At 41.3% G+C, this 71245-nt stretch overlaps 4 protein-coding genes and 1 long non-coding RNA gene across 5 annotated transcripts in view; 4 read left to right on the top strand and 1 right to left on the bottom strand.

The window, feature by feature from the left end:
• Window positions 1-570, top strand: part of LOC104606575 (uncharacterized) — a 2264-nt gene extending 1694 nt beyond the window's left edge. The window contains exon 2 of the long non-coding RNA XR_736786.2: window positions 38-570. This is a non-coding gene — a long non-coding RNA (uncharacterized LOC104606575). The remainder of the gene's footprint in view (window positions 1-37) is intronic.
• Window positions 571-14402: 13832 nt separating this feature from the next.
• Window positions 14403-16155, bottom strand: LOC104606574 (Auxin-responsive family protein). Its single transcript, XM_010271853.3, has one exon. It carries the CDS (start codon window positions 15812-15814, stop codon window positions 14597-14599), a length of 1218 nt encoding a protein of 405 aa, XP_010270155.1. The 5' UTR covers window positions 15815-16155; the 3' UTR covers window positions 14403-14596.
• A 719-nt stretch (window positions 16156-16874) lies between these two features.
• Window positions 16875-46593, top strand: LOC104606573 (Acyl-CoA N-acyltransferases (NAT) superfamily protein). The gene is made up of 7 exons (XM_010271851.3): window positions 16875-17353; window positions 17529-17600; window positions 44326-44413; window positions 44845-44977; window positions 45150-45188; window positions 46153-46210; window positions 46321-46593. The coding sequence occupies exons 1-7, from the start codon at window positions 17179-17181 to the stop codon at window positions 46344-46346; spliced, it is 591 nt and encodes a 196-aa protein (XP_010270153.1). The 5' UTR covers window positions 16875-17178; the 3' UTR covers window positions 46347-46593.
• An 11338-nt stretch (window positions 46594-57931) lies between these two features.
• Window positions 57932-65158, top strand: LOC104606572 (kinesin-like protein KIN-12F). Its single transcript, XM_010271849.3, has 16 exons — window positions 57932-58392; window positions 58542-58679; window positions 58794-58877; window positions 58987-59112; window positions 59206-59265; window positions 59364-59417; window positions 59536-59628; window positions 59872-59967; window positions 60131-60279; window positions 61052-61198; window positions 61783-61912; window positions 62006-63040; window positions 63134-63232; window positions 63314-63436; window positions 63641-64411; window positions 64635-65158. The coding sequence occupies exons 1-16, from the start codon at window positions 58093-58095 to the stop codon at window positions 64878-64880; spliced, it is 3651 nt and encodes a 1216-aa protein (XP_010270151.1). The 5' UTR covers window positions 57932-58092; the 3' UTR covers window positions 64881-65158.
• Window positions 65159-65503: 345 nt separating this feature from the next.
• On the top strand, window positions 65504-69559 carry LOC104606571 (chloroplastic import inner membrane translocase subunit TIM22-2-like). The gene is made up of 5 exons (XM_010271848.3): window positions 65504-65885; window positions 67994-68058; window positions 68183-68255; window positions 68336-68389; window positions 69093-69559. Exons 1-5 carry the CDS (start codon window positions 65717-65719, stop codon window positions 69329-69331), a joined length of 600 nt encoding a protein of 199 aa, XP_010270150.1. The 5' UTR covers window positions 65504-65716; the 3' UTR covers window positions 69332-69559.
• Window positions 69560-71245: the final 1686 nt, after the last annotated feature.

Raw genomic sequence — 71245 nt, 5'->3', positions numbered from 1 at the left:
ATTCCAACAATAATTACTTTCGTAATTGACATCACAGATTCACAGTACAATCAGCTAGTGGAGTCGTTTCTTGAGATGAACAAACCAACCAGGTACGGAATTTCAGAAGGAGGTTTGGAATAATGGGTCATCCTCGTCCACGGGTTTTGCTAGCCAGTTGGGACTTGGGTGGGCAACTTACGGAGAAAATCGCGAATCGCGTAGCCTGTAACTATCATGGTGGACCGTCGATGGAACAAATGAAGACTACCCCATGCACCATAATAACCCAAACCACAATTTGATAATAGATATTAGAAGCCGGTGCTCACCAACAACCAACCAAACATTAACAAAAAAAACAAGAAGGAAATTGCTCTGTATTCGGAACCCCAACTAGTTTGACTAATTTTTAGCTTCTTTCTTTTTTTTTTCTTTAAAATCTGCAAGGGATGTCAAGTCAAACAAACTAGGTATTTATCCGGTTGGTCATATACCAACTAGAGAAAGAGTACAACATATGTATTTGGGTTATTGTGCATGCATGGTTGGTGGGAATGGATGAGCTCAAAACTTTATTTTTTTGGCCTATATACAGCTGCAGATTTGGTTTTGGGTCAACTATATAATAAAGTTAACGCTGTTCGGGTTGGGTTGGTTTACTTGTATTTTTCCAATCGACTTCATCTGATCGGTTTATCTAGAAATGAAATCGAAATCGACCCAGTACTAAGTAAAACCGATTTGGTCGGTTTGAATCAACTTGGATCGGTTTTGTGAATGCTTCTTTTAGTGTGAATGGTAAAAGATTCAAGTCTAAGAAAGCAAATATTGAATGCCTGAAAATTAAAAATGATTTGATGGATTAAAACTGATATTTTATATATAATATGTATATTTCTGAAATAAAGCTTATATATCCACAAATATATATCTGAAATATATATTAAAACTGAAATATATCAGATATATATAATATCTGAAATATATTATATATATAATATATATCTAAATCGGTTTGGATCGATTCGATTTATGTTTTTTTGTAACCCGAAACCAATCAATACTGAAAAAAACCGACCAACTTAGATTGAATCGGACCAGATTGGTCAGTTTACTCAGTTTAAATCTTGTTATGAACAGCCCTAAATAAAGCCACGTATTGACGTACACCATCTACAAGTTGCTCGTCATAAGCATTGCCACTTGCAAAGTTAATGATATTAATACTACATGTGTGATGTGTGGTCGTCGAATTTCAATTAAAATTAGAGAACAACGTCAATAACAACAACAACAACAGCAATGTCTGAGTTGTTGAATTTGCAAAAAGCCTTTTAATCAACCTCAGACGTTTGTCCATTTCCGCGTTAACTTTGATTCTGTATTCTGTACCCTTTTCATGTATTCATTTTAGTTTAATGTCGTATGTAGATATATTTCTTTGCTTAAAAGGGATAAAGTTATTACATTTCTATTTTTCTCTTCTGCAAAGCCCTTGCTAACAAGAATTTTTCCTTGCACGTTCCATGATTCATGGTATGAACTATGAACTTGATCAAAGAATCATCTTTATTAGAACTGCAGATGTGCATTGATTAATTGCATGTAGCACTTATAAGTGATATTTTCCTTGTATAGTTGTATTCATGAAATGACACCATTAAATGCAAGTGACAGGACCTCATGTGGATAAAAGTACTAAATTGATGGGAGAGCAAGCAGCTCCTGTCTGGTTATAAAAGGGTCTCACCCCCCAGATCCCCAATCCACCACCACCTGGTCCACAATCCCACATCCCCATATATTTCAGATAAGGGGCCCGGGCCCCACCGGCCCAAAACTTGTCACATGCCCCATGTACTAGAAATGATAGAGGCCCGCCATCTCATGGGCTTTATGGAGCCCAAATATGCTGCAACCAAAGGTTATCCGGATCTTCTATAACCACCGATTACAACCGTATGATCCCTTTAAGCCCAGGCTTAGATGAGTCCAACTGCACAATACCCACAATAGGTTGTATAGGTTGCAGTGTGATTTGGGTTTTAAACTTTAAAGTAATGGGGTGTGGGGTTTTTGTATGTTAACTATTTTCCCTTCAGGAGCCCCACCCCATAATGGCTTTTCAAAATTCACGTACTAATGTTGATTAAAGTGATGTACCAAGATGCCGAGTGAAGTGGTAAGAAAATCCACCACATTTCAACAGTTTGGACTTTGGACTAGTGAGTGATTGCAATTTATTTTGAAATGCTTGTTAATGAAGGGTGATTTGGACTTTGGACATGTATACGTGAATCAGCATATACGACAGCTTGGCATAGGCGGATTGGTACGTGGACATGAATCAACGCAGGTGACAGCTCGCCATGGGGCAAGCTCAAGCACACCGATGTCTCGAGCAGCACTTTGAATTAAGTTCGTCCCAGTTTGCGAACTGGAACAACGAGCTCGCTCCAGGCCCAAGCAAGTGGGCCGCCTCGAAGACAACTCACCTCAAGCAAAACCACCTCGGCACGCCACCAGTAGCTCGTCACACGGTAGCTCGCTACAGGGTGGCTCGGCGTTCTATGGGAAGCTTCTCATCTGACAAAGCTGTACCTGCTAGACTGCTCCCGCATCCCTCGTCTAACGGTGCAACGCCTGCCAATTCAGAAGGCTGCGCCCCTGTCTTCGGCCTGGCGACGTCGTGCTTACAGGTTGTCCCCCCAGCTGGCGAGACCGTACCATGCAACGGTCATTGTAGCCTACCTGCTCTTGGCCCTAACAGTAACGGCCAGCCACTCCAAGGTACGACCTGATAGCAGATCGCCACAGCAAGGATTTGGGATCAATCCCACTAAACATGTCAGACGCCAGTATATAAGCACTCTGTCTCCTCAGAGGCAAAGGTATCGCATATTCACCACTCTCTAGCTCTCATCTTCTTGCGTACTCATTCTCAGCTCGCTACCGAATTCTAACTTAAGTGTCGGAGAGTCCCCACCGGGTGTTCAACCCCAGGTCCCTTCATCCTTCTTGCAGGTATCTCTTGCCCGTCGCCAGCTAGAAACCTCATCACTTCCAGCTAGGAGTGGCCGGATTGTGCATCATCAATTGGCGTCGTCTGTGGGAACGTTTCAAAAGGCTTCTCTACCAAACTTTCACCAGCATCTATGGCGTCTTCTAGCAATGTTGGGCCTAACAACAAAACAAACACCTTTGGGGGGCACCTCCAAGCTCCCACTGTATGCATTGGACAGTTTACTGTACCCCTCAACACCTTCGGAGTTCCCACGCTGGACCTACCTCAGGTCATTGAAGCTGTGAACTACCCACTCCCTCCTGCGATGAACACCACCTTCGCTGAACCAGCCGTGGTCTCCCTCGCGGTGGAGCAGAGCCAGCTTGGTGACTTAGTGCAGTATGTACGAGTCATGCAAGCCCAAATGCAGCAAGTCTAGCAACTTCAACATTACCACCAACAAGTCATATGTCACTTCTACCAGCAGCAGTTCCCAGCGCTACAACAGAGCCATCAGCCAGCCCAACCGCGGTGCCCCATAACATTGCTGAACCTGCAGCCTTTCGATCGCCACTGAAGTAGCCGACCTCCCCGCAGAGGGGAGACCTCCCAGGCCTCGTTCCACAGCAAGAGAGAACCAATAGCCCCCGCCACCTCGTAGCAACAAGACAGGTTGGGGAGCACTTGCCCCACCAAGGCCGGTTCATCCCAGCACGTGCAATCGGAAGCCTCGTTGACGGGCAATCATTTCGAAGTCCTGGCAACAAACTCTAGGCGAAATCCTTCAGCTCGCGAAAGCCAGTTCCAGTCAGACTCACACCAGGTCAAGGCCTGACCTAGCAGCACCAAAACAACCAACACTAGCACGAACTCAGCCAAAAGGCAACGGAGGCGGTGTCCCAAAGCCCACCGTGCACTAATCCCTGAACAACTCGCGGAGCTTGACCAGCCGGAGCAGCCTGAAGGTAAGGCGGGAGCGGACCCGGGAGTCACAAAGGCCGCACCCCTCCTTTCGGTACCATCTCCCCTCTCTCCTGACCTCCTAACGGATCCCATGCCGAAAGACTTTAAAATTCCCCCTCTAGACAAGTACGATGGGTCGTTCGATCCGAATGACCATGTGGACTCCTTTCAATCCCAAATGCACCTTGCCGGAGCTAGCGAAGCCTACATGTGCGTCGCCTTCTCCACGACCTTCAGAGGAGTAGCGCGCACATGGTATACAAATCTCCCATCCGGGACAATCCGGAGCTGGGCGCAGTTCGTGCAAGCGTTCACCTCGCACTTCATCACTAGCAAGAAGTGTCCGAGGTCGCAGGAAAGCCTTCTCAGCATTGTCCAGAAAGAGGGAGAGTCCATTCGAAGCTACATCAAGCGCTTCAACGACACCTGCCTCTCAATCCCGAACTTGGACCCCGCGGTGAGACACGTCGGGGCCAAAAGAGGAGTCACTCACCGGGAGTTCAAGTGGCATGTGGTAGCGAACAAGCCCAAGGACATCACCGCCTTCCTCAAGCTCGCTGACCAGTTCATCGAGACTGAAGAGGAAATGAACTAGAAGGCCGGAGCCCCAGCGGAGAAGAGGAGGAGAGACAACGACAAGGCACACCACAGAAGTAGTAAGAGGAAGAAGAGCAAGTCCCCAGCCAGGGGAGACAAGTTAGGTTGGCACCCCCGAGCTCCTCCAGTCGAGAGGACAAACTCCACCCCTCTCAACGCGAGTGAGGGGAAATCTTAATGACAATTAAAGATGCACCATTTGTAAGGTGGCCACCCCGGATGAAGGGGGACCCCGCCACCTGGAATAAGAATGTATATTGCCATTTCCATAAAGACCACGGTCATAGTACCAAAAACTGTAAAAGTCTCCACGACGAGATTGAGGAACTCATTCATCATGGGTACTTAAAGGATTTTGTACAGAAAAGTAATAAAAGCCAGGCAGATCGATAGGGGGAGCAGAAGAGAAACGCCCCTGAGTCCAGTAACAAGCGAGCCGAGCAGCAAGAACCACCCGAAGAAAGACCAGTTCGCAGGGTGATAAACACAATTACCGGCAGATCCATCGTCGCAGGCTGCACCTCGGTGGTAGGGAGGACCTCGGTCCGCGATCTGGAGCATAAAGAATGGAACCCGCCGAAGCGCCCACGGCCTGTAGATCCCATATCTTTCATCGAGGACGATGGGCGAGGAGTCCAGTACCCCCATGATGACGCGCTAGTCATAAGGACGAAGATCAATGACTTCGAGGTCAGACGTGTCTTGGTGGATTCAGGAAGCTTGCCCGATATCCTGTTCAGAAGCACCTTTGACAAGTTACAGCTCCGGGAGAGTGACCTCCAGCCCGTGAGCACCCCTCTAGTGGGCTTCAGTGTTGAGAAAGTTAGGCCCCTCGGCTGAATCTCGTTGCATGTAGAGATCGGGACGTTGCCCAGCATCGCAAGATTTGAGCACACCTTCCTGGTGGTAAACATGCCTTCCCCATACAACGCCCATATAGGAAGGCTCATCACCCACGCGCTTCACGCCGTGGTGTCTACCTACTACTTGACGATGAAGTTCCCCATGGACTTCGGCATAGGAGTAGCCCGAGGTGATCAACTCGAATCCCGAAGGTGTTACGTGGAAACCCTTAAAGGGAAAGCCAAGAAGACGGAAGGTGTTGAGCTCAAGCGGCCCATGGAATACCTTGAAGAACGAGCCACGCCGATCGAGGAGATGGTCTCCATCCCCATTTCAAAGGAAGACCCGACCAGGATCCTCTAGATCGGAGCAACAGTAGTGGAACCCCTTTGAACTCGGCTGGTAAGTTTCCTACTCCAAAATTTAGACGTATTTGCATGGTCCGCGGTAGAAATGCCCGGCATAGACTTGAAAATGATTACTCACAAGCTAAATACTAATCCCTTAGTCAGGCCCATTAGACAAAAGAAACGCAACCTCGCCCCAGAACGCTGGAGGATAGTTGACGAGGAGGTCGGGAAACTTCTTGCGGCCAACTTCATCAGGGAGGTCCATTACCCGAGCTAGGTGGCTAACCCTATTCTGGTAAAGAAGGCCAACGATAAATGGCGCATGTGCGTCGACTATACCAACCTGAATCGGGCCTGCCCGAAGGACTGTTTTCCACTCCCCAAGATTGATCGTCTAGTGGATGCGACCTCAGGGCATGAGTTGCTGAGTTTCCTGGATGCATACTCGGGCTACAACCAAATCAAGATGGACCCCGCCGACGAAGAGAAAACAACTTTCATTGCCGAACTGGGCCTGTACTACTATAAGGTCATGCCCTTCGGGCTAAAAAATGCTGGGGCGACCTACCAGAGACTTGTAAATCAAAATTTTGAGTCACTGATTGGCGACAAAGTTGAATGTTATGTAGACGACATGGTCGTCAAGACCCAACTTTCGAACTATTTAATAAGTGACCTATAATGCATATTTGAAATCTTGTGCAAGTATAATATGAAACTAAACCTGAACAAGTGTGTCTTCGGTGTCACCTCGGGAAAATTCCTGGGCTACATAGTTAGCCGACGTGGCATCGAAGCTAACCCTGAAAAAATAAAGGCCATCCTGGATATGACCCCACCTCGCAAATTGAAGGAAGTTCAGAGGTTGAATGGTCGTATAGCTGCCCTGAGTTGCTTTATGTCTAAGTCGGATCGCTGCATGCCTTTCTTCAAGGCCATTAAGAAAAGTAAGACTTTGAGTGGATTAAGGAATGCTAGTCCGCCTTTGACGAACTAAAAAATTACCTGACCAGCATCCCGGTTTTAACCCGGCCCGAGGAGGGCGATGTTTTAAAGCTGTACCTCTCTGCAAGCGACGATGTAATCAGCTCGGTACTGATAAAAGAAGTAGATCGGGTCCAACGACCTATCTACTACGAGAGAAAAGTTTTGTAGGATGCCGAGACTAGGTACCCAGAGATCGAGAAACTGGCATATGTACTGATCACAGTAGCTCGGAAACTTCGGCCGTATTTCCAAGCCCACACAATCGTTGTCTTTACCAATCAGCCTTTAAGGCAAGTACTACTCAAGCCCGAGGTATCTGGGAGGCTGACGAAGTGGGCTATAGAGCTTAGCGAATACGACATTCGGTACGAACCCTGAACGACGATTAAGGCCCAAGCCCTGGCCGACTTCGTGGCAGAATGCACTTTCAACACCATAGTGCCCGAATTGATGGAAATCAAGTACGTGAAGGAAGCCTCCACCAGTGTGGAACCAGCCCCGATTAGAACGAAGTCAACTTGGGGCGAAGAGCCTTCGATTCTCCACGTAGACGATTCGTCGAATCAGCAAGGAAGCGGCGCTAGAGTCATCCTATACGGACCAGGCGGACGAAGCTGGACTATGCGCTCCGCTTCGAGTTCGCGGCATCCAACAACGAAGCGGAATACGAAGCACTGATAGCCCGGCTCATGCTAGTAAACGGAGTACAAGCGAAGCACCTCGTCATCTACAGCGATTCGCAACTCGTGGTTAACTAGGTAACCGGCGATTATGAAGCTCACGACCCCACCATGGCCACCTACCTTGCCAAGGCCAGGGAGGTTCTACGCGGCTTCCAATCGTACTTCATCAGGCAAATTCCAAGATCTGAGAACGCTGAGGCCGATGCATTATCCCAGTTAGCTAGCACAAGCAACAATTCCATGTGGACCGTGTTTATAGAGAACCTGCTTTGCCCTAACATTCTCGGGGCGGGGGGGGGGGGCAGAGGAGGTAGCTCTTGTTACGCAAGCGGAGTCGAGCTGGATTAACCCACTCACGAGCTACCTGCTGCACGGGACCCTCCCTGCATATTGCAATGCAACCAGAAGGGTAGAGCGATAGGCAACCAAGTACGTCATTGTAGACGAACGGCTATATGAAAGATCCTACACGCTCTCCTACTTGCGTTGTTTACGACCCTCAGAAGCCAAGCTCATTCTCCGCGACACTCATGAAGGGCTGTGTGGTGGACACTTGGGGGGCAGGGCCCTCGCCCAGAAAGCACTGCGGCAAGGATACTACTGACCAATGATGATAGCAGATGCACTCGAGCTTGTCAAGAAATGTGATAAATGCTAGAGGCACACCAATATCCATCACCGACCCGCTGTCGACCTGAAGTACCTCACCAGTCCATGGCCCTTTGCACAGTGGGGAATCAACATTCTTGGACCATTCCCGCCAACGACAGGACAGAGAAAATTCCTGGTGGTGGCAGTGGATTACTTCACAAAATGGGTAGAGGTGGAACCTCTAGCGACAATCATAGCTCGAACGGTACAAAACTACTTCTAGAAAAATGTAGTATGCCGCTTCAGACTACCTCGAGTGCTCATCTCGGATAATGGCAAGCAGTTTGAAGATATCAAATTTCAAGACTAGTGCGCCGAGATGGGGATACAACAGAACTTCACCTCAATAGTGCACCCTCAAGCGAACGAACAAGTAGAAGTCACGGACAGAGCTATACTCCGTGGACTGAAGCCCCGCTTAGCCCGAGCTAAAGGGTTATGGGTGGACAAACTACCTAGTGTAATATGGGCCTACCGAACTACTACCAAGACTGCCATGGGTGAAACCCCCTTTAACCACATCTACAGCACGGAGGCGGTGATCCCGGCTGAAATCAAAGTACCCACGTTACGCTTAGAAATGTATGACAAAGAGGCCAACGATGATGAGCTCCGCACCAACCTCGACCTAATAGAAGAGGTACGGGACCTCGCGTATATCCGAACCGCAGCATACCAGCAAAGGGTGGCTCGGTACTATAAAAACCGGGTCAGGAAGTGACACTTCCGTGTAGGTGACCTGGTCCTTCGGAAAGTAATGGTACCTGAGCCCGGAGCGAGTAAGTTGGGGCCAAACTAGGAAGGTCCCTACCAGGTAAAACGAATACTCGGGGAAGGCACGTACAAGCTCAAAACATTGGAAGGAAGGCAGGTACCTCGAGCCTGGAACATTAGCAATCTAAGCCAGTACTACTTGTGACCGTTGGCCCAAAGTGGATACTGAGTTGCTCCGCCTGGGCGAACTAAGTCCCAGTCGCCTTTACGACATGGGCCAACTAAGTCTCAGTCACCTCTATGGCATGAGCCAACTAAGTCCCAGTCACCTCTACTGCATGGGCCAAATAAGTCCCAGTCGCCTCTACGGCATGGGCGAACTAAGTCCCACTTGCCTCTACAACATGGGCGAACTAAGCCCCAGTCGCCTCCACGGCATGGGCAAAGCTTAGGAGTGGACTCCGAGTCGCTCCCCGAGCCTAAGGGCTACAAAACTGAACTAACGAAGGCTTCAAACAGTGTGTAGGACCTCACCCCCTCGCTTGCTAAAGTCAAAAGCGCAGACAGCTCGAGCATCAACCCTACGATACCTACATCACCTCGGCAACGATCACAGTTTGGGTCTATCAGAGGACCTACGTTCAAACAGACGGATTCTATGCGGACAGCTCGAGGCAAGAAACTTAGAAAAAATCTTGCTAAGGTTACCCTCACTCGCTACCAATCTCGGTAGCCGGATAGTTCGAGGTAACTCACGTAATTCGGGATGACTCCCACTTCAGTTACCCTTGCTTATTGCCAGCTTGGTAGCTCAATAGCTTGGGTAACCTATATACACATGACTTGGGACAGAAAGGAACCATTCTAAGCAAAAACAATATTTCATTAAGTACCGAGGTTTTTTATAAAAACCAGGCCTAACAACTCGGGAAAATACATCAAAAGGAGAGAAAAAAGAAGAGAAAACCGGGCTCAGCCACCCGGGAACATGCACTCAAAGATCAGAAGAAAAAAGAAGAACAACCCCAACATCAATGGTCCACCACTTCCACGTCCTCATCAGTCTCCAGGGAATCGGGCTCCTCCTCCTCCATTGCGTCCGCCACCTCCGGAGCTAGGCCCTTCATCATGATGCCGTCAAGGCTAAGGCCAAAGAACTTCTTCCAGACCAGGTACCGGCATAGCTTGAACCCCGAACGATAGGAGTTCGTGTCGTACTTAACCTGAAGGTCGCGGAACTCTGGGGACTCTTTAAAGCGGTCCACCGCCTTGACCCTTTCTTCCTCCATGGCAGCGTCGAAAGTTTGAGCTCATTCGTGGAGGGTGGCCTCTAGACTCCGAACCTCCTGCCGAAGGCGCTCCCTCTCCTCGGTCGTCCTCGAGGATTCCTCCTTGTAACAAGTGTTCTCCTCGATCGGGAGATCCGCGCTTCCTGGTCTTGAACAAGTAGCCGCTAGGCCTCGCTCCCCTTCTTGGCCTGGAGGACCTCACCCCAGGCCCGGTCCAGCTCGCGATTAAGCCTCCATACTTCCGTCCTCTAGGTGTGGGCGTCCTTGGAATGAACAGTCGTCTGAGAGGCCATGGCATGGAGGGCGGAGTTCAACTGCCAATAGAATGCCGAGGTAAGTAAAAAAAAGGGGGGGGAGAGAAAAAGAGCAAGCACTTACCACCATGCAGTGAGTCGAAGTCAACCCCAGAAGCCGCCTAGGATGTATCCCAGACCATTCCGCGACCTCCTCGTGGAAGATCGAATCCCGGCTCCTCTGCGTGGCTAAGACATAGTTGGTGATGCTCTCATTTCGCCCCTCGGTGGGGAACACTGGCATGGCAGAAGGGTCGGTTGGCGCGGATGGCGGGTACGGTCCCGGAGGAGGGACCTCTTCTTCACCGCCTTTCGCGGCTACTCGCTCAGGGAATGTGGGTGGGACCTCCGGCAGTGGAACAAAGGATGGGTCCGCGGCCTCGAACTCTTCTTCACCGCCTTCCGCATCGTCTTGGCGAAACCTCTTCGCCCTATGCTTGCCCCTCTAGGAGTTCAACAGGAGGCGACGCGCATCCACGTCTGACATTACAGCTACAAAAGGAAAAGAGGCGTTAGCCCAGCTCGCAAAAACCAAGAAAGGAAGGAAAAACCTAAAGGTAACCTATGGGGCTCAGGCCGACCTGCACGAGCTTGTCCTCAGCCAAATAGTCCGCGTAGATGAAGCCAATCTCTGCCCAGGACTGTAGCGTTTCCTGCGTCCTCAGATCCAAGCTAACGCCCGGATCCTGAATGGCAGCCCTCTAGTGGGTTGAAAAGGGCCACCCCTCGGGATTACGAACTACAAAATACCCCCGCTTCCAGGCCGGGATCCTGTTGGGCAACTCATGGAGAAGCTTGAAGTCGGGACGGGGGGAAAATAGCAAGAGCGCCTATTTGCAGGAGCTCTTGAGGAAGTGTTCTTGATTGACAAGATGGAGGCAAAGGTATCGAGAGAAAAGGGAAGACAGTACTCGTAAAACAAAGAAATGGTCCCCACCAAATTATGAACAGAATTCAGGTGCAACTGGTCTATGGTGACATTAAAGTGAGTGAGGACCTCTATTATCAAAGGGTGCAGGGGAAGGCGAAGACCAGCCACGAGCTGTTCTTCGAAAATCACGATTTCGTCATGATCGTGCTCCCAAGGATAATCGTCGGTTGGAAGGCTGTAAGTAAGCTCCCTTGGGAGGTTGTATTGGAAGACCAGGGCCCGGAGTCTCTCCATCGACATAGAAGAAGGGCCAAAATTGTCCTGCTCCCGACTTCGGGAGGTGGAAGCCAGGTTACCAGAGGCTTCCCGAGCCTTCGGATACTGCCCCTCGAAAGGTCCCTGAGCTCCCCTCGAGCTCGATGGGGCTTCGCCCTGATTACCAGCCCAGGAAGGAGCACCACTGTACAGATACCCAAACATAATTGGATAAGGCAAAAAAGACTCATTGAAGAAGACGGACTGAAAAGAGCGATGCAAATTGGGAGAACTCGAGCAAGCAAGGCGAAGGCACGATCTCAAAGCCGAAAGCAAGGATGGTTGGTATAAAAAATGAGGCATGGGGCCCTCCTATTTATAGCCATTGTGCCCAAAAAACGACGACCCCGATTAAAGCAACCCAACGGCTCACAGTAAAACCGACTGCACGTCCTCCGAGATTGAAAGTAGTTTAGCGCGTTTTTTGGCGCCCGTGGGATCTATAAATCACGTAACGTCCGCACGTACACCTCACGCGGTTTGACAAGGTAGTTTGAATTATGGGTCAAATCCACCCGTCACTTTATGAACTCCCCGCGATAGGGCAAGACCCCTAGCTCGAGGAGTGGGGGGCAATTGATAAAGGATGATTTGGCCCGACCTCTTGACTAGGCGACACGTGTACGCAACTCAACATATACGACAACTCGGCATAGGCGGACCGGTACATGGACATGACTCGACGCATGTGATAGCTCAGCAAGTGTCAGCTCGCCACGGGGTGAGCTTGAGCACGCCGATGTCCCGAGCTTCACTCTGAATTAAGTTCGTCCCAGTTCGTGAACTGGAACAACGAGCTTGCTCCAAGCCCAAGAAAATGGGCCGCCTCGAAGACAACTCACCTCAGGCAGAACCACCTCGGCACGCCACCAGTAGCTCGTCACAGGGTAGCTCGCTACGGGGCGGCTTGACGTTCTAAGGGAAGCTTCTCATCTAACAAAGTCGTACCTGCTAGACTGCTCCCGCATCCCTCGTCTAACGGCGCAGCGCCTGCCAATTTAGAAGGTTGCGCCCCTATATTCCGCCTGGCGGCGTCGTGCTTACAGGTTGTCCCCCCAGCTGGCGAGATTGTACCATGCAACGGTCACTGTAGCCTACCTGCTCTCGGCCCTAATAGTAACGGCCAGCCACTCCGAGGTACGACCTGATAGCGGATCGCCACAGCAGGGATTTGGGATCAATCCCATTGAACCTATCAGACGCCAGTATATAAGCACTCCGACTCCTCAGAGGCAAAGGTATCGCATATTCACCACTCTCATCTTCTTGCGTACTCATTCTCAGCTCGCTACCGAATTCTAACTTAAGCGTCGGAGAGTCCCCGCCGGGTGTTCAACCCCGGATCCTTTCGTCCTTCTTGTAGGTATCTCTTGCTCGTCGCCAGTTAGAAGCCTCGTCACTTCCAGGTAGGAGTGGCTGGATTGCGCATCATCACTTGTTAATAGAGTAAGTCTCTTTTTTTTTGTATTTTGAGAGAGAAAAAGGTTGATTAATGGGATTTTTGTTCTCATTGATATCCATATTTTTTTATTTATGTGGAGTTTATGAAAAATTTATTCTCCTGACTATCATTTACCCAGATAAATATATTTATCGGCCCGAATAAATAATTTCCCAAAAAAAGAACAGGGCCTAAGACGAATGTATTGCTTCTTATTGTTGTAGTTGTTGACGATAAGAGCTCTGAATGACCTAGGAATCTTCTCATGTGTTGCTCTCGCTATCCTCCATTCATGGAACAAACTTTAGATGGAAATGCCAATTCATTTGCGAATATAGGAAGGAGTTGATGTGGACTCTTTTTGGTTATGCTACATTACATTTGCCACCCCTATAACCATAAGAGATAAGGCCCAAGAGAAAAGGAATCTCACTATCCATATAAGAAGAAAGGAGATGAATACAGCTGTTATCAACTAAATCAAAAATCATTTTTAAGGTTGGATGATTGCTGATTTGGGAAAACCCAAATTTTAGTGCAAAGGGCTTGTCGGAGTATAAATGTGCTGCTGAAAGCCTCAGCAGTCAGCAGCAGAAGTGGAGGTTGCATCTCTGGGGCGTTTTGGTAATTGGCATGTGTATTTAGGGCCATCGATCTAGTCCAATTTGAATTCAGATATAATTTGTTTAAGATGGATTTATATATCCACTACTCCACCATTGAAACAGATTTGAAATTTTGATCCACTTTAGTAATTTGGAACATGTTGGAGATGGAGACAGGACCTCTGGGCTCTGGATGGAAAATTATTCAAGAATCAATAATCAAAATCAACCAGTAGATGGGTGCCAAATATCTATTTTAAGTAGAATTATGGTCCGACTAGACGAGCTAAATGAGTAAAATCAAAGTGAAGGCCGGATTCGATCCCCAAGTTACCAGTGGAGGACCTTATCATAAAGCTTGCTGGAACCTTCTAATCTTCCATGATATGCATGTGACTTATGAGCCAGCTGATCTACTGGACAGGAGCCTACGGTGGTTTGAATACAAAAGACAAAGACAAATTGGCAATTTAGGGCCCTAGCCTTAGACTCATATTCACTTCTATGGAAGCCCGGGTGAACTATGCAAGCTGCTCTATCTTCAAATTCAATGCTTAAAATTTGCATCGGCTGGTTTGGTTTGGATTTTGGAACTAGTAAATCTTCATTAGCTTTACATTCCAAATTCTTCTTTTTGGGGTAAGCCATGTTTCCTTCAAATTAATTGTAAGTCCATAAACCAGGGGATTGATTAAAAAAAAAAAACATTTTGACAAGATAAGATTATATTGCCCAGACTGGCGCTCAGTACAGTAGATTGAATGGTTTAAGTCTAAGGAAAGAGACCATAAAACAGTTGACAAGATAAGATTGAATAAGATAAATTCAATTACAGAGACCAATCAATATATAACCAGCTGGTTTTCAAATAATGAATGGCGCTCAATTAAAATATTCTCTAGCTACATTAATGCCAAATTAAGAAGAACCCATATGGAATTCTCAATCCAATCTCATCAAGAAACTATAAATATAATGCAACCAGCAACCTTACCTATGCTATACAATTCAGGAGTTGTTATTGCTACCATTCCCCTTATCAAAAGCACCAACTAAACCTTCTCTCCTCATTTTCTCTTCCTTGGCTTTCCTACAAAAGACCACCCACCCATTCACCTCCAAAGCTACACAAACCCCAATCAAAGTAGACAGAGCCAAACAGTAGACCAGCTTGGCATAAGACCTGCTAGAACCCATCACCTCAAATCCCTGGAAAACGTTCACCACTCCTAAGACAACACAAGCGTACCCAACAAAATGGTGATAAGATTTCCAGTACTTCCTAAACTTGTGTGTTGCCTTGGGCCGAAATAATAAAGCCAACGACTGCAGACCCGCTAAGCAAAATGCTGCAAACCCCAGCTTGCGGTGGAGTCCATAAACCACTCCAGGGGACAACTCCCCGAGCCGTATTCCAATTGCGAACCCAATGGTCCCAAGGACGAAGGCAAAGAGTTGGGTACCCGCATGAGCATAAAACCATGCGGGTCCTAGCGATTGTACGTGCCTGAAGTAGCGTGCTGTGACAGCTCCGGCCGGTAGTAGGAATCCCCAGGAGATGGCATTTAGGGTTGCATGTACGGTTTTAAGTGTCTTGATACTGTTGTGGCTACTCTCAGTCACCACGCCCGACAAGACGTCTATGGTGGCCACGGAGGATAGGTCGTTGACTGTTGTTGGGTGGATTGTTGGGGAGTAGCCTTGGACATAGAGTCCTCTGTTCCACACATGATAGATCTTTGTCTTGTTTGGAACGAGCTTCAGTGTAGCGTAGATCTGTACTGAGGCGCCGTTGTGAATGGAGGCCATCCGACCACCACCGGCACCGTATAGGGTGGCAGAGGAGGAGAGGAGCTGAATGTCCAGTGGACGAGAGAGAAGTGGGGTCCTCTGAAGTTTTACAGTGGGGTCGAGGATATAAGGGAGAAGGACAACAAGGCCTGAATTGGGGTCAGGGAAGGCAACCAGGGCGCGAGTCCCAGTCATCTCGGGAGAGGTGGGGTTGATTCCCCATGCCACCCAACCCGATGGGGAGATGAAGTTGCCGAAGAAGACAAGATCAAGGGTTGCGTTGCGGGGGTAGAATGTCCATGCTATAGAGGCTTGCTGGGTAGGGAGGGCCATGCAGTTTTGATAAGTTTTTCTGGCCGCGACTGTCGTGCAATGAGCAGCTGTTGCTGTCCATGGCTCAGGGAAGAGGAAAAGCAAGAAGAAGAAGAAGTTCATGGTTGCTCAATAAAGGTGAAAGAAGAAAGAGCTCCAGAGTGAAAGAAATTCGATCTGTGTTAACTTGTATTGATTATGTATGTAAGATGTTTCAAGATAGAATTATGTCTGGTGGGGTGGGGTGGGGTACCACAAGAATTATGAGCATGGTAGTGTGGCCAGCTTAACTTTGAAGGTAAGGGTCAGACAATAGGTTTGGTGGGGGGTAATTAACATTTAAGAATGATCCCTCCCTAAGAATGTTTTGGTCAGTGGACTCATAATAAGTGCTTTTGTGGTGCACCCGCCTGTGCACATTGTGCTTTTGTTCTACTTTTTATTAAGAAAGAAGAATTTGAGTGGAAAGGGGGTCTGAAAAGTGAAAACGATTATAGCATATATTCGAGGTTGAAGTTTGGCTTTGAAGAAAAGTAAATGAGAATGGATTTGATTGCCATGTGCCCATGTCCATGTGAACGGATCTACATTCCACAAATATATGTCTCTATTCATCCGGTGGTGGTTGTTAATCTACTACAGAATTTGGGTTGGTTTTTGCTTGACCATCTCTTTTTAACTTTAGGAGATCCTCTGTTGAATGAGACTGAGATATTTGTGGGTCCCTCCAGCAAAGCGATAGGCCAGGCAATCCACACGTGGTTGTCAACTTCACTTAATTGTGGTGAACTTACCTTGGTATCATGCCTGTCTTAAGGATGTCATCGGCTCGGGTTAACTGATGAATCCGTACTAACCCGACCCTAACCTCAATCCAGTTTCGGATTTCGATTGCTATAGCTCCGTGCTGATGATATGGCGTAGTTTGAGTTTAGTCTAACTTTTCAAAATCAATAATGCAAATATGGTTCGGAATAGTACGAACAGGCTCAACCTATAAACATTTAAAATGTCAAAAATCTTACTTACCCGTGAGGCCGTGAATTGATATCATTGTCAGTTGGCACACACCCCAACTGTACGTTGGGCCTAACCCTCTGTATACGAGCGTGGATAAATATACATCTTGACGGAACTAATTTACGAATTCTAAGGTGCTGTGAATCCCTGCTTTTTAAAGATGAGTAACTGGGCTCAGAAAATCCAACAGGAAAGCAATTCGATCCAACCGCACAAGGTTTAATGAGATTTCGGGGTGTAATGGTTTTGTTAATCAACGTATGCGGCTGGGCTGTTATTTATTTGTCACCAATGCGTGATAAACACGCTAACTCGCTAAGTGCGCTCATGGCTTATTCGACGAGAGCGCGTCCATTTGATCATCGCTCTTCCGCTTTCGGTGTGACCGCGAGGCAGGGAGTGGGAGCGAGGCAGCGACCAAGCAAGCGACAGTAAAGAGGGGGAGTAGGGAGTAGGGAGTAGGGAGGATGAGGGCGAGCTTGGTGGGAGAGAAGGTGATTTTGGTTCCGTATATGAGCGAACACGTCCCGAAGTACCATGAATGGATGCAAGATCCAGCTCTCCTTCAAGCTACGGGGTCGGAGCCACTAACGTTGGATCAAGAGTACGAGATGCAGCTCTCTTGGACTCAGGATCCCAATAGTACTCTCTCTTGCTTTCTTTCTCTCTTTACTTTTCCTTTTCTTTTTTATCTTCTTCCTTTTTTCCTGTTTTCGTTGTTCTTTGCTGAAATATTTCTTTAGAAAACTCAGTACTCAGTTGGGTTGTCTCCTTATTGATGAATAAATGAACATTAGAAAGGTGGGTGGTCTTGCAGAGCAGACTTTCATTATATTGGACAGACAAATGGTATTAGGAGAATTCTTCCACGGGGATCCTCACGTTGAAGGTCTGTAAGTTACATCCTTTTTATTTCCCGAATTCTGTGGTTTTTTCTTTTTTGTATGTCGGGTTTTATTAGGAAGGCGTTGTTTGGGATTGTAGTTGTAGGCTTAATGTTTCGGGGGACTTTTGCCTAGTCGTTATGAATTTGGAAAACTATATTCCACTTATCAGTGTTTTTTTATTATTTTTTTGAAGCATTGGGCGGCGTTGGAACTTGAACTCGGGTTCTTTTACTGTAACAATATGATTCGTTTTTTTTTTTTTTCAGTCTCAACTTTTTTCTTAAAGCAGTCTCAAGCTTGATTGACGGTACTAACCATCAAACTTTAAGTTTTCCTGTGATACACTCTTGGCAAATAGAACGATGTTTTCGTTTCTTATTGCAGGTTCTTAAGTGACTGATACCTTTTTTTTTTTGGGGGGGGGGGGTTAATCTTGGTTGTCGACTTTGGCCAGGAGACCCTACAAGAGTTGCCCAGGCTCCTAGGCAGATGCATTATGTAGTCGCTGAACCAAAGATGTCATTTGCCCAATACTTAACTCATGCTTAATCCCCACTATTTGGGGTTGGCTACACGAATCCTATCTTGCCATATCCATTCTGCTCCATCAAGAGCTTTGCACAAAGCAACATATTCCTGTTCATTTCGGATGGGCTATCACTGCCGGAGCTCAGCAGTTCAATACTTGGTGCATGTAAATTGTCTATTTGTAAAATAATACAAGTTGGATTTCACATGCTAATGGCATAAGTAGTTAAGTTTAGAAACATGAAGAATAAACAAGTATTATACAACAAATAATTAACATGGACTATCCGAAATATAATTCGGCAGCATGTAGGTTGAAAAATCTCTGAAAACAGCTGGGAAGAACTTAACTAATGGGTGCAAATAATGAACAAAAAAGTAAGCATTGAGTGCAAGAGAAAATTTTAATGAGAATCTTTCTCCAACCCTGTTTGTTTTCTTTCCTCTTTATTAAAAAAAGAACCTCCTCTTTGATTATTAGCAAAGCTTTTCTATCAAAAGCAGAAAAGAGAAAGAAAGAATAGATCCTGCTCCTTCTCTTGGTTAACAAAGAAACAATGAAAAAGAAAGAAGCTAAATGATACAAGAACGAATGGATATATACCCACCTGATTGGCCCAGCTGGTGGAGATATTGAAAGGAGAGTGCAGATTCAAAGTGTTGAATGGAGATCATCCACATTAGGATGGTACAATGGTTGAGAACATTGGAACTGTTCAAAGTGTTCTCAGTTGATGGGCTGTTAAGGAATTGGAAGGAGATTGCAGATTCAGGCTTATGTAGAAAGATCTTAAAAGCTTTCTAGACTCCTCGACCTCTTGGGTTCACCAAACTGAACTTTGATGGCAGCAGCATAGGCAACCCAGGGCCTTCCGGAATTGGGGGTGTGAGAAGGGATGAAACAGGGAACTTGTTAGCCATGTACTCTGGGCCGATTGGGGTGGGAGACTCTTCGAGGGCTGAAATTTTAGGAGCTATTGAAGGGATACAAAGGGTCAAGGAAATGAATATCAAAAAGGTGGTTATAGAAGGTGATTCTGAAACGGTGGTGAAATGGCTAAAACTGGACAGTGCTATGATGTGGAAATACAGCAATGAAAAGAGGAAGTATAAGTGGTTAGCCAAGGACATGGAAATTCAATGTACATGGATAAAGAGAAGTGCAAATGCATTGGCTGACGGTCTAGCTAGGCAAGGGTTAAATAGAGACACATTATTTTGGGCTGTTTTGTAATCACTGCATGGTCAGAAAGTTTCTTGGGTAGCTGGAGTCAAGACTTTTTAGCTCCCTCCCTTTGTAATCCTGATTTTATATCATTAATAAAATTTCACTGTTACTGATAAAAAAGAAAAGCTGGTGGAGATATTGTTGTATGTACACCAAAAATATGCTATTTTTGTATGTTTCTGTTGCCTAGCAGAAAATGTTAAATGGCCTAAAGATTAATCTCGGTGCCATTTTGCTGATAGCCAAAGTATCACTCCCCTAATCATGCTTAGGGTTCCCCTTTTCCCAGGTTCTGCCTGGGCAATCCATAGACACCATGGGATTAACAATAAAACCTTCTGAAATTGAATATTTTAATTTGTTTTGTAAATAATTATAAAAACATGTGTCATTTATGGTATTACTGAAATCCTGGAATCCCATCCAATCCCAATTTGAGCTCACTAAAATTATGAGATTTCATTTGCAATTTTAAGTAAGTGTTGTTTCTTCACCCCAAAACAGAGCAAAAATCTCATGAAATTTCAAAAAAAAAGAAAACATCAGTCCAATAAATGTTATGTCTCTTATTGAAGAATAACATGAGTGGAAAATGTAGGAATTGTTGACAGAGATAACCTCTTTAATTATGGTTTGTGTAGTTTCAGACACTTTGATGCCTGTCCAAAATATGTTATTGTTTAATTCCTTTTCCTTGTGTGCTGTTCCAGTCAACTGTTCTAGATTTATTTTTCAATAATTGCCATTGTTTGCTAGTGGTGTTTGTTTGGTCACATTGGCAACCTGGATTTTGAGTTGTTAATCCAGGTTGCCACTTTTTTTTTGACGAAACCGTAATCCAGGTTGCCACTGTTCTGTTCAACTGTTCTAGACAAGCTAGCTTTGTAGCCAAGTGATATGTCCAGACATGCAGTGTTGACTGTGATGAGACTTCTTATCATGATTGAAATTGTTCAGACAATGTTGAGACACAAATAAAGGGAATACAAGTGTACAAGAAAAGGCCACATCAGCCTTTAAGTAATGTAACTGACAACCAACCATTAGAACAAACTAAATAACAAACTGGACAAGTGGAGAGGCTGATATAACAGAATTGTAACAGAAGTGTATAAATAAGGAAAGGAAGCCAGAAGAGGAATTATTGATTTTGGGAATACAATCTCTCCCTCTCTCTCTCTTTCTCTTTCTTTCTTCCTTCTCTCTCTCTCGTTTAGGAGGCAAGCTTCCTCGAAAAAGTCCCTGAGTTAGGCTGTTCCTAACAAGTTGGTATCAGAGCCAAGATGCCAAGCACAAGGTCGTCTGCGATGGAGAACATGGTCGACAACATGGAAGGAGAAATGCAAAGATTATCGGCTTACGTCAAAGAAATCAAAGAAAGCTTCGCATCCTTGCTTGAACGACTGGAACAGACACCACCAGCGCCGAATCGGGAAGGGTAGGAAGAACGCAGTGACACCAGTCATTGCAGCGGATCAAGAACGACAAGAATCAAGTTTCCCGTCTTCGCAGGGGGAGATCCCACATCCTGGCTTCTGCGAACAGAAAGATACTTCGATTACCACGATACGCAGGGACCTAATTGTGTTCCATTAGCTTCTGCACACCTGGAAGGAGAGGCGATCGTCTGGTACCAGTGGTACCGGTGACGGCACCCAAGAGCTACATGGGTGGACTTCATCGATGCCTTAACCATGAGATTTGGAGTCTCGGCCTTTGAAAACTATGATGAAAGCCTCGCTAAGCTACGACAGACTGGTTCCGTCCAAGATTATCAGATGGCGTTTGAAAGGTTAGCTGTGTGCATGCAATGCAAGGGTGGCCAAAAAACGCACTTGTTGACAGTTTTGTTGGTGGACTCAGGGAAGAATTGCGGCTGGAGGTGAAATTGTTGGTCGACAGTTTTGTTGGTGGACTTCATTTTAATGCAGATAGACTCCCACGGGAACGGCCCAATTCTAGCCCAAGGAAGTAACTTCAACAGATCCGAAGAAGCCCACATATAACTACAGTAGCTACTTCAGAAGTTTTCAGTGATCTTCCAAGAGCCTAAGGAACTACCACCGAAATGTGCCCATGATCATTGCATTCCATTGCTGCCCGGAACGACACCCACAAATATAAGGCTCTATCGTTACCCCTATTTTTAAAAACTAGAGATTGAGAGACAAGTGCAAGATATGCTTGATAGAAAAATTATACAACCCAGCCAAAGCCCATTCTCCTCGCCAGTATTACTTGTGAAAAAGAAGGATGGGACATGGCGGTTTTGTATAGACTATAGGGCCCTGAACAACATTACTGTGAAGGATCGATTTCCCATACTAGTAATCGATGAACTCGGCAGGGCCACCATATTCTCTAAACTAGACATGAGGTCGGGATATCATCAAATTCGGGTCCATGAGGGTGACATCCACAAGACTGCCTTTCGTACACACGAGGGGAATTATGAGTTTTTGGTCATGCCATTTGGGTTGACCAATGCGCCAGCTACATTCCAAGCACTTATGAATGACATATTTTGACCCCATTTGTGCAAATTTATACTCGTTTTTTTTTTATGATATACTTGTATATAGTGCTACGTGGGACGAACACCTAGTACATCTACAAATCACCTTGGAACTACTAAGGACTCATAAACTCTTTGCAAAGGAGTCAAAGTGCGCATTTGGACAGATGCAAGTACACTACTTAGGGCATGTAGTCGAAAACAGCATTGTAGCAACAGACCTGAAAAAAATCTCAAGCATGATAAATTGGCCCCGACCTCAAAATGTTAAGCAGTTATGTGGCTTCTTGGGTCTAACAAGGTACTACTGGCGATTCATCAGAGGGTATGGACTGATTGCTGCCCCCTTAACAAGTTTACTTAAGAAGAATGGTTTCTGCTGGACTAGGGAGGCCCAATAGGCCTTCGAGACGCTTAAAGCAACCGTCTCGTCCCCACCAATGCTCGCACTTCCAGACTTCTCAAAGGACTTCATCATTGAATGTGATGCATCAAGCCAAGGAGTAGGTGCGGTCCTCATGCAAGAAGAAAGGCCACTAGCGTTTTTCAGCAAAGTAATGACAACACAGAAATGGGCCAAGTCAGTATACGAACGCGAACTGATAGCAATTGTTCTCGTAGTTCAGAGGTGGTGGCCCTACCTTCTAGGGAGGAGGTTCATCATACGAATTGACCACCATAGCCTGAAATTTCTGTTGGAGCAGTCCGTACTATCCTCGGAACAGCAGCGATGGATAGCCAAATTACTCGGCTACGATTATGTCATTAAATACAAGGCAGGGAACACTAACAAAGTGGTGGATGCACTGACACGCCAACCACAACTATTTCCATTACTTCTCACGGGCCCAACATGTTCCATCATGAGTCCGTTAAGGAAAGAAGCTGAAAGACACCCACAACTGAACAAGCTGCGTTCATAGGTCCAAGAGGACCCTACTAGCCACCCAGGGTACACAATGGAGAATAACTTGCTACTGTATAAACGCCGAATGGTGATACCACAGGATTCAACTCATATTCAGCAGCTTCTGGAAGTGTTCCACTCATCACCAGCAGGAGGACACTCGGGGATTTTGTGCACTTACAAGAGACTAGCCACCCAATTCCACTGGAAAGGCATGCGGAATTCGGTCCAAAAATTCATAGCCGAATGCGTCATTTGCCAGAAAAATAAGGTTGATACCCAGTTTCCAGCAGGACTGCCACAACCACTCCCAATTCCTACACAAGTGTGGACGGATATATCCATGGACTTCATAACGGGGCTTCCCCTTTCCTATGGCAAGTCCGTCATTCTCGTAGTGGTTGATAGATTCACCAAATACTGCCATTTTCTCCCTCTTTCCCACCCCTTTACAGCTTCAATGGTGGCTGAGCTTTTACTAAGGAGGTGGCACGACTGCATGGTACCCCTAACTCTATTGTCTCAGACCGCGACCCAATTTTTTACGAGTAATTTCTGGGCAGAACTTTTTCAACTACAGGGAGTGAAACTCTTCAAATCTACCAGCTACCATCCTCAAACAGATGGGCAAACTAAGGTGGTCAACCGGAGTTTGGATGCAACTTGGGAACCTTGAACTTACAGAATAGATTTCCACATCTTGACCTTGAGGGCAATGTTGCTTTCAAGGGATGAGGGACTGTTGAGACACAAATAAAGGGAATACAAGTGTACAAGAAAAGGCCACGTCAGCCCTTTAAGTAATGTAACTGACAGCCAACCACTAGAACAAACTAAATAACAAACTGGACAAGTGGAGAGGTTGATATAACAGAATTGTAACAGAAGTGTATAAATAAGGAAAGGAAGCTAGAAGAGGAATTATTGATTTTGAGAATACAATCTCTCTCTCTCTCTCTCTCTTTCTTTCTTTCTTCTTTTTCTCTCTCTCTCGTTCAGGAGGCAGGCTTCCTCGAAAAAGTCCCTGAGTTAGGCAGTTCCTAACAGACAAACAAAAGTTAAGAAGTTTTTTTTTTTTTTTTTTTTTTATAGATAAGTTTATTCTTCTATTTTCATTCACTTATATGTTCTATTTTAAGTGTTGAGACAAGAAATGGTTTATAGAACTTTTGGGTCCTTAGGGTTAGAAATATTGTCTCTTAAGATTCATTAGTTAGGTATGAAGTTTTCTTGAAAATGATATTTGAATAGGCATTATGTTTTTGGAATCATTATTAGAATGTATTGTGGTAAGGGTGACTCAATGGGTAAGCTTCACATTTGTTCTCACCTTACTCCTTTGATGATTTTTAAGGGAATTGGAGGGGAGTGCATCTTCAACAAGGAAAAGTAAAGCTTGCAAAGAATGGGAATCACCTGAAGAGAGTTTCTTAAAATTAAACTTTGATGGTAGTGGCTTTGGCAACCTAGGTCCCTCGGGGATTTGAGGAGTGTTTAGGACAAAGAAGGGAATATAATAGCTTTATTTTCTGGTCCAGTTAGAACTGGAGACTCAACAAGATCTGAAATGCTTGAGGTCCTACAAGGTGTTCAAAGAGCAAAAGAGATGAACATAGAGAGGCTGGTTATTGAAGGGGACTCTCAAGTAGTGATAAGTGTTATGCAGGAGAGAAGAATGGAAGAAGAGAGAAAAGAGAGAGAACTGAGAGCAAAAGATATTGCTGGCGGCGCAACTTTTTATATATATATACTAGGGTGACAACAACTAAAATAAAAGAGTAAAAGTACAATAGTACCCCTGCGGTACTATACATAGGAAAAATAACAACTTTTAACACTCCCCCTCAAGTTGGGACATAGATGTCAATCATGCCCAACTTGTCACATAAATCATGATGTCGTGAGTGGTGTAGTCCTTTTGTAAAGATGTCTGCAAGTTGATCCTTAGAGCTGACATAGGGAGTACACACTTCCCCTATGATAACCTTCTCTCTGATAAAATGTTTGTCGACTTCGATGTGTTTAGTTCTATCATGTAGCATAGGGTTAGCAGCAATGTTAATGGCTACTTTGTTATCCTAGAATAGGGTCATAGGTCTGTCCACTGGAAAACCCAACTCACTCAACAGATTCTTTATCCACATAATTTCAGCCACTCCATGAGCCATTGCTCGATATTCAGCTTCAGCACTGGATCTAGTTACCACACTTTTCTTTTTGCTTCTCCAAGTAACTAGATTTCCTCCTATGAAGGTACAATAGCCACTAGTTGACTTTCTGTCATTTAGGGATCCTGCCCAATATCTGCATCAGTACACACTTTAACTTTCAAATGTCTGTGCCTTTGAAACAACAAGCCAGCACCTGGAAACCTTTTAAGGTATCGGAGGATTCTTTATGCTGCTTCAAGATGAGTGGTCATAGGGGCATGCATGAACTGGCTAAGGACACCAACTGCATAAGCAATGTTTGGGCGGGTCATAGAAAAATGTAACAATCTCCCTATAAGTCTCTGAAACTGTTTCACATCCTTGATAGGTTCACCTTGGCTATCACCTAATTTATGGTTAGGATCAATAGGGGAATCAACTGGCTTCACTCCCACTTTTCCTGTATCCTGGAGTAAATGTAGGACATACTTCCTTTGGGAAATGAAGATATCCCTTTTTGAGCGGGCAACTTCAATTCTTAGGAAGTATCTTAGAGGACCTAGATCCTTTACTTCAAACTATGTGGCAAGAAAACTCTTCAACTTTTGGATTTCATCCTTCCAGTCGCCAATGATAATTATATCATCAACATATACTATCAAAGCAGCAATTTTACCTTCTCCTCTTTTCACAAACAATGTGTAATCAGATTGACATTGCTTGTATCCTTTCTGCTGAACCGCTGCATGGAATCTGTTGAACCAGGCTCTCGGTGATTGTTTCAGCCCGTATAAAGACTTCTTCAACCTGCACACCATTTGTTCATTGCCTTGAGCCTGAAAACTAGGGGGTTGTATCATGTAAACTTCCTCTTCAAGGTCACCATTCAAGAATGCATTCTTGATATCAAGCTGATGTAGATTCCAGTCAAGATTAGCAGCAAGAGAGAATAGAACTCTAATGGAGTTCATCTTGGCAATGGGTGCAAAAGTCTCTGCATAATCAACTTCGTACACTTGTGCAAACCCCTTTTCCACTAAACGAGCTTTATACCTCTCCACCGTGCCATCAACCCTATGTTTGATTGTGAACACCCATTTACATCCAACTGGATCTTTCCCTTAGGAAGATCTACAAGTTCCCATGTGCCATTTTTATCAAGAGCATTAATTTCTTCCTTCATAGCATCTGTCCATTCAGGTATTGAAAGAGCTTCTGCCACATTCTTAGGGATAGGGACACTATCAATGGATGTGAGAAAGGCTCGAAAGGAGGGTGAAATGTTTTCATAGGAAACAAAGTGGGAAATGGAGTGTTTAGTGGTGCACGATCTAACACCTTTCCTGTGAGCAATAGGAAGGTCAAGGTCATTAGCAACAGAGGTATCAATTGCAATGGGGTCAGGGACATCAATGGGAACCAAGATACCTGAGTGAGTATGTTCCGCCCCCGAAGAGTTTAATGGCATTGGAGGTACAACTTCTGGATTCTCCACAGCTCTTGAATTTGGTTGGCCTTTGTGACAACGGAAGAAGACACGAAAATGAGGAGGATCGGGAAGAGGAGGGAGTTGAACCAGTTTCTCCTCATTCCTACTCTCCCCCTGAGGAGAAACAGGGAAAAAATGCTCACTCTCAAAGAAAGAGACATCCATGGAAACATAGAATTTTCGAGAAACAGGATCAAAACAACAGTATCCCTTCTGAGTGAAGGAGTACCCTAGGAATATGCAAGGGATAGCACGAGGATCCAATTTTCCACGAGTGGGTGACAAATTTTGGACAAAGCAACGACAACCAAACACACGAGGAGAAATGGGAAGAAGGGGGGCCTTGTGAAAGAGAAGCTGATGTGGGGCTTTGCACTCTAACCAACGAGAGGGCATACGGTTGATGAGGTAGGTAGCACAAAGGACAACCTCAAGCCAAAAGCGTTTTGAGACATTCATATGGAGTATTTAACCCCGGGTCACTTCAAGGAGGTGTTGATTCTTTCTTTCAACAACACCATTTTGTTGTGGTGTTCGGGCACAAGAGCTACAGTGAAGTGAACCACGTGAAGCAAAAAATTCCGTGAGACCACTTTGAAAATACTCTTTGGCATTATTTGACTGAAAAATTTGGATTTCAGTATGAAATTGGGTGAAGACCATCCGCTGAAAATCTTGGATAATTTTTGGTATTTCATCCCTGGTCCGCATGGGATATACCCATGTATATCTAGAATAATCATCGATAATGGTAAGAAAATACTTGTAGCCACTCTTAGATGGTAAGGTAACAGGGCCCCACACATCAGAATGAATAATGTGAAAAGGAAATTCAGATTTATTATTTTTTGAAAGAAAATGAGTTCTATACTGCTTACTCAATTGACAAGTTTGATAAGAAAAATCTGAAACGGACATTAACTTAAACAATTTTGGAAACACCACTTTCAAAGACTCAAAAGATAAATGACCAAGACGACAATGCCATAAATAAACTTGACTCTTAGACTTTGTGACTTGAAGACCAACCTTATTCTCTAGCATGTAAAGTCCATCAACCATACATCCTCTACCAATCGTCCTCCCCGAGGCCAGATCCTAGATCACACAGTACGAAGGGAAAAATGTTACTGAGCAGTTGAAGGAATTAGTAATACTACTAACAGAGAACAAATTAATGGAAAATTTCGGAACATGTAAAACATCAGAGAGGGTAAGGCCGAGAGGGAGAGAAATGGTTCCTTGACCGGCTATGGTATTGTATGATCCATCAGTTAGTCTCACCTTGTCTCTTCCAGAAAGAAGGTGATAGGTTTGAAAGTAAGAGGACGTACCAGTCATGTGTTTTGACACTCCAAAATTAATGATCCAGGGAGTGTCAGGGTTATGAGAAGCAACATGGAAAGTTGTGGCAGAGTTACCTGATGTAGACGCAAATGAAGTTGAGGGAGGAGCATCCATCTGACGAATTGCTCTACCATAGAACTCAAAATGGTCACAGAAGGAATTTATAATATCCTCCCTTGGGTTAGATCCAGATGAATGTGTCTGAGTCACAGTATGAATGGGGGGCTGATTCTCTTGAGTAGCCATGTTTGCCATAGTGTGTTTTCTTGTACCTTGCTGTCCTGACTTTTTATTCATATCTGAACCTTGCTTCTTATTCAGATCTTGAGCCCATTTCGGCTTCCCATGAAGATCCCAGCATGTGTCTTGGGTGTGTCGGGGTTTCTAGCAATGAGTACACCACAATTTGTCCTTGTCATCCATCTTTTTTTGAAGATCCCCCTTCTTAGAAGTATTTCCCCCACCGGTAGTAACACTCCCTTTCGTTGCCAACACAACTGCATCTCCTCCAGAACTATTCATCAAATTCCTTCTACTTTCTTCTAATTGTACAAGAGCATAAACTTCCTAAACTGATGGAAGATCCTTGCTACCTAGGATCTAGACTCTGATAGATTCATATGTAGGGTTTAAACCATGTAAGAAAGCAAACACTCTCTGCTGGGAGACGAGTTTTTTGTACAGTTTTGCATATTCATCACACTTCCAGTCCACACTTTGATAATGATCTAACTCCTTCCAAACAGAGGTCAAGTTTGAGTAGTACACAAATAGACACCTCTCCCCCTGTTTACAAGTAGACGATTCTGCCTGTAGCTGGTAGATTTTTGCATAGTGTCGTAGTTCCGAATATGTTGATTTTGCTTGTTCCCAGATCTCATTTGTCGTTTCAGCTCACTTGAAATTCCTTCTTATTTGAGGTTGCATAGAAACTAAAAGCCAAGACATGACCATGCTGTTTTCTTGGTTCTATTTGTCATATTTTGCACTCCCAGAATGTGGTTCTTTGATTCTCCGATTTGATGTACTTTTGTTATTTAGTGGAAATAAATAAAGTGCATGTTTGATTCATGTTGTTTGGTTTAATTCTGTGCAAAACCCTAAAACTGGACTTTTATAGAGATTCGTGCTAGTTTTAAATGTTCACAGCCGTTGGATAAGTCTGGGGAGATTTATCCTACCAAGGCTGATACTGGTGTGCCACCAAGTGTTGGGATGGCCTATCTCAGCCACCAGGGTAAGACCCGAGGCACATGCAATATGGGATTACTTGAATCCTTGAACCGGACCAGATTTCCAGTTTTGCCCTGGACCTTGGAGACAGATGGGCAAAATTGGAAAGTTACACCTGACCCCTAGACTCGATTATGACACTTCACTAGGTGTCGGATCAGGCTGTCTTTGATATGCCAATCAGTGAGATCCTTAGATGGGGATCAAAACCTAGGTATGTTGGGGCAGTTTGAGAATTCATCTGAGTGGGCGATCATAGTGACAGAATCAGCCACTTTGTCGGACAAAGGGTAATGATCGGGAATGCACTCTCTCTGATGGAAACCAAACTGCCGGCAGTTGATTTCAATCGTTGGAATTTTGTTTTGCAAAATTAATATATTTATATATATATGTACGGTTTCAAAATGTTTGTAAATGGTTTTAATTCCCGGGATCCATATGAGAGGAGAGTGCGGCACTGTTCCTTGCAGCCGAGGGAGAGGTCCTCTCTTGTCGGGCAGTGCTTGATCATTAAGGGCTGAGAGGTTAAGTGTAAGACCATTTAGGATAATACCTGATGGGCTAATATTGCACCTGCCCACAGTCCCTGGGTTTTTATAAGATGGCTTGGCCTAGGGACCACTTAATGTAAGTGTTGGGCCCATAGGGTCCATGTGATGGACTCAAGGGGTTCATTGAGTTTTTCAGTGAATTCGGCTGGGCTGAACCCATGTGGCTGGTGTGTAGATCAATGCTTGGGTCCCACGCCATACAAAGAAGCCCAACTGGGCAGTAGATTGGAAAGTATTTAGACACTGAACCCTTAATGGGCCGAAAGCCCATTTCGAGGTGGGCTGATATGATCACCCATCCATGGGGCGAATCTGAGATTAATGTTAGTAAAAGGATTGGGCCTTTAGCCTTATCCACTCTTGGAGACCAAATTCAAATTAGATTTGAATCTGGTAACCTCCTGATAAGATCAGGAGTGAGCTAACTTTATCTGCAGATAGGATTAAGATAATCCCCTATCCAAATACTGATTTGGATTGGGATAACTCCTCATTAGGAGGTTTCTTAATCAAGAAGAAAGGAGGAGAAACCCTAAGAGAGAGAAATCATCAGATTTCGAACCACCTTTTGAAGAGATATAGGATATCTCCTGCGATTTGAGATAGGATCTCATTCATACTCTAGAAAAAGAAGCAGTTCAGCCCTTTTTCGCTCTTGGAGTTCTCCTCCTGCCGCCGCCATCTACCCTTCCAAGATTTGATCTTTGCAGAAAAAGAAAGTCAAGAAATCTGTTCTTGACATTAGTCTTGCAACAAAGACTAAAAGGATTCAGTGTTTAGTGTTTCTAGAGGATTCTTGTGAAGGATCCAGTGTGTAGGACGCACCCTGCTGGTTCTGTTCCATCCACAGCTGTGTCATCTTCAGCAGGAACGGTTCTTGGTGCATTCTTTGGGCATGAACACCAACTTTGGGAGATACTGCTTCTCCGGATCAGGTATATTCCTCCCATTTGTCTTTTGGTACAGATCTGGTTTGATTATGGTTCAAGTAGGATCCTTGAATATTGTATTCTAAATTTAGGGAATATGATTCCCAATTGGGAGAAGGTAGGAAAATTTTTGAAATTCGCCCACCCATTCCGCAACCTTTGTGGCGTCCATTAGATGGATCCTACCATTCTTTCAGATTTTGCTTGTTCCCAGATCTCATTTGTCGTTTCAGTCCACTTGAAATTCCTTCTTATTTGAGGTTGCATAGAAACTAAAAGCCAAGACATGACCATGCTGTTTTCTTGGTTCTATTTGTCATATTCAGCATTCCCAGAATGTGGTTCTTTGATTCTCCCATTAATATAACCTATCTTTCCCCTTGCAGTGATGTACAACTTGATCCCTCTTGACAACTCTAAATAATTTAAACCATTAAGAGGAATAACAGCCATGGGAAAGGATAGGTCCACACCCCCACTCATTCCATTCAGCATTGAGGAAACACCGGATGTAGCAGAATCTTCACCACTCATGATTTTAGCACCTGTGTTTTTTCAAAAGGTTGTGTGTTTTTGAAGATTTTTTTTTTCGTTCCCCCTCAGTGTTGAATTTCTTTAGGGTTGTGTACCCCATTTAAGAGTTGTTTTTGAATCTGAAATCATGAATGGTGAAGATTCTGCTAACACAAGTGCTGTTACAGCACTAACAGGTCATCCCTTGACTTACAAGCTCAACACAAGTTTTGCCACAGTGCATACAGGTCATCTCTTGACCTATGCATCAACAGGACTGCTGTTACAGCAAGTACTGGTCACTTTTTGACCTTTAGTTCACCATAAAAGCTGTTGCTGTAGCACACAAGAGGTACTGGTCACTTTCTGACCCACAGTTCACCATAGAAGCTGCTGTTGTAGCACACAAAAAGGTCCTCACGACCTACAGTTTCACAGAGATCAGTCGACCCCACAAAAAAGGAAAGAAAGAGGTGCTGATCACCTCACATCCAATCGGCAGACCTAGTACAGGTTTTGCCCTGGCACACGACCAGAAAAAAAGGGTAAGAGGGAGAGAGAGAAGTTACTTCAGTGTGAGATCTTCAATCAACCGAACAACAGATGAGGGCAGCAGATCTGGAAATCTGGTGCGAAGAAGAAAAAAAAACCGTTCACTCGATTTCTCCTTTTAGATCTGATAGTCTCGCTCTGGTACCATGTTATGCAGGAGAGAAGAATGGAAGAAGAGAGAAAAGAGAGAGAGAAGAGAGAAGAGAGAACTAAGAGCAAAAGATATTGCTGGCGGCGCAGCTTTTTTAATATATATACTAGGGTGACAACAACTAAAATAAAAAAGAGTAAAAGTACAATAGTACCCCTATGGTACTATACATAGGAAAAATAACAGCTGTTAACAATAAGCTGGCTGAGGAATGAAATGGAAGCAGCTTGGAATCAAAGAAATGTTATAAAGAGGATTAAATGGTTAACAAGAGATATGATTGTAAGACTACCAAGACTATTTTGGGTTCCAAGGGGTAAAAAAAATTTGGCCAGTTCGTTGGCCAAACAAGGGGTCACTTGGGGATAGTTCTGTTGGGCTATCTTGTCATTAGTTGTATTGTAAAGAGGTAGAGAATCCTCTGCTCGAGACCCTATTATGCACATTTTTTTTGTTAATATTAATGAAATTGTTACCTGTAACCTATCTAAATGTTAAGAGTGTGAGGGCATTTCTGTTCTTTTATGAATATTTGTATTTGGGTGCCTATTCAAGGGCATCTTTGTAATTTTGCTTGTGAAGTAAAATGAAAAGTCTCTTGGTGTGAACAATAACACACTAAGCATTCTTGACACTTCCTTCCTCTTCTTCTTCTCTTTTCTTCTTTTCATTTCAACATCTCTAAACCTTCAAACTTGGTGTCTAAGCATCACACGATCAAGGAAACTATTTGTTGCTGGCCATGACTCATAGACAAACCTATTGACGTTAGCACGCTACCGGTTGACGTCGACAGCCTGTATAGTCTGCGGCATCCTCATGGGTTTTTGATGGTCGTTGATTTACCCTAATTTTAGGGGAATTTTGGTATAAGTTTCATGGTGGTTTGAAGCTGTTTTGGATTTTTCTTGGATTTTTTGGATGAAAATTGGCGAAAAATCCAGATCTGGAGTTCAGGGTTTGCACGTATGGTGGGTTGGTTGCTGCTAAAACCTCTTGTCTTTGAGTTGTGGTAAACCCCTAGGACTACTGGAAGTAATCCTAAATTTTTTGGAGCATGTTCTCTTGTGTAGAATGAAGAGAGTAGGAGGAATGCTATGATGCAAGTATTTGTAAGTGAGTACACTGCTCTTGTGTCCACAAAGCCTAAGCAGAGTTTTGGTAAACCTGAAGAGGTATTTTGTGAATACTGTAAGAAGCCGAAGCATACCAAGGATAAATGCTGGAAACTAAATCCCCACCTGAAACCTGAGAAGTTTAAAACTAGAAAGAAAGTAAATGTTCTTGTTGCTACTTGAAGTCATGATTTTCAGACTCACATGCTTGAGGGAAATCCTCTTGCTCCAGCATCTACTCAGGACACCTCTGATGTGATGGAAAAATTGAGAGGCATCTTACACTACCTTGAAAAGAGCAAGTTTCCTACATCTACCAGTTTAAATGCTTCTTCTAGTGCCTTTGCAAAATCAGGTACTACACTTGCGTGTCATGCCCCACCCTCTAGCTTTTGGATAATTGACATAGGAGCCATTGATCATATGACTGGTATGCCTTCCTATTTTCCTATGACTGGTATGGATCTTAGACCCCAAAATCGGGTTTAGGTGAAGTTAAACTTACCAATAACCTTTCTCTGAATTCTGTATTCCATGTTCCACAATTGCATAGAAATCTTTTATCTGTTAGTTCTCTTATTAAGTCTCATAATTGCTCTGTAACCTTCTTTCTATCTCATTGTGTCTTTCAGGACCTGAGTACAGGGAAGATGGTTGGCAGTGGATATAAAGCTGATGGAGTTTATCTTCTTGATCCGTCTCCAATGTTAGGGTTAATGTGTCAGTTTGAGTCTTGTCATGATGAGAAACTAAGTCAATTAAAATTGTGATATCACTGTCTTGGGCATGTGTCTTTTGGTTCCTTGAAGTTTTTGTTTCCTAGTTTATTTGAGTCCTTGTCTAGTTCTAGTCTGCAATGTGAAGTCTATCAACTATCAAAGCAATGTAGAACCACCTTTTTTGCAAGTAACAAAAGAAGTATTGTTCCTTATCATTTAACACATACTGATGCTTGGGGACCTTGTTCTATTCCATGTATGGGTGGTTATAAATATTTCACTCTCTTTGTTGATGACTACTTGTGATATACTTGGTTGTATTTGATGAAGAGCCGAGATGAAGTTCCTTCAATTGTGAAAGGCTTCTTCAGTATGGTGGAGACACAGTTTTAGAAGAAGATCAAGATTATTAGATCTGGCAATGCCAAGGAGTACTTTGAGAAGCACTTGCAAACCTTCCTTGAAGAAAAAGGAGTGATTCACCAGAGTTCTTGCCCTCATACTCCCCAACAAAATGGGGTTTCGAAGAGGAAAAACATACATGTGATTGAAGTTGCTTGAGGCTTGTTATTCCAGATGCATGTTCCAACTCGGTTTTTGGGGGATGTTGCTCAAATAGCTGTATATCTTATTAATAGATTTCCCTTACAGACCCTGCACCTCCAGTCTCCTCATCAGCTTCTCTTTCCTGATGAGTATACAATCCATTTTCCTTCCAAGGTTTTTGGGTGTGCCTTCTTCGTCCATGACATGAGTCCTTCTAGGCTGAAATTTGATCCAAAGTCTATCAAGTGTGTCTTGGGATATTCTTTAGTCCAAAAGGGGTATCGTTGTTATAACCCTTGTTCTGGAAAAAAATGTATTATGTCCAAAGATGTCACATTCTTTGAGTCTAGTCCTTTCTTCTCTGTCTCTCATCCTTCTCTTCAGGGGGAGAATGTTAGTGAAGACCGGACTCCCTTTTGGATGTCGATTCCTACAACTGATGTGGTCAATCCTTCTTCTCCTCCTCCTCCTCCTCCCTGTGGTGGCAGTAATCCTCCTCCTATGCCTTCTCCTATTCCTTGGTCTTGGCATCAATGGTTCATCAGACGAAAAAGAGGATGACTCCAAAGATTGAATGTCCATTACAATCTGACCTCTCGGTTTCAGGTAATTTGCATTTTGAACCTCTTCTTGTTTCCGATGCCTATGTTGAATCTGTTGTTGAGCCTCCTTTTGTGGATTCTGACCTTAACTTTCCTATTGCATTTCATAAAGCAAGACGGGCATGTGCTAAGTTTCCTATCTCAAATTACGTCTGTTATGATACTTTATCACCCTCACAATGTTATTTCTCTTATATTGCTTATGTTCTTATCCCTCACAATGTTACTGAGGCAATGCAGTTCCCTCATTGGAAGGATGCTATGAACCAGGAAATGGAGGCACTCGAAAAAAACTAGACATGGGAAATTGTTTATCTTCCAGAAGGAAAAGTTCCTGTTGGATGCAAGTGGGTTTACACAGTGAAGCATAAAGTTGATGGCTCAATTGAAAGGTATAAAACTTAACTTGTGGCAAAAGGATACACTCAATCTTACGACATTGATTACTAGGAAACGTTTGTTCCAGTAGCCAAGATGAAATTCAATCCGAATTATCATGTCTCTTGTTGCCTACTATTCTTGGCCCTTGTATCAAATGGATGTTAAGAATGCCTTCCTTAATGGGGGCCTTTAGGAAGAAGTTTACATGGAACTTCCTCTAGGAGTAAACATCCCTAGGAGGGAAGGAAATGTTTGCCATTTGAAGAAAACCCTTTATGGCCTTAAACAGTCCCCTAGAGCTTGGTTTGACAGATTCAGGAAAGTTGTCTTAAAATTTGGTTTCTCACAAGATGAATTCAATCCGAGTTATCATGTTTCTTGCTGCCTACTATTCTTGGCCCTTGTATCAAATGGATGTTAAGAACGCCTTCCTTAATGGAGACCTTCAGGAAGAAGTTTACATGGAACTTTCTCCAGGAGTGAACATCCCTAGGAGTGAATGAAAGGTTTTCCATTTGAAGAAATCCCTTTATGGCCTTAAACAATCCTCTAGAGCTTGGTTTGACAGATTCAGGAAAGTTGTCTTAAAAATTAGTTTCTCACAATCGCAAGTTGACCATACCCTATTTATTAGGAGAGCAAATGGAAAAATAACTATGTTGATAGTATATGTCGACGATATTGTTATCACAAGGGACGATATCTCTGGAATTGCTAAATTGAAGTCTTTCCTTGCTACTAGTTGCAGAAACTAGGGTTTCAAGAGAGAGGAAGAAGAGAAGAGAAGAGAAGAAGAAGAAAGGGAAGAAGAGAGTTGTCGAGAGGTGTATGTGTTTCACTGTTCACACCCTCAAAAGAATACATTATAATCTGAGAAAATAATAATCACAAGAAGGCCCCTATATGGGTGCCCAAATACTGAGAGAGTATAAAAAAGGGGAAAAAAACCCAAAACACCCCTGTCTAGCCATTCTCAACACTTCTCCTCAAGCTGAGCTTATATGTCAATCATGCCCAGCTTGGCAAGGTTCTTAGCAAACTTTGGATGGTGAACACCTTTAGTGAGGCAATCAGCTAGTTGGTCTTTTGACCTTACAAAAGCAAGGCAAATCTCTCCACTAGCAATTCTTTCTCTAATAAAGTGTCTATCCACCTCAATATGCTTTGTACGATCATGTTGGACAGGATTGTGAGCAATATTTATGATTGCTTGATTGTCACAATATAGTCTCATTGGAACATCTGCTTGAATGCCCATCTCAGTCAATAAGGTCTTCAACTAGAGTAGTTCAAACACTCCATGAGCCATTGCCCTATACTTTACCTCAGCACTAGAACGAGCAACCATAGATTGTTTCTTACTTCTCCAAGAAACCACATTGCCTCCAACTGAGGCACAATAACCAGATGTAGATCTTCTGTCATCGATGGACCGTGCCCAATCAGCATCTGTGGAGGCCTCAATCTTTAAATGGCTGTGGTTGGAATACAACATCCCTTTGCCAGGGCATCCTTTCAGGTAGGCTAAAATTCTGTTAACTGCCTGCATATGAGATGTCCTAGGTTCATGCATATATTGGCTAACCACTCCAACAGCATAGGAAATGTCAGGTCTAGTCAAACAAAGATACAAAAGGCGTCCCACCAATCTCTGATATACCCCCCTGTTTGGAAGAACTTCTCCTTCAGTAGAGTTCAACTTGTGGTAAGGATCAATTAGAGTTTTTGCAGGCTTACACCCTAATTTCCCAACGTCATGAAGCAAATCAAGTACATATTTCCTTTGTGACAGAAAAATACCCTTCTTGGATCTTGCAATTTCAATGCCAATAAAGTATCGAAGATCACCAAGGTCCTTAATCTCAAATTCAAAAGCAAAGAATGATTTTAACTGAGAGATACCTGTGATATTATCACCTGTCACAACAATGTCATCGACATATACTATCAACATTGTTACTCTACCATCAACTCTTCTAATAAATAAGGTGTGGTCAGCCTAACATTTTCCTTTGATGACATTTGGAGTAACTGGAAGGCGGTAGGCACTAGTCATACGAGGAGGGACAAGGCAGCTGTAGTGTGGAAGCCTCCGCCTGAAGGTTGGGCAAAGCTGAATTTTGATGGTAGTAGCCAAGGAAACCCAGGACCTTCGGGGATACGAGGGTTGCTGAGAGATAGAGAAAGCAACATCCTAGCTTTGTTTTCAGGCCCTGTGGGAATAGGAGACTTAAATAGAGTAGAGATCTTAGCGGCTGTACAAGGAATCTAGATTGCTGAACAGTTAGGAGTTCAAAACTTGATAGTTGAAGGAGACTCAAATTGTTGTGGGATGGCTGACAAAGCCAGCTTCAGCTAAGTGGCGATATAGAGATTTATTGAGGAAAATCAATTGGCACACAAGAAATATGATAGTTGCCTCTCTTTGGGTAGAAAGATCAGCAAATTCCTTAGCGGATGGACTAGCTAAGCAAGGGGTTTCAAGGGATCATTTGTTTTGGGTTGCTATGTAATTTTATTTCAGTTTATTTCTGCTTACCTAGTTCTTAATTGATGTAATACTTTGTTAGAAGAGGTAATAGCTCGTGCCTCTTCATGGGTTTCATGTATTGCCTTGTATTCTTATTTAATAAATTATTTCCATTCATAAAAAAAAAAGGTGTGGTCAGCCTAATATTGAGAAAAACCAATCTTTAAGATAGCATTCCTGAAACTGTCAAACCATGCTCTTGGAGATTGTTTTAGCCCATACCACAGTTGTCAAGGCGACGCCTAGGCGGGCGCCTAGGCAACTCGGCGGTTTTCCATGGGCGCCTCGCCTAAACGCCCTGGATTTTGTATACTAGGCACCCGCCTAGAGACTTGAGTGAGCACTTACATACATCTACTAACTTTTTTTTAATTTGTTATTTTGATATTTTGTTAGATGTTTTATTCTTTTAAAATAAAACCGGTTACATACTATCATTATTTTATTATTAAGACAACAATACAAAGTGTTTTTCTTCTTCGGTTACATGCATAAGGGTTTCTTCAATTCGATTGGAGAGGGAGGAGAACCGAAGACTTCATTCCCCAGCCCAACTCCATCACACCTCAGCTTCAGCAAGTAAGTTTTTCTTCTTCTTCTTATTCTTCCAATCCAGGTTCAATCATTTTTTGCCTTTTTTTTCGAAAAAACAAGGGCTTCGCCCCTATACTCCTCCCTTCCTCCACAGCTCCACTCACTCTTCCTCCCTTCTTCTTCTTTGAAAAAACAGGGGCTTTGCCCCTATACTCCTCTCGCCCCTGATTGTTCTCAATCGCTAGTCCTAGTCTCAATCCCCTATTTTTTTTTGGAAAAAACAGGGGCTCTGCCCCTATACTCCTCTCCGCCCCTAGCTGTTCTCAGTCGATAGTCTCAGACTCTCAGGATATGGGCCCCAAACATCAGTATGGATCACGTGGAAAGCAACATTACTTCTTTTACTGCTTGCAAAATATGTGTTTCTACATTGTTTGGATAAATGACAAACTTTACATTCAAAATTCAATTTGGACACAGAATCAAACAAGTTTGGAAACAAAAACTTGACAGAATTAACAGACATATGACCAAGGTGACAATGCCATAATTTCAAAAGACTCATTTTCTCATTGGAACAAGACTCAGTCTGGCTTGACAATCCATGCTCTGAAGGTCCATCTAGGAGGTAGACTCCATCCACTTCATGCCCACTTCCAATCGTCTTCCCCATGCTCAGGTCCAAAAAAACACAATGGTTGGAAAAAAAGGTCACTGAGCAATTGTGGGATTTTGTTAAAGAACTAACAGACAATAAATTTTTTTGTAGTTGGGGCACATGTAGAACAGAGTCAAGAGAAAGGTTATTAGTGATTCTGACTTCACCCTGACCCGAGATTTGGGGTCTGAGATCCATCAGCAATAGTAATCTTGCCCTTCCCCGGGGTTAACCTATATGAGGTAAAATGTGAAGGCATACCAGTCGTATGAGCATTGGCCCTAGAGTCTACAATCCATGGGCTAAAGGAGGTGGAACAAGCAAGTGCAGTACCTGTCTTGGCATATGAACTAGATAGATTACTAAGTCCAGAACCAGATGAGGAGGATGTATCACCCTTCTCTAGCTGCAACAATATATTCCTAAGTTTGTCCATCACATCAAAGGAGTTAAGCACATCCGAGGGCTAAGCATCATTACCAACTGTATCCAAGTGAACATTGCCCTTCTTCCCGATTTTGTACTTCTCCGGCTTTAGACGAGGATTGAGCTTCCAACACCTTTCTTTAGTGTGTCTTGGCTTCTTCCAGTACTCAGAAATAACATCCTCGACCTTCTCTGCAATGGGATGTTTGCTAGTATTCTGCTTGGGTCGTGATGACATAAAGGCAGAATGATCACTCACAGAGGATTTCATCATGGCGGTTCTTCGACTTTCTTCCCCTTGTACAAGAAAGTAAGCAATAGCAAGAGAGCAACGTCTGCACTAAGAATGTGTTGCCTGGTGAAATCAAACTCTACGTTTAAGCCTGCCAAAAATCAAAGACTCTATTCTCCTCTATTTACTTTCGATACTGCTCACCATCTTCAGGGTCCTTCCAAACTAGAGATTTCAAGTGATCAATTTCTTCCCAGATAGTCTGTAGAGAAGAGAAATACATAGCAACAGATCTTTCCCCTTGACGCATACTGCAAGCTTCCCTCCGAAGCTGATACACTCTAGCAGTATTGTTAACTTGGGAATAAGTAGCAACCACCCTACCCCAGATATCCTTGGCAGATGGAAGAAACATGTAATTTCGGGCAATATGAAGTTGCATTGAGCAAATCAGCCATGACATAACAAGGGAGTTGTCCTGTTCCCACCTTGCGAATTTCGGGTCTTCAGGACTCGACTTCACTTCCCTTCTTGTGATGAATCCCAGTTTACCCCTCCTAGTAATGGTAAGTTTAGCAGATTGAGACCACTCTAAAAAATTAGTTCCATCCAGTTTAACAGTAGTTATCATACCACTGGAAATATTTGCAGTCCTCGGGAGCATGTTGGGAACCATCTGAAAATCCTTAGATGATTCCATATTCTAACAAGACACCTTTTCACCAACCAAAAAGGACCCCCAACATTTTAACCAAGGTTCTAGACCCAAAAACCAGGTTACCACAGGGTTAAGAACTAAAGGAAGCCTGAAAAAACTAGGTTGGCAACAAAATAGAAGGAGAAAAAAATCTCCCAAAAATCACACAGTGCTCAGAAAAATACGGGACCACTTCCCGTCAATCCCAAATTGAAAAACGACTTGAATGGTCTAGGTTTTACAACAGAAAAATATCATTAAATCTGTTGTACATGGCTCGACATCAGATCTGGAATTTTTGCAATTTTTTCCTTAAAAAATCCACCAAAAATCATAGAAGCTTCATATGATGACAAGAGTCATACCAATTTTTTTCTAAAATCAAGGCGAATCAAACTGTGCTGGTTTCATAGACTGCCGTTGGCACTTGTACAGACTTCTGATGTCATCCGACGGTGGTCTGACGTCAACAATTCGCCTCTGGGTAGGAGATCAGCAGAGAACAACTCCCAAATGCTCTACCCGCTCTGATACCAAGTTGTAGAAACTAGGGTTTCAAGAGCGAGGAAGAAGAGAAGAGAAGAGAAGAAGAAGAAAGGGAAGAAGAGAGCTGTCGAGCGGTGTGTGTGTGTTTCATTGTTCACACCCTCAAAAGAATACATTATAATATGAGAAAATAATAATTACAAGAAGGCCTCTATATGGGTTCCCAAATACTGAGAGAGTATAAGAAAGGAGAAAAAAACCAAAAACACCCATGTCTAGCCATTCTCAACATACCGAATTCAAAATTAAGGATCTTGGAAATCTCCGATATTTCCTAGAGATTGAGGTCGCAAGGTCAAAGAGGGGCATTTATATTTTTCAGAGGAAATGTGTCCTTGATTTGCTTTAGGAGGTAGGAAAATTGGATTGTAAACCGGCTGAAACTCCAATTGATCCCAATCATAAGTTGGGAGTTGATGATGGAGATGTCCTTCCTGACAAAGGTGTGTATCAGAGACTTGCCTATTTGAAGGGATGTCGAGGAAAGGGGAAGTTGTATTCTAATCATGGGCATCTGAAGGTAAAAGCCTATTCCGATGCTAACTAGGTAGGTTCTATTGATGATAGGCGGTCTACTTTTGGCTATTGTACCTTGGTGGGTGGTAATGTTGTATCATGGAGAAGCAAGAAGCAATCGGTTGTGGCTCGATCTAGTGTAGAGATAGAGTACAGAGCTATGGCACATGGAGTCTCAGAATTGTTGTGGCTAAAGAACTTCTTGACAGAAATGGGAGTGCAGATTGATACTCCAATGATATTATATTACGACAATCAAGTTGCCATAAACATAGCCCACAATCCTGTACAACATGATCGTACAAAGCATATAGAGGTTGATCAACATTTCATTAGAGAGAGTTGCTAGTGGAGAGATTGTTCTACCTTATGTGAGGTCTGAAGACCAGTTTGATGATTGTCTTACTAAAGGTGTTCTCAAATCAAAGCTCGACAATAATTTGAACGAGTTGGGTATGGTAAATATCTATGCTCAGCTTGAGGGGGAGTGTTAAGAGTGTGAGGGCATTTCTGTCCTTTTATGAATATTTGTATTTGGGTGGCTATTCAAGGGCACCTTTGTAATTTTGCTTGTGAAGTAAAATGAAAAGTCTCTTGGTGTGGACAGTAAGCCACCGAGCATTCTCGACACTTCTTCTTCTTTTCTTTTCAACATCTCTAAACCTTCCAACTCTAAAAAAGGCATTATGATTTGGAAGGATGGAGTAGTTAGTCTCAAAGATTCATGAAATTGGATCCTTGACACTCGGATTGTTTTTATCAAGATTTTTTTTATTTTTTTCTTAGGATTCCTTCCAATCATCATCATCCTAGACTTATCCCAACTATATGGGGTTGGCAACAGGAATCCTGTTTCACCAATCTATTTTGTTTGATGCCATATCATTCTTAAATTATGGGCACTTAAAGTCATTATAACTACTTCGACCCATGTCCTTTTTGGTCTACCCCTAGCTCTTCTGGTTCCTTCAACTTTCAAGAGATCAATTCTTCTTGCAGGTGCTGATGGTGGTCTTTTATGCACATTACCAAACCATCTTGTTTTTCCACTTATCCATCTCAGCATTGTCATTTTTGCCACATTCACTTTTCAGACATGTTTCTTGATTGTCCATCATTCTGCTCCATACAATATATATTGCTTTACAAGTGTTATATAAAATTTTCTCTTCATTCTTAGTGGTATTTGTGTAACATAAAACTCTGGATGCACCTCTCCATTTTGCTCATCCCGCTGTAATTATATGGGCAACATCCTCCTCAATCTCTCCCTCATATTGGTCTTGTTCTTCCTGTTTACTCTTGAAAGTGCTTGAGCTTTTATAAAATTGTTTAGCTCCCTTGTCATATAATATATGCTTGTGCAGCATAACCACTGCTCAAGTTTACACAGTTTTACTCTATTTCATGCAAGGGTTGATATTTTTGAACCATTTTCATTTGGACGATTAAATCTTGTAGCTCCTTTAGTTGACAACAGTCATCCAGATATGCAGTGTTGACGGTGATGAGACATTCTTAATAAATAATATTTGAACCATCTTTCTTTGGTTTGCTCACTCATATTAACCCTATGGGGGTGAACTTCCCAGTGAGAGAAACTTGGACTAAACCGATCCCTCCAAAAGTACAAGCTTTCTGTTGGGAAGTGTTCCTAGGGAAGGTAAACACTTGTGATGTGCTACAGAAAAGGAGGCCAAACAATTGCCTCTCTCCTCATGTGTGTGCCCTTTGTTTGGGATGTGGTGAAACTCTAACCCACTTACTATTATCCTGTTCTTTTGCTTCTGGTATTTGGGATGTTGTTTGTTCTCTCTTTGGATGCAGATGGGCTCCCCCACAGGATGTGGTAAGTCTATTCAGCCCCTCTTTCCTGTGTCAACGGAAGAAAAGGGGAAAATGCATATGGAAGGCAGTGAGAGCAGCTACAGTATGGACTATTTGGGAGGAAAGAAACCTAAGAATCTTTTCAGGAAAAAGAAAAACAATGGCAGAAGTTATTGAAGCCATAAAAATCAGAACTGCACATTGGGTGAAGACCATGGAGATATTTAGAAACCACTCCACGAATGAGATACTAAGGAATTGGGCTGAAATAGCACAAACAGATGTAAGTTCTTGTAAGCATGGAATGGAAGTCACCAGCACGGAACAAACTAAAACTGAATTTTGATGGGAGTTCTCTTGGCAACCCTGGAAGGGCAGGCATAGGGGGTGTGTTTAGAAATTATCTGGGTGTGGTGGTGGCACTCTACTCTGGACCAATAGGTTATGGTGACTCAATACAGGCTGAATCTCTAGCCCTACTTCAAGGTCTAAAGATGGCTGAGCAGATAGGAACAACAGACTTAGAAATTGAAGGAGACTCTCTATTGGTCATCTCTTGGGCCAAAAACATCACATCAGCACCTTGGAAGCTCAAGTTTATTTTCAGAGAAATTGACACACTTGCAAGGAAGTTCAACTCTCAGTTTGGTTGGGTTAAAAGGGATGCAAATGGGATGGCGGATACCCTAGCAAACGAGGGGCAAATAGATCTTCATTGTATTGGGCAGAATTGTAACTGATGCTGGAGATTGCAATTTCCTATGCAATCTTTAGCTATTGTATCTTAATCTCTCTGTTATGAATGAAAGATTTTTACTGATAAAAAAAAAAATATTTGAATAGGCATTTTGATTTGGAAGGACGGAGTAGTCTTCAACATTCATGAAATTGGATCCATGACACTCAGATTGTTACTTTCCTAGGATTCCTTCTATTATTTTCTTGATATATATGGTTATGTGCTGTCTAGTTCTCTTGAAGCAGTTGAGCTTTTATCAAAATTGTCCACCCCCCTTCTCATATGACATATGCCTGTGCAACACCACTACTGCTTGAGTGTTAGCAATTACACTTGATTGCATGGGTCTTTCAAGTGGCGATAATTTCGAACCATTTGCAGTTGGATGATTAAATCTAAACCAATTAGAGTACCCTTCTATAATTGACAACAATCATGTTCCTTTGTCAATCAGAAAACATGAAAAATATGTAGTACTTTTTTGTTGGTAAGATTTAGTTTGGATTGCTTATTTGGCTACAGAACCATGCATTACATGGGAGTAACCTAGATCTTTATTTCAGCTATGGTTGGTGATGTAAATATGTACATGAATGACCTGGATGATTCACAAATGGCAGAGATTGAAATAATGGTAGCTGAACCTAAGAGGTATTGTTCATTCCTTCACTGAAACAAAAGTCAATATACCAAAGTTTTTGTCAATATTACTGTCAATTAAATTTCTGCCCCTTCAAACTTACACTTTCATTGCATAGCTGGTTAATATTTCAAGTCTTTAAAAAGAAAAGATTTCAATTCTTTAGCTACTTCAACAGAGAAACTTATATATCCTAGAGTTGACTTTGGAAGCCTCAGTTAAAAAGAATTCCAAAAGAAGCTGGACTGGTCTTTTCTTCAGCTATTTTTTAATTTCTCTAATTGAGTAAATTTGTAGTGGAAACAAGATAGCCCTTCCTCTTCTTTTTAAGCTTTTCTTTGATTTAGTTTGGATATGGTGTAGCTGTGTATGTCATGTAGATTTTTTCCTATATTGATTTCTCTTGGATAAACTGCTGATTATCGTATTCTTGTTAGAATAGTCGTGGAAAAGGGCTTGGCAAGGAATCTGTCTTGATGATGATGGCTTTTGCAATTGAGAACTTCAGGATCCACACATTCCGTGCTAAAATTGGAGAGTCAAACATTGCATCCCTTAACCTGTTCCGGAAATTGGTCTCTCTCTCTCTCTCTCAATGAATCATAACTTCTATTTTCGTATATGTACATGGCCATGCATGTATTGTGATATTGTCAATGCAAGTGAAGTTGCATGAGTGCACTTGCATTTGCTTGTGGTTGAGATTTATGTGGGGTGATCTTCTAATATGGTCATTTTTGGTTATAGGGTTTTGAAGATGTGTCATATAGTGAAATCTTCAAAGAGGTGAGGATTCCAAACATTCACTAGCATTAGAACAGATAGCTAGATCATCCATTACATGCTTGATAAATTGGTTGCAATCTAATCTACTAAACCTTGTAATACATCAAAGTAATGTAAGTGGGGCATGGGACCTTCCACTTGGTAGAACACACCTTGTTGATGCCTCAGCCTATGGTTGTCAAGGTAATTTTTAGGTGGACACCTGGCCTAGGCGATAAGGAATTTTCTTGTGATCACCTTGTGCCTCACTTTGATGTTTCCACATTGGAGGTACAATAATTTTTTGTGTGATAGAGCTAAACCATATCATATTGTACAAATAAGTAAAGGGGTGTGAAGAGAGATTGTGGAAAAACCGATTTTTTTTTAAATCTTTTATAATCACCACTCTATCTTTCTAATTGTGACCAGAACAAGGATCTCACTTCATTTTTTCCTTCTCTACAATTAACACAGTTCCGCATTTTGTCCTTTATATATCCGTCACATTCAAAATAAAATTCATCCCTTTATATGTTTGGTTTTACCTATTCTTTGATTTAACAATACACACACATGCACGCGCACACACACAACTCTATATCTCTCTCTTGCATTCATAAAATAGAAGCCCACTTCCTAGTTTCCCATATTCTACGTAATGTTGTTTTAATTCCACTTTTAATGCTTGATGCTTTTATGTCAGTTCACTTTTACTGTTAGGAACAGGATTATTCATAAAAAATCAGAAACAAGATCAACTGGTTTTTTATATAAAAAATATTGCTTTACAATTATGCTTCAAACCAAAGGTAATTGTTACTCACCCTGCCCAGCAGAAGGGAAAGTTAGAGCACATTTATTGGTAGACAGTACATTCAACTCATGTGCACGTTAGAGATTCTCTTTTAATTGTAGTATGGCAATTATTTTATTTTTGATGAACAATTTGACTGATGATATTGCTGATAAAAAAAATTGACAGATGACATTGGAATTACCAGCAACGAAAACCAAGTGTGAAGAGCTGCAAAATTTAATTGGTAAACTGCTTACATATAAGTAGCCCCTAAAAAGTCTGCCTAATCATATTATTCAGATCAAAGGAAACAATTGGGTTTCATATTTATTTCATTTTCATCTTTATTCGCAGTTTCTTCATCATATTACCTCCTTTAAACCTGATGTCATAGTCTCTTCCATGGTTTGGATTTAAAGGTTGAAAGCTGAACTCCATTCCCAGCTCACAGAAAAAATAACAACAATGTTAGTTTTAGCCAACAGCTTCCTAGGTATCTACTTTCTGCTTAAGCATATCTTATTTTAGCCTGAATCTTTACATATTTTATTCTGTTCATATATGTATGATGTAACCGTTTCTGGTCACGTACCAATTTTTTGTGATGTATAAATTTTTTTTAGCTAAGTACCTCGTTATTTGACCCGGTGACGTGCCTTGGTGATGAGCTACTTGGTGGCGAACTACCTGGGGAGAACTGCCTGGTGGACTCGTCATTTGACCTGCTCCTAGGCGGCCTACAACTCAGAGGATGGTGGAGCTCCCTAGGGTAGCGCAACCCGACTGCCCTCTGCATGAGGTGATTTCCTCTCCTTTGTAGGCGGCGGGAGCTGAGGGACCTGCAAGAACTGAATCAGAGGACCCGGGGGTATTTTCCCGGCGGGGACTCTCCGATGCCTAAGTTAGCATTCTGATTACAGAGAGCTTGGAGAGAAATGAGAGAGCTAGAGAGCAGGGGTTACCATCCTTTTTTTTCCTCCTCCCCTTTGGGGGGTGAGGTCTTTATATACCGGAGTCCTCGTGGGTTAGGTGGGTGAAAAGCCTCCAAACGGTAAGACTCGTCACATCCCGTCAGAATCGGGGTACGGTGGTGAACTCCTCGAGGTCGTCAGGCTGGTGCTTGTGTCAAGCGGTCAGGTCGGCGCCTGGGCCAGGCTGTCAGGTCGACGCCTGTGTCAGTCAGCGGGTCGGTGTCTGGGCCAGGTTGTCAGGTCAGCGCCTGTGTCAGTCGGCGGGTCGGTGTCTGGGCCAGGTTGTCAGGCAGGAGATCTTCCTGCGATACTTGGGGACGAACTGCTTAGTGGCGAGCTGCCTATGCAATGCCGAGTTGTCTAAGTTGCCAGGCTGAGGATGAGCTGCCTGTGGCGAGCTGCCTATGGGGAGCTGCCTGTGGCAAGTTGCCTATGGCGAGCTGCCTGTGGCAAGTTGCCTATGGGGAGCTGCCTATGGCGAACTGCCTATGGCGAGCTGCTTATGGCAAGTTGCCTATGGCAAGCTGCCTGTGGCAAGCTGCTTATGGCGAGTTGCCTATGGCGAGCTATCTATTTGTCAAGAGGCTACACTTAGTTGGCATGAGGTGCCAGGTGTCACAATTTCACTGGAGGGCCAAATCTGCCCTCATCAATGTACATGATCAAACCATCTAATCCTTGACATTCCTTGATATTGTCACTAATTTGAGCTAAAATCCTCTTAGATGTACTCACTTGTGATTCCATCTCTTTTAGTCTTGCCACTTGTTCATCTCAGCATCCTCAAAACCAAAATAATTAAAAAGGAAGAGAGAAAAAGAACATCCTTAGATGCTAGAAACATTGTGACCATGCTTGAAATTTTACGAGTTTGATTAATTGGCTATGTAGCAGAAAAATGGTTTGGCTATGCAGCAGGACAATGGTTTTGTGTGTTGTATTTTTTTCCCTCTCTATTTTTGCTAGCTAAAGTTGGGAGTGGGGGTGGTGAGGATGAATCCATGAATTGATCCCTGTTTATGGTGCTTACATCCACCTAATTTACCAGCTGAACCGGCTGGCACCATCAAAAATGGTTTTTCTTTTAAAATCTGGAGTGTGGGGGGTGAGCACTGTGAGGTGATCATCTGTCAAGTTTATAGAATGTATTGTTTAAGAGCCCTTTTGTGGTGACCTTGACTCCATTGCAAGCTAACCTGTTAGGGCATTGGAGTTTAAACATCCTCCACTCTACTTATGGGTACTGCCTAAGATGGCAACCCAAGTGCTAACTTCAGACAGTTCTTCTAATGGCCTGCCAATTGACCAACTTAGACATCTGAATCCATCTGTAAGTGTCAAGAACTCAACTCCACAGGGTTGCGCATGGTAGCTTTATTTGGAACTCCTGATGCATCATCACTTAGAAGATGGCTATCAGCTCACCGGGCTTGCCTTGATGGGTAAGAGTGCAATCATTACATTTCCATATATCATGCATTTTCTCTTCATTTGTGTAAAATGTTGGGATGCACATGTGAGTAGGTGTATGGAATGAGTAATGAAAGAGAGTCCCACATTGGAAAGACACAAAAGACTTATATACAAGAGTGGGCCATAATTCAATAGCTTAGGCTTTTGGGCTGTAAGTGGTGTCCATCTCTTGTGTACAAGTCTTACGCGCATGTACGTTTATGAAGCCCCTGGTTTTGGCAACTCCGTGACCCCCCCCCCCCCCCTCGAGGCCCAACATAAAACAGTTTTCGAGCAAGTTCAACCAGATGGTGGTTAGTGTAGGCAACAGTTGAAGGAAGCAAAACCAACTTATCATCTCATGTTCTGGATTATCACCACGGGATGGATGAACTAGATTGGGTTCAAAAGGTTTTCTGTGAAATTGAAAAGACTGTTAGGTCGATCTCATAACAAGCCTCTCAACAATTTCATTTCGACAAATAATGCTTTCCATTCCAGATTATGAAATGTACACACCCAGAAAAAAAAGTGAACTCACATATCACAATATTCTCTATGTATTAGAGGACATCACATTCCCCAAAGAAGGGAATCAAGAAATCTTCTGCTTCCTATGGTTTCTACTCGAAGGGGTATAGGTATTTATTGCAAAACCATTCGATTCCAACCAGATACAACCAGATCCAAATTTGAAACTATATAATAGTTAATAAATTAGACTAAAAAGTGATTAGAATATTGTATTCGAAATAGAAATTATTCATATAAATGAAAACTAAAAGAGATTTGGGTTTATATTCGAGGAAACATTTCCAACCCCACATTTGGCTAATGTACAGTTTCTCTATGCATACTCCGTTCAGTGACCAAGTCCGAGATACACTTATTTTTGTAGAGATAATCGCATCTCCATCCGTTCCACAAGGAGCTCTAATGTGTGCCTGCATTAAAGATCCTTGTATGATTAGGATAAACCAATAAAATTCAGCTTGTAAGTTGTAACTATAGATCCAGGTTTAGGAGCTTAAATTAGGGAATAAAGCTATTTGGTACGTAGTTTTGAATTGTCACTTTGATAAATAAAAAGGACAGGTCTCATTATATCGCCTTAAAGAGCAGTGACTATACGATCTTCAAAGCCCGTAATCTGATTGCTATCATCTCCATATTGATAGATAGGGGTGGTCACGAGCTGAGCTTTTCATGAGCTATTCGAGTTTGGTTCGTGAAAAACTCAGTTCGGTTTGGTTTAAATCGAGCTTTGAGCTGAATTTGAACTCAATATATAGGTTTACTTGTTAATCGAGCCAAACTCGAGCCCAGTGAAGCTTGGCTCATGAGGCTCATGAGCCTAGTATTAAATAAATAATTTTATTATATATAATAATACTTTTATTAATATTATATTTTTATTTTTCATGCATAATACTAAATAATTTTATAAATATAATTTTTAGTTTTCAAAAAAAAAATTTGACTGACGAGCTCGAGCTTATGAGTTATGAACCAGCTCGAGTTCGAGCTTGATACAATTCCTATGAGTCGAACTCGAATAACAAAGTATCTGACTCGGTTCGGTTCGAATCCACCCTATTGATAGATAATTTGGACAGTTCTTGAAGGGATGAAGGATGGTCTGACGATGGACAAGAGTTGGGATCTGCTCCCAATAAAACATGTTTCACACACTTCCAACATGATTTGTAACCGCACATCCCAAATCCAGACTCCATGGACAACGGCTGATCTGCTCATTGAGCTTCATCCATAAGTCGTGGATGAAACATTGTTGTCTAATGTGCCTACGTTTTCCATCTTCTGATGAAACATTGTTGTTCCTCATGCAGCATTTTATGCTGGATGCCACATCACTGATCACCCCACCCATTGTTGTCTAGAACATTTATACACAATTAATTCTTAATCCCCAAATAATCAAATTGGAGGAATTAATAGCATAAGGTGTGTTAAGTGTATATGCGCGTTTGTTTCATACTCTGGAATCTAGATGTTCTCAAATCATCCCAAAATCGAAGTATTCTTACTGAGCAAGAGAAGTTTGGGATACGTCTCCATCATCCCAACGCTTTCCTTTGCAACATTTGCCCCCATCAGGAAGGAAGGAGGCATGCAGTAAAGCCTTGTATGTTCCTGCCGTGGTGACTCCATTTGTCAAGTATTCCTCTAGGGTTGAACGTGAACCATTTTGCTTCAATTAGAAAGGCTTTGTGCACATCCACCCACTGCAGCAGGATCAAGATCAAACATATCTTTGTGTAGAATTCGGATGTTCAGCTGGCTGTGAAATCAATCATAATGTTTCATGCCATTAATATATTCATGGGCCCACTGTAGAAGGTGCTGGTCCCATGTATTTTATTATTGGTGTGTAGGGGTGGATTCTAGTCGATCTCGAGTAGCTTGTGAAGAGCTCAGCTCGTGGCCACCCCTACTAGTGTGGAATATTATCATTGGTTCCACAGCCTGCAGAACAACCATGGTGTTCAACTAATCCTTGCTCTTTTGTGTATTGTTACAAATAACAAGAAGACAATTAAGCGGGAATAGTATACTATTACTGTTCTCTTCAGGCTAGATATGACATTCCATATTCTTTTAAAAATGGGAAAATTCCCAACCAATATCCTGTACCTTGGCTCAAGTGACAATTTGGTCCCCAAACTTTAAAATGTGACAATCTAGTACCTAAACTTTTGAAATGCGAAAATCTAGTGCCTGTTGTTAATCAACCATTAAGTTGCATGTCAAAAGACACAAATACCCTTCTAGTGTCATCTAATTTTCTTTATCAAGCATTCGCTAAAATCATAACCAACAGTCAAATTTTTCATCCCTACAACAACACTTTTGTCTTTCTTCTCCTTTGAATATTACGTCATCTTCGGACCAAAACTAAAGCAAATTCTGGGAGAAGTTTTCCTTTAATTATTGTAATTATCTTATACGAAAAACAGAAAAAAAGAAAAGTCTCCGGCCACCATCACTGATCTATCTCTCTCTCTCTCTCAAGTATCAAGATAAATCTTTCAATTTTTCTCCTCTCTTTTACCTATAGGAATAAATATTAATGTGTTAAGTTAAAAAAATAAAAATAAGTTGTATAAAACTTGGATTTTTTTGTTCTTGGCAAAGACTTGCAACAACTTTGCGAGAAGATGATCATTAACATTGTGTTTTATTTCTAAGAGTAATTTTAACATTTTCAAAAGTCTTAAATCACACATGAGGTCATGTGATATACATAACTGATGGTCCATTGACGGTAAGTACTAGATTGTCGCATTTCGAAAGTTTAGGTACTTGATTGTTGCATTTTAAAGTTCAGGGACCAAATTGTCTCTCGAGCCAAAGTACATGGTACTGATCAAGAATTTTCCTTTTAAAAAACTGTGTAACCAAGTCCATTCATTCGTAGTATCATACAAAGCCATGTAGAACATCTTCATGCATTCAGGAAGTTGCTTCATTGCACTAAGATCCCATCTAAATATGCATTTATTTTTATAACCCTTCATAGTGTTAATCAAATTATTTCAAGTGCTAGCTAGTCTCAATAACTTGGAACAATTCACATAATATTGAGTCTAGAAATGTAGATATCATACAATAACTTGATTAAAAATACATCAAATAATATTAAGCTTCGTTCTACTAAAATAAACTATTATAGTATCATGAACATCATTTGAGACATATAAAATAAATTGTTTTAGGGGAAAACCCCATAAATTTTCCAATAGAAGCTTAAAACATCATAAATATAACCAAAAGTCCAACATAAATTGTTACCTAATTATTTAATATTTTTGTATAAATAATCATTTTCTTTCTTCAACTTATCAATTTGTTTTATTTACTTATTTATTGTGGATTAAATTATTAATTAATAAATTATGAAAATACATAAATTTTAGTTTAAAAATATATAAGTTCCATTATAATTTCTAAGATGTCTATAATATGTAATTCAGCATTTTGAATTAGTAGTCACTATGTATTTATATAATTATTTATTTTTTATTTATGTAAATACCAAAAATTAAGAAAAATATCACTTTTGACATCAATTGTTGTTGGATCAATGGATGCGATATTTGATAAATAATTAATAGAAATCATTTAAGACATAAAATAATTTGCTTTTATAATTTTTGGATTTTTCTATTTTTTGGAGAAATGCATAAATCTAATAAAATTCACAAATCTACATATTTTTTGGCAATTAGAACCCCAAAATGCATGCATTAATTGAACATGAATGATTAAAGAAAATAAAATAAAATTACTTTTATCTTCTTCTTCTTACATTTTTTTTCTTTGGTTTTGTAGGTTGGTAGTGAAGAAAATAATCCCAACTATGCTTGGGACAAACAACACGATGAAAATGTTCTGAAATTTTTGAAAAACCAGTAAAAAAATCCAAAAGAAAAACAGGATTTCAGCAATTCGTGTAACATATCCTTCAATATCCATCTATGCCCATTGATGCATTGCAATTAGGGATGGCAATTTTTCCTCATTGAATTGGGGCCCCGCCTTGAATTGGGCAGGTTTTCCCTAATCTTAAATGGAGATGGGGAAAACTTTTTTTCCCCGAATCGGGGATAAGGAAGGGATGGGTTGGTATATAATTCCCGAACCCACCTCAAACCTGTTAGTAAATTATTAAAATACCTCTAGATTTATTATTAACTTCTAAAATCTCCCCATGTTTTTCTCAAATTCCCAAAACTGTAGGATTTCATAATCTCATTTCTAAAATACCCTAAATTCCCATGATCCCATCTCCAAAATGTCCCTTAATTTTGATGTATTTTTAAGTGATTCCCTCAAGGTGAGAAAAATGTAAGGATTCTCGTCCCGATGGAGAATGGATGCCCTACCCTGAACCTACCCCACCATTGGGGATGGAGTGAGGACGGGATAGGGGATTTTGTCATGGGGTGAGGATGGGAAAGGGTGCCCCACCCCAAACCTGCCCCATTGCCATTCTTAATTGTAATATAGTTAAGACAATATTGGCATACGTAAATATGCCCAATCCACTGGTGTCATATGCCCATCCTTCTATGCATCGAGAATATATGCTTGTATCTGACCTATCGTGTCGATGTTTTGAATCTTACCCACATGTATCAAATAAAGCCCTTGATATACATTGTTGGCATCTCAAAAGCTTTGATACTTTGAACCTTGTTGTCGGTTGGCCTCAACGTGTAACCTGTCAGGTTTGCTTCAACTTACATCCCATTTATGAAACTCAAAAAAGTTAATTAGAAATGAAAAAAAAATATTTATTTTACTTGTTGAGTCTTTCTTTTGCCTTCCTTGTTACTGATGTTTGCACCTACCATCATTTTCCGCCACAAAATGGCTTGATGTTTAGGCTGCGTTTGGAAACGGTGCAAATAAGTAGTGTAAAACGGTTCATATAAAATGTAAAATTGGGTTAATTTTGCACTAATAAATTTATCTTCTTACCAAACAGATTTTTAGCTGTAATTGATGCAAATATGAATTCCAATAAAGTATATGCTTTTTTTTATCAAAAACCCACTTGAATGCAAATTTACTTCTTTTTTTATGTACTTTTACATCTTATTATCAATATGAATATGCATTAGTCTATTATTTGTCAATGTATAAATGTAATGTTGCCAAACACTGGCAAAAGTGAATTGGAGTGCAAATTTACCCTGAACCGGGATTTATACTCTATTTGCATCGTTTCCAAACGCAACCTTAGACTCAATTTGGGAAGAGTGCAAATACAAATATATACAGTACAAAACCTTGTATATGGTATTTCTAAACCTTGTATTTGCACTCTTCACAAATCGAGCCTAGGCTTAGTTTAGGAAGAGTGCAAATACAAAAATATTCAATGCAAAACCTTATATATATATATAGTATTTTTAATTAAACCTTGTATTTTCACTGTTACATATTTATAGCTGCACTCTTCCCAAACTAAGCCTTAGGGATTTAAAGCTCATTTGTTAGATTGGGATAGGACCTCCGGTGCCGACAAGGATAGCTACCATTACATCATGAAGGTGGTGGATAAAAAAGCGCTTACATTGAAGAAGGTAGAGAGGGAGCAAAGCTAGACCACCCATTCCTACCTACTCTGTAGAATTGGAAGCTTAACGTTACTCTTGCTTGGTCAAAGTTCTGCATTGGTGATCATCTACATACTCTTAGCCACACACAACCTGGCAAGCATTTCTTGTTGTCCTCTCTATGGTATGTTAATGAAAACTCTCTCCTTTTCTCATGCAAATTGTAAAATTAATATATTATATATATTTTGTTTGTGTGTCTCTAAGGGTGTAAATGGACCGGTTTTGGATTAATCCCATCCGGACTAAAATCAATTTACACGGATTAGACGAACCAACAAGACATATTAAATTGAACCAGTCCAGACTTTATGGTCCAAAGTATTTATTGGATTGGATTGGATTGGATTGGACCTGGTCCATCTGGAATGTTGGATTGGGTTGGATTTAGACAATATCCAGTCCATTGATAGAAGATAAGAAAATAGGTGTCAATGGACAAAGCTTGGGTCAGAATTAATCTAAATTAAAACAAATTTGAAAAGATTAAATGGTTCGGACATTGAATTGGACCGGTCCAAAATGTTCATTGGATTGGATTGGACCTGGTCCATTTGTAATGGACTCACATTGGGCTAGATCGGATTGGACTAAATCCAATCCAGTTGACACCCCTTGTGTCTCTAAGTATTAAAAGGATTTTTTCTATTCTTCAACTTACAAAAGGGTAAATTGTAAATTAGTACCTTGTATTTTGGAGCTAGTCTTGTTTTAGTACCTGAACTTCAAAACATGCCATTTGCAATACCTGAACTCCCAAAAACTTCCAATTTAGTATCTGCTTTTAGCAATTCGTAAGTTATTTGTATCACATGATGATATATGCCACTTAAATTTTTTGAAAAAGCCAAAACTACCATTTTTAATATTTTTTAGACCATTTTACCTTGATTGTCTTCCCTGACAATAACAGGAACTACTTGTCTTCTCTAGTAACAAGGGCAGTCTAAGCCTTGTTTTTAATTGATTGAATAACTAAAAAAGGGATTACAATGACAGTGGTTTAAATCCCTCTTTTCTGGCAATAATGTGGTCTTCTCTAGCGATCCCTAATAAGTACTTTTTCAAATAAGTGTTATTTCTCAAACCACCTATTCGCTAAACATAGCATTAGTGAATTAACTTTCTCCATGACTTATATGAATATGTAATTAACCCAATGTATATCTATACTACCTATAAAAGAGTGAATGCCCCTTCTTTCTGGAATTTTCATTGGACATTTTTTATCACCCTTGTCTAAACATACAATGGACATAAAGAGGGTATATATGTCCTTTACTCTCATTTTAGAAACCGCCCACTTATAATTGTCCGTGAATTATAAATAGTTTTGTCTTAGAGATACTATCACGTGCAAATACACGTATGTGTTTACTAGTAGGGTAAAGGACTTAAACATACCCTAAAGTTTCTTACACGGCTTAAATATACCCTATGGCCATTAAAGACTCTTTTACCCTTCATTGTTCTTCAAATTTTCAAAAGAACAACATAAAAAAAAAAGAATAATTGAAACTTTCTTGGGTTCAACTCATGAATTAATACATTCAGAAAGACATGGAGTTATCCACTCAGGATCGCCTACGTTTGAAGCCCGAGGAATTTTTCCATCGGTTCCAATTAAACCATGACATATCAAAAGTAGTCAAATGCAACCCACTATTAACTGATGCCCGTTTGATTCGTAGGAATAGGAGTTTGGAATAGGAATTGGAATGGGCAATTCCGATTCTACCATTTTGGTTGGGCATAATCGGACTCTCAATCCCATTCCTGCTGGAATGGCATTCTCCTATTTGAGGGAATGGCCATTCCCTGCCCCTCCCTTGGGAATGAAATCTCATTCCTACTAATTCCAATTCCTATTTTCATTCCTGTTTGAATCAAACAAACTATGTGAATAGACTATTCTGACTCCAATTTTAAAAGATTTTGATTCCAATTCTGATTTTGATTCTAACTATGAACCAAACAAACAGGGAGTCTAACTTTAGTGTGGGAATTCATTTTTTTCCATCTATTTTAGAAAAATTAATTGCAATTGAAATTGTGATGGTCGGTGGCAAGAGTAGAGCGAACAACGACCATGCTAATCAGCGTTCAATGTGGTGAGACAATCAAAAAAAGAGTTCCAGGTTTCCATGCTCTTCCTTCTCTCTTCTCAATCCCAAGGTTGCTAGTGTTTCTTCCTTCCTACTCTGTTATTCTGAAAAGAATAAAGCAAGAAGTGAGAAATGATGGATTTATGATCCTTATTCAATCGGTTACAGGAAGAATTAATGGAGAGGATCCTGGCCCACCTTAGGGGGCCAAGGCCCAATCTGAAAGAACAAGGCAATCGCATTGTAGTGTTGGCATAGTATTAGGCGTTGCAGGTTATCTTAAGCAGGGATTAGGGAGTGTCACATACTTCCACCAGAAGAACTAGGCAGATAAACAGGGTGTTTGGTTTCGTGGGCATTTATTTAAGGGAAATTATCAAAAATTCATCATGAATTTTCAGCATTTCTCTACTCACTAGTCACCACAATTTTTTAAAATATTTAAAACTCACCATGTCACTAACTTGGCGATAAAGAGACTAATAGTTATTAATATATTACCATTTTAACCTTCATAGAAAAATACAATATATATATATGTATTTTAATATTTAAACATGAAAATAAAGATAAAGTTCAAAAAATATTTTCAAATATAAAAAAAATTATAGAAATTGTACACAAAACAATTTGAAAAGTTGTGGTGAGTTTAAGAAAAATGTTAAAAATTCATTATGAGTTTTAGACAAATTCTCTTTATTTAATAAACGTTGTCACATAGGCGCCACTTCATTAGTTCTTCTCATTACTTTTTAGTACTCATCGAAAATAGCAAAAGTGGACTACGGTTTCTATGCACACCTACCATTTAGGAAAGTTATTTTTTAAAGCTTTCACAAACAATTAGGCATTTTTTCACTGTTTTGCTGATGTGGCACATAATGGCATCTAGTTATCATAAATAAATTAATTAATACCTTTCTCTGTTTTACAATCAAATAAAATATAACGTTAATGAAAAAAGTAAACAGAACCAAACGCCACTAATTGTCATAAGCAATTGTAATTATTACCTTTATCGATCTTGCAATAAAGTAAAGTACAAACATGAAATGAAAAAAAGTAAACATAACCAAACACAGAGATCACCTACCGTTTTAAAGGGTATAACTGTAATTTCCAAAAATTTAAGATCACCTAGCGTCACCTGCTGAGAGTCTAGGGTGAGTTCACACTTGTGGTCACAAGATATATTTATTTTTAAAATTTCAGGGCATGTTTGAATCGATTTCTGAAAAATCAGAGTATGTTTAGAAGGGTATTTTTGTCATCTGACGTAAATTCAAACATTTCTTTCAACGGTTCACAAACAAACGTTTCCCTCTCTCTCGACACATTTAAATTGGAGCGTCTCTTTTTCTCTCTCTTGAAAGACCTCTCTCTCTCTCTCACTCTACTCCTTACCACTCCGCTCTATCAGAACTCTTTTCTCGATCAGATCTCGAAACTATCATGAAACGAAGCATGGACGTCTCAGAAAATCGATTTTTTGGAGGCATTTCTACCCAAGCGATGCGTAGTCTTCTTCCAAGATCCGTCTCTAACAAGCAGAAGACTAACTCTACTTATTTCAAATCCAGATCCGACAGAGAAAACACCCCTCCGCCCGATCCCAACATTCAAATCCATAATGGCACTGCCTCTCCTTCGATTGCTAAAAGATCACCGGAAAAACCAGTGAATTTCCAGAAACAGAGCACAACATCCGTAGATCAAGAAGTAACTTGTGTTCCTTCTGATCCGTCGGTTAAGGTACTTCGAATTTCGTTTTTTCCCCTCCAAATAACTTATAATCTTCAAATTTTGCTTCTTTTGCAATCTCGCGCTCTTGTTTTATTTATTTATTTACTTCGAAGTTAGATTTGATTTTTTTTTTTTTATTCTTGTGAAATCATTGGTAGATTGTGGTGAGGATTAAACCATTCAATGGTCAAGGGAGACGGGAAGATTGGGCTGTCCAGAAAATTTCTTCTAAAGCATTAACCGTTGGGGACCGATCTTTTACCTTTGACTCAATTGTTGATTCGGGTTCTTCTCAGGTAGGAGGACTCAAATCTCCGTATGCATTTGAGTATCATTTTATAGTCTTTCAGTTGTATTTGGATTTGGGAAAGTTTTCATAGCTCAGTTGTTTGTTATATTGCTTTTCTCAGGAAGATGTTTTTCAGTTAATCGGTGTACCTTTGGTAAAAAATTCATTGGCGGGTTTCAATACGTCGATTCTTTCATATGGACAGGTATTAATGTGTTTTCTCTCTTTGCTTTTACTTCCCCATATTTTCTTATTTATTTCTTCCGTATGAGTCCCATTCATGTTGATGCAACTTTGCTGAATTCTATCACTAGACTGGAAGCGGAAAAACTTACACAATGTGGGGTCCGCCAAGTTCCATGGTTGAGGGGCACTCCTCCAGTCGCAACCAAGGAATTGTCCCCCGGATCTTCCAGATGCTGTTTTCTGAGATTGACAGAGTATGCTTTTAACTTCATTTCATTTATTTTCTTCTGTTCTTTATTTAAATTCCCAGAATGGGTTCATTTTCATTTCTTCTATTTGCCATTCAGCAACACGAGAACTCTGATGGGAAACAGATAAATTACCAATGTCGTTGTTCTTTTCTGGAGGTACTGTTCTATGATTGTTAACGCATACAGTTCAGGTCAAGTAACTGGTTATTCAATTGATACTTCACCGTTTACATATAACTTATTTCTGGATGTAGATATACAATGAACAGATCAATGATTTACTTGATCCAACGCGGCGGAACCTTGAGGTAGAGAGTTTTTTAACTTGTACATTTTAGTCTTGATTTGATTTTGTTCTGATTTTCTTTGTTTTATTTATTTATGTTTTTTACTATGGTATCGTTGTTTTTGCCCCATTTGGACCAGATAAGGGATGATGCCAAGAATGGTTTCTATGTTGAGAATCTCTACGAGGAATATATGACTAGCTATGAGGACGTAGCACAAATTCTGATCAAGGTAGGGCACAGACGACATGCACTTATCTTTACTGGCATCATTGCCCTTGTGTTAAGTGAGAATCCGGAAATGGTGACTGAACTTTAGATAAGATACATTTATGTATAATAATTTTTCTATTTTCCCCCTTGCCTTGCGTCTCAAAGTGCCGCCTCTTACACTGAAACTTTCAGTTGTATATTTCTTCCGGTTCCATTCACTGCACTATTTCAACTGTTAATTTTGTTTAATATTACGATGCAGGGGCTTTCAAATCGAAAAGTTGGTGCAACAAGCATAAATTCCAAAAGCTCTCGATCTCATATCATTTTTACTTGCATCATCGAATCTTGGTGCAAGGTATACGTGTATACAGATCCGTTAGTTGTTGCTTTCATTAGTCTTCCTATGATTAGATACCCTATGTTGGATCACTTATTGTGATAAACTATTGTATGCGTGTATGCTTGTACTGGTATTCTTGTTTATACTAATGGAAACAAAACAATTTCAAAATTTCCAGAGCACCTCATCAAAGTGCTTTAGCAGTTCAAAAACAAGCAGAATTAGTCTAATTGATCTTGCTGGTTCGGAAAGAAAAGCACCTGAAGATGCTGGTAGACAGTGTATGAAGGAAGACAAAAATGTGAAGAAGTCTCTTTCACAGTTGGGGTATGATTCCATGACCACAATTATGCTCAGTCTATTACTTGTTCTCATTGTCCAAAATATTTTGATATTTTTTTGAGATTAGGTGGATCAATGGCCACCCAGAGAATGGGGATCGGGTAGAAGATCTCCTGCTCCAAAATTGAACTAGTCAGATTATTGAATATCAGACTAATTTAGGACAGCATGCATCTTGGGTTAATGCGATTGCTTAGCTACTTTGAATTGATAATGAAGAGAAACTCTATGACATAATTCATTTCCCTTTTCCTTTATAATATGCTATGGTAGCCTTGAAAAATTAAAGTACCAGATCCAAGACATGCAGGTTCGATTCTACAATCTGTCTACAGCCTAACTTTGTGATTTAAGGCTGTAGATTTTGGCAATAAAGATAAGAATCTTGATAATCCGGCCTTTTCAAGTTTGGATTTTAGAATCCATGTTTTGCATTTTATAGTCCCTTGCTATATCACTCCTTAACCTTTAGCCTTATGACAAATAATACTTCACATGCAAAATTTGCACTCTTTAATTTTCATTAAGGCTCAGTTTGGAAGGAGTACAAATACAAATTTGTAGAGTGTAAATACATACAAAATAATACAAAATACAAGGTTTTACATTCTACAAATTTGCATTTGTACTCCTTCCAAACTGAGCCTTAGTAGTTGGATCCTTCTTTCTTATATTCTCAAAGTAAACAGACTTGGTTGTATTTGATTATTTCTTTTTCAGAATAGCCCAATAACCCCCTTTTCTGCGACATCTGCAGGCACTTGGTGAATATTCTTGCAGAGGGTGCTGAATCTGGGAAGAAGGATATTCCGTACAGATCTTCATGTTTAACACATTTACTGCAGGAATCACTTGGAGGCAATGCCAAACTCACAGTTATCTGTGCCATTTCGCCAGATGTCAGGTAATTCAGAACTTCATGGTTAACACATTTATATTCTGCTGACAGGAATTCATTACCTCTATGCTCATTGGGTGTAGGAGAAGGTGCTTCAAATTGGTTGACCCAATTGGATGATCTTAACAATTTGTGATTGCTAATATGAGTCATGTTTGTTTACTTCATTCTAATTAGGTATATGTGTTCTGTTAAAATAAACAAATTCTAAATTATTTTCCATCACATCACTTACCCCGTCCATGTCATCCTGTGCTCCTAAAGTCTTACAAAAATTGGTCCAGTTTTTCCTCGAAGCACATAATCTTCCCAATTTGACTCCCTTTGACTGGATCGATTATCACTGCTGCCGTTATTAACTAAATTCCATTTGTCAAGAATTAAGCGTAGGATCCATGCCATTCAAGGTAGGAAAGATCATAGGCATGTTTCTTGTAAACATTTTGATCCCAGCATCTACCTCTCTTTTCCCATCCATGCCATCCTATGGCTTTTGTCATGCAATTGTAGAACCATCTTCGTAGTCTATCACACGGCTAAACTTTGCGCAATATATGCCTAAAACAATGTCCTGTCCTTGTAAAATGCAGATGCAAAGGTGAAACACTAAGCACACTAAGGTTTGGACAACGAGCAAAATGCATACAGAATGTGCCAGTGATAAATGAAATAAGAGAGGATGATGTAAATGATCTTAGTGACCAGATTCGTCAGCTAAAGGTTTACTTTCTCTACTGGGGTGATACCTAAATTATCTGATCTATGTTTGTTCTAATCCAAAACCATCAAATTTGTTTATTTCATGGACTGCAGGAAGAACTTGTAAGAGCAAAGTCAAGCGTGCACAACTCAATTGGTAATCAAAGCGGATACTTTAAGGGGAGAAATGCTCGTGAAAACTTAAACCAGCTGAGGTTAAGTCTTAACCGCTCTCTAATCTTACCTCGCATAGACAATGACTCCGATTCTGAAGAAATAAATGTTGATGAGGAGGATATAACAGAACTGCGTGTTCAGCTAGAAAACCTGCATGATTCCTGCAAAGATAACTCAACAGAACCACCTGAGGAGAAAATTCAGATCCAGTTGTCTTCCTGTAAAGGAAGTTCTGAGGTAGATATTGCCAGTGAACTTGATACAAGCCCCTCCACTGAAGAATGCAACATTGCAAAAACTACCATCAGGCAATCTGGGACAGAACAGTCCCACAAGGACAATTGTGGATCTTTGGAGAATCCTCCTGCTCTGTCAGATACTGCAAATATGGCTAACCCTGCATTGGCAAATAGCCTTTTGATCAAACCATGCCAACGATCTGCAGTCCTTCAGGATCCAACCTTGTCCGAGTCTCCTAAATTTGTAAACACCCAGAAGAAAAGCATGGGCAGAGTGTCAGATCTATTGGCATCTGAAAACCACACATCAGAGAGTCCCAAGTTCAATCCGGAAGTCTTGAGACAGTCACTTAAAAGAAATGATCATGTTTATTCATCCTTGCGGGCAAGCAACATATTCTCACCCACTGAGTCCTTGGCTGCCAGCCTTCACAGGGGCTTGCAGATTATCAATCATCATCAAATGAACTCGGCATCAAATAAGTCATCGATTTCCTTCTCTTTTGAGCACTTGGCGCTGAAACCGAGTCAAGAAGTTGACAAAGCTGATGCAGGTGTTCAGACATTGCCAGAAGTGCAACCATCTCTTGATGGACCCACTGTTTATTTCCTGTGTGCCTCTTGCAAACAAAAAAAGTTTAATGGTTCAAGCAAAATCCAGGATAACTTTAATATGTGGATCATGCCAGTAGAGAAAGCAGGGATTGATCAATCAACAACTGAAATGCCTAAAGTATGCTGAAGTTAATAAGCATTTTTTAGATTTTCAAAATCCTCCTTTTGGTTGTTTATTTTGTTTTAATCTGACTCCTTTTCTATTAATCAGGACATCGAAATGGTTTCATCAACAGACACGGTAAGAGAGAAAGATCTTGAAAATCTTTGTGCAGAACAAGCAGCAAAAATCGAGCAACTAAATCGACTGGTGATTAATTTTGAGAACTTTAGACTATGGAATGCCTATATATAAGCTCTTGTACTTTAAGTAACATTCTAAATATCGCAGGTTGAGCAATACAAACTCGAGAGAGAACACAGTTCCACCGCAGAACAGGGTCAGGTTATCAGTGCTATTTGTCCTGAGGCCTTAACAAATGATGAACCGAAATTGTTGGAAAACAATAATAAGGTGGGCATTCTTTCACTCTTTTTTATCATTACTATTCAACTGAGTCTGCCCCCTTCAAAGTTGTTCTGGAATCTGGACCATTCTGGCATCATAGAGATTGCCCTATCTTTTCCGGAACCTGTCTACAACATGGATACGCTTCAGTTTATATGAATATCCTGTTTTTTTCTTTTTTTTCCTGTTTGTGACGGTTGATATTTGCAGCTTCTGAGGTACAATCAAGAGAACCCAGAGAAATGTGAGCCAACGGAGCTAAAGGAAGAGATTGATCATGAGTTTAGAGAGGCGTTCTTTGACATAAACGAGAGAGAAAAGCTTCTTATGGAAATTCAAAGTTTAAAGAGGAAATTGCAGTCATATACAAATTCTTCCTTGAACGAATCAATCGAGAGACAAAGTTCCTCTCTGTTATTACTATCAAGCCAACCAAGAAATGTAGATTCCCATGGCAAGAGTGATGAAGAAATTGATAAGGAAAGACAGAGGTGGACAGAGATGGAGAGTGAGTGGATATCTTTGACCGATGAACTTAGAATTGATCTTGAATCAAAACGTCGGCATGCTGAGAAGGTAGAGGCGGAATTGAGGATAGAGAAAAAATGCACGGAGGAGTTGGATGACGCACTACAAAGGGCTGTCCTAGGCCATGCTAGAATTGTTGAACACTATGCTGAGCTGCAAGAGAAGCACAACGAATTGCTTGGAAGGCATCGGATGGTCATGGAAGGGATTGCTGAAGTGAAGAGGGCAGCCGCAAAAGCAGGAACCAAGAAGGGTAGTGGTTCTCGTTTTGCCAAGTCACTTGCTGCAGAACTTTCAGCCGCGAGAATGGAGAAGGAGAAAGAAAGGGAATACTTGAAAAAGGAGAACAGGAGTCTCAAAATTCAACTTCGAGACACTGCAGAAGCTGTTCATGCTGCTGGGGAACTCCTTGTGAGATTGAGGGAGACAGAAGAAGCTGCCTCTGTGGCAGAAGTAAGTAAACAAAACTACTTTTCATAACACAGGATGGTTGCTCATATGATTAAGGTTCACCATATAGGCATGATGTGCCATGGATGACCTGATGGGGATAAAACTCCTTATAAAAACAAGCAAACAAACAGTTTAGTGTTTTTCTTCCAATGGCTTTCTGTCATGATTTTGGTATTGACAAAGCTTACACTTGAGATGAACTTCATTTTCCTCGCTTGTGCAGGAGAACTTTATGAGAGTTCAGGAAGAGAATGAGAAACTAAAGAAGCACATGGAGAAATTGAAGAGAAAACACAAGATGGAGATGGTCACCATGAAACAGTACCTTGCAGAGAGCCGGTTGCCAGAATCTGCTTTGCAACCACTATACCAACAGGATTCTGATATAGCAGACAGCAAGACAACTCCATTTCCCGATGATCAGGCATGGAGAGCTGAATTCGGATCAATATATCAAGAGCGTTATTAATTAATTCGGATCAATATATATGAGTTCTGCGAGACAGTTCCAGTTCAAACCCAACTTTGCCACTCAGCCTGCTTCTGACCCTACTTGGGTTGGAGCAATTAGACGGATTACATGTGATGGATACCAGTTGGCTTGATTTGCTTTGGTGTGGAAGAAGAATGTTTGTGTTTTAGTGTCTGATCTACTTACTATAACAAAGATGTCATTGTATGCTAGAATTCTTTGAAAATCTGCAATTCAATCTCAATTCTCACTCTATGAAAGCTATTTTCATTCAATTTGCAATTCAATCCTTATAAGTTGGTTCTTTTTAACGGGTTGGGTTTTAATTTCCTGGGGGTAATCCGTAAATAGGGAAAAAAATGGTCTTCTTTCTAAATTCAACGGCCTGATTCACGCAACACGCAAGGAGAGCTCCATTGACAGCCCAGACTGTCCAACGTAAGACAGCCATGGTTTTGTCGGTAATCGTTTTGAAATCTCCCTCTTGGACGGATTCTAAAATATCTACGGGTTTTTGTACATCTTCGTCAATTCACACTCACAGCAAAGGAGTCTATACATACTCAAGGAACGGAGCAATCCTAGTGGTTGACCCATTGAGATCACTTGTATGAGCCTCCGCCTTCAGGTTTCAAATAGTCGTGCTTGCCACGTGGCTCTTATCAAGCCATTGGATTGTGGGCCATTTTCCTTCTTTAGATGGACCCATATATATCTACTGTAAAACGTGTACTACTGAAGGAGATAAAATAAGAAAATGGAGTTGACAGAGGCCATTTTTGCATCGTTACAGGGAGAGAGCAAAATACGGTGAGGACTGAGGAAGTGAGGATATGGCAAACGCGGCTTCTCCGAACCCCGACACTGACACTGAGATCGACAATAACGATAGCCCTATTCCTTCAGATGGTCTAATTCCTTCTGTGACCCCTTTGGTTTGCCTTCTGAGGTTCGCCGGCGACTCGGCAGCTGGTGCTTTCATGGGTTCAATATTCGGCTATGGTTGGTTCTATCTTCTCTTATCTTCTTACAAAAATTAATAGCCATGTAATATACTTTTTCTTTTTTTGGTGGATTTGGTCCTCTCTTATTTTATTTCTTTGTTGTCTGTTGCGTTCTAGAGTACTGTCCTTTAGAATGATCCATTCCCGTGGGCTCAGTTTGGAAAGAGTGCAAATACATACAAAATACAATGTTTTGCACTCTACATATTTGTATTTGTACTCCTTCCAAACTGAGCCGTAGTTAAAAATGGTTTTTCCCCTCCTTTTTTGATGGGTTTGTTCAAATTCCTTGAATTGGGTTTTCGGATATACTTTACATAGTGCATGTGAAACAAATACTTATGGTTGTTACATTGCGATTGCAGGATCAATCTTTTTATATGCGTTGTGCATCCGAGTTGATGGGCAGTGCTCTTTGTTTTGTTAAAAAAAAACGTGTAAGATCCTGAAAATTATGTTAAAAAATGCAAATGATTGTATTTGCACTAGTCTCACGAATAAGAAAGTGATCTCCTGTGCCCAGTGAAGAGGGGAAAACTGAAAATGATTGTAGACCTATTACTAAGAAGTAGTTCAAGAATGCATTAGGGTGAAACTAACACTTTTGTCCTGATTATAATTTCTTTGTAAAGTGAAGCTGGAAATGCTTATGCCAAATACCTTGTCAAGAATTAATCTTAGATTATTGAGTCATCTCAGGTTGATTGCTGCCCAATATGAGGTGTACCATGTTGTTTGAGATTCAACTCAATGCAAATCATACAATGTATGGATTTCAGATTGAACAATCTTAAGTCCAATGAATTCTAGATGACTGACTAATTAATTGAAACATGTTCAAATTTGACAAGTGTTTGATAGGGACCCTTAGAACCATTAGGAGCTGGTGGTGCATTCAGAGGTTCAGGATAGGGGGATTGTCCTGCTGTTCTGTGGCCTGATTGCAATGGTGTCTCCATTAGAGAAAAGAGTGTGTATTGCTTATGGCCTTAAGTTGATGTTCTTATCAGGTAATGAGTGAGACTCCCAGTTTGTCATTGGATGGATGCTAGATGGTTTTGGTAGTCCATGGAACTGGATACATTTCATTAAGGAACCTAGAACTTTGGATTCCATAAGGAGCACCTTATTAAGATAGCTGTGAAGGTTAACCAATTTGATGGCAGAGATGCTTGCTAGAGCCAGGTTTTGAGAAGTGAGATGTATTGGTTTTCTTCTACTCTGGGCTAGTCTTTTGCTTCTTGTGGAATTTGTTTTTGCACTTATGACGATGGCCTCTATAAATATTCATTGATTTAACTTAACAGTTAACACCTAGAATTTGAGAGTTGTTTCAACATGGAAGTGTTTGTCTTTCAAAGCATATTTTTAAGTGGTTGTCTTGCAGAAGGAAAATAAGACTATGCTCTTTAAGGCTTAGCTCTCACTTACAAACTATTTCATGCACTTTGGAGAGTTGAAAGAAGGATAATTTTTGAAAAAGAAAAAGGAATTCTTACTAATTCATGTAGTTTCTGCTAATAGCCTTGCTGACTCTCTTGCAAGGGCAGGGACTAGCTTGATAACATTCTCAGTCCCTTGAGCTCTCTGTGTTGAGTGAGCCTTAGGTTGCTCAGTTCATACAGTGAAAATTGATGGGCTGTTTTTTTAATTTCCTCTTACATATTTATAAAACTTTTTGTTTTCTGTGGCACCACTAATCAAACAAAAATATGGCGAAAGACTAACTTGTAACATTCTCTGTCCCCTGAGTTCTCTTTATTTTTTTTGATAAATGCCCTGAGTTCTCTTTATTTAGTCAGCTTTACACTGTTCAGTCTATACAGTGAAAATTGGTGGTCTTTTTTTAACTCCTTACACTAATAAAACTCTTTGTATGCTGTGGGCCTGTGGCATCTACAAGCAATCAACCTAAAAATGTAATATCAATAAGGGTAATGGGAAAAAACTTCCTTAGTATGCCAATATAGAAATTATCAAATTTTCACTTATTACTTGAGTTTAGATGTTCCACCACCAGTCACCTCTTCCCTTGTTCATGAAGACATTGTTTACTATTAGAATTTTGTGCACTCGCAAATGCATTATATAGGACATGTATTTCAGGTACAGGGTTGCTCAAAAGGAAAGGCTTTAAAGGATCTTTTGCAGAGGCTGGATCTTCTGCCAAGGTAATAGTCACTATTATCGTGTTTAATTTTAGCTTAGGGGATGATGTTAGAGACTCTATTATTCTCCCTATTTTAGATATGTGCTATTATGAGCTCAAGTTTTTATCTTCTGTACTTTCATCAGACATTTGCAGTTTTATCTGGAGTTCACAGTCTAGTTGTCTGCTTCTTAAAGAAGCTGAGAGGAAAAGATGATGGTATGGCATCAAACCATGGAATTACTGGTCCAATTTACATCGTTTCTTCTTTCTAATGAAACCATGCTATTCTTCTGTAGTCATAAATGCAGGGGTTGCTGGATGCTGCACGGGTCTTGCTCTAAGTTTTCCAGGTTCTTGCATGTTTTCATATTTTCATATATAGTATGTTATCTATTGCATATTTCTGCATATCAGGTTTTTAAGGAACCTGAATAATCAGTGTTTTATCTGACATAGCAGTTTCCTTGGAATTCCCCTGCTAAGCATTGATTAGTATTTATGACCATGCATTATATTCAGCGTTGCATATGCATGGGTGTAGACACAGGAGTTGATATTCCCTGCTCACCGACCAACAAACGTATGCATAGTTAGTCATTGTTAAACAATGGCATGTATTATCAATCAGGCATTGTCATACCTGTAGAAAATTCTGGTCATGCCCTTTGTTGTGTTATGGTGATAACTTTATATTGTTGAAAGATGGACTTTTATTATGTATTTTTTAAATTGTAAAACAAGCAAGGGAAAATGCTGATCAAAAAGAAAATAAAAAAACAAGGGAAATAAAGAAAGAGATGAAGTAATGCTGAAGAATTTGTGGGATTTGAAGGTGCAAACTGCCCTACTTTAGGAGAATCCGTGCAACACAGTAGGCCCAAATCATCAATTTGAGTTGTGAAAATGCTACATGCTATTTAAGATTTTCTGAAAGCATGATGTCCTTGACATTTGTTGCATTCACTAAAGCATCAAGTGGTGGATTTATGTTTTCATCATCCATGATTGCCAGCATTTTGTATTGAGATTTACTTCAACTGCTCCTGTTGGCAGGTGCACCTCAGGCTCTTCTCCAAAGCTGTCTCACCTTTGGAGCATTTTCGTTTATTATTGAAGGACTTAATAAGCAGCAGCCAGCATTGGCACACTCATTATCAATGAGGAACAGAGGGACGCCTAATGTTCTTCCTCCATTTACTCTCCCCCTTCCTGATGACTTAAAAGAAGGCTTCTCTGCCTTCTGCCAATCATTAAAGAAGCCCAAGAGAGATGTGCGGCCAACTTCACACTAATTACATTTGTAATGAAGTGCCTTTTCTTGTTCGTCATCATTATCCAGGATAGTTTGTCTAAGTATCAGTTCAGTTCAGTTCAGTTCACAGAGAGAGAGAGAGAGTTGCAAGCTGAATCGTGAAATACTTTTCTATGTGATTCCTCATGCCGATGTATCTTTGAATTATATGCTAAAAAGGAACTATTCTACCTGGGATTTTCATGAAGAAACTATTCAAATTTTCAAACAGGATTGCCGAATTTATGGTGCAAACCAAAACCAGATGCCAAATTTAGGAGCAACTCTAAACTGGACGTTAAGTTTGCATATAGTTCATATCGCCTTGTGTTACTGACTCTGATTTGCCTACTCACCTGACGTAAAATTACAGTTTCTCTTCTTATTTGCAATTAGTGGTGTAATGTTGGCCTTGCCATGCTTGCAGACGGGCTTTGGCAGGTCGTGCTTGCTCGGCACGAAACCCCCAAGAGGGGAGCTCAGCACGGCCCAAGGCCTGAGTGCAGGCCGTGCTGGGTTGTGCCAGGCTATGGGTGGCATATGGTTTTTTAAGGGAAAATTCCCGATTAGTATCATGTATTTTGGGCTTAGTGCCACTTTGGTTTCTGAATTTTAAGATGTGATAATTCAGTATTTGCATTTTCAAAACATGCCAATCCAGTACCTGCCTGTCACCCAGCCGTTAAGAGACATTCGAAAATGCACAAATGCTGTTTAAGTGTTATTTAATTTTCTTTATCAACCATTAAAACATTGATAAAAAATGAATAGTCTCAAATTCTTGTCTCTTCTATTCAAGAAAGTTGGGATCATGTTTCATTGGGTATTTTGGTAATTCCAATTTTCTTGAATAGATGAAGCAAGGATTTGGGATTATTCATTTTTAAAGTTTAGGGACCAAAGCGGCACTAGACCCAAATTATAGGGTATGGATGAGCAAGAAAAACCAAAAAACTGAACCAAACCAAAAAACCGATCGAAATCAAACCGAAAATTCAGTTAACCAAACCGGTTGGTTCAGTTTCAATTAACCAATATAGAAAATCGGTGGTTAAATGAATTGACCAATATACATATATTTCTATATATTTTATATATACTTATGTATATTATATATTTTTTTATATATTATAAATTAATAAATATGCATTATATGTGATGTAGCACGATCCGGTCACTCCTAACTGGTACTCACGTGGCTCCTGAGAGGTACTTGAGACAAGAAGGAAGAAGAATAACTCTTGGGGGGCTCGCCCGGCGGGAACACTCCGATGATTAAGTCAGTTTTCTGTGTGATAAGCAAAAGGAAAACGAAAGCTAAGAGTGCAGATTGCACAGGTGGTTCGAAGATACCTTGTTCCTTGAGAATCAGCTTCTTCTAACAGAATTTCATTGCTTCAGGCCCTCTGGCTTCTGACAGGGCAGGTATAACCGCCACTGTTAGTCTGCCACAGCCGCTACAGGCAAGGCTGAGGTGGCACACATGGGGCCGTCGTTGCAGGGTACGTGCCTATCAAGTGTAAGACGCCTTCTAAAGGTGACAGGCACGACGCTGTCTGACGAGGGACATGGCTACTGTCCCCAGATTTGTCAGGTACGGTGGTCGGGCAGGAGATCTTTCGGCAGTGCGCCGAACTACCACTTCGCGAGTTACCCTGTGCCGGGCTATCTTATAAACGGCGAGTTGCCTGTGGCAAGCTATGTCGAGCTACTTGGCCCGAGGTGCTTTCACCCCGGGGTGTCTAGAGGTGGATTGGTGAGTGATCCGAAGTCCAGCGGGAAGAGCTCGGGGATCGAGAAAGGTCAGGGTACCCCGACCTCAGGGTATCTCGAAGTGTCGTAACCCCGGGGAGGAGGCACAGGCAAGACGACTTCTGGCGAGTAGTTTATCCGTCCAGTTGCCAAGCTCAACTCA

The sequence above is a fragment of the Nelumbo nucifera genome, chromosome 1 (assembly GCF_055504915.1).
Source record: "Nelumbo nucifera cultivar China Antique chromosome 1, China Antique-T2T, whole genome shotgun sequence".
Classification (NCBI taxonomy): Eukaryota; Viridiplantae; Streptophyta; class Magnoliopsida; order Proteales; family Nelumbonaceae; genus Nelumbo; species Nelumbo nucifera.
The sequence above is the reverse complement of the archived record's forward strand: the minus strand, read 5'-3'. Positions and strand labels throughout refer to the sequence as shown.

Excerpts from the sequence above, each read along its gene's own strand:
- LOC104606574 (XM_010271853.3), bottom strand. The coding sequence starts at position 15,814 with ATGAACTTCTTCTTCTTCTTGCTTTTCCTCTTCCCTGAGCCATGGACA.
- LOC104606573 (XM_010271851.3), top strand. The coding sequence starts at position 17,179 with ATGAGGGCGAGCTTGGTGGGAGAGAAGGTGATTTTGGTTCCGTATATG. Across the intron at positions 17,601-44,325 it reads CGGGGATCCTCACGTTGAAG|CTATGGTTGGTGATGTAAAT; the intron begins GTCTGTAAGTTA and ends TCTTTATTTCAG. Across the intron at positions 44,414-44,844 it reads ATGGTAGCTGAACCTAAGAG|TCGTGGAAAAGGGCTTGGCA; the intron begins GTATTGTTCATT and ends TTGTTAGAATAG.
- LOC104606572 (XM_010271849.3), top strand. The coding sequence starts at position 58,093 with ATGAAACGAAGCATGGACGTCTCAGAAAATCGATTTTTTGGAGGCATT. Across the intron at positions 61,199-61,782 it reads GCCATTTCGCCAGATGTCAG|ATGCAAAGGTGAAACACTAA; the intron begins GTAATTCAGAAC and ends TGTAAAATGCAG. Across the intron at positions 61,913-62,005 it reads ACCAGATTCGTCAGCTAAAG|GAAGAACTTGTAAGAGCAAA; the intron begins GTTTACTTTCTC and ends CATGGACTGCAG.
- LOC104606571 (XM_010271848.3), top strand. The coding sequence starts at position 65,717 with ATGGCAAACGCGGCTTCTCCGAACCCCGACACTGACACTGAGATCGAC. Across the intron at positions 65,886-67,993 it reads GGGTTCAATATTCGGCTATG|GTACAGGGTTGCTCAAAAGG; the intron begins GTTGGTTCTATC and ends CATGTATTTCAG. Across the intron at positions 68,256-68,335 it reads GCTGAGAGGAAAAGATGATG|TCATAAATGCAGGGGTTGCT; the intron begins GTATGGCATCAA and ends ATTCTTCTGTAG.